Raw genomic sequence first — 70,122 nt, 5'->3', positions numbered from 1 at the left:
GGGCCACCAAGGAGCATAAAACCACCAGGAAGTGGGCATTGTTTTTGTAAACAATTCCTCCCCTTCCCCCACCTCACTTGGTCCAAAGGCCAAGGAGGCATCAAGGAAGTTTGTCTAAGGTGGAGATGGTTTCCCACTGCAACCTCTGCCAAGAACGTCCCTCTCTTTCTGAGTGTCACCCATGGGCAGCCAAAGCAAAGGGGCCTCCTTGGGCAGCTCATTATTTCAGAGCAAGATGCCATACCATCTTGAGATCTTAATAGGAACATCTGGTAGATTAGCCACCTCGGTGTTTCGTCCTGGTAAGACCTGGTCTTCCTTTCCTTTCCCAATTAGATTTCCACTTGGCTTCCTTGCATCTGGCATGCTGAGACCACTTCTCGGTCCCGGTGGAGCTTCCAGAACAGGAGTATCTGACTTGGCAACTGTGGACTTCAAACCCACAGAATCCCTCCTTCTGCTTTGGGGAAGTTTCAGGTTTTGATCGAGGCAGATCCAGGGGAGGTGGGACTGTTTCCTCATTCCTGAGCTGTTTACCGTCTCCATTTACTCAACTTCAACCAGCTTTGTTTCCAGCAAGGCCCGTCTCACAAGCACAAACTGAAAAAGCAGCTCTTTGGTGTGCCACGCTGGCAATTCATCCATGGAGCAAGGACCCCCGCTCTCTCTTCCAGCCGCACCGGCTGCAGAGGATTGGTCTTTATGGAAGGCCAAACCCAAGGTCAAAAGGAGCCTCCTCTCCATGCAAGCAGCTGAAGAAGCCGGGACTGCACCTCCCAGCATCCTCTGCGCAGCCCTGGGAGTTGTAGTTTCCTGGGTGGGAAAGCAGGGGAGGAGGGCAGGTATGTGTGTTTGTGTGTGTGTGTGTATGTGTGTGTAAGGGTCTCCGTGTGTTTACACAACCTGCTTCCTTGAGGAAGAACAGGTATCTCGCATTCACACGAAACCCTCCCAGCCATCCAGGGGGACCCTTGAAGCGGGGGTGGGGTGGGGGAGGAAATTAATGTTATTTTATTCATTATTATTTTCTTTTATTATTTTTCATTTTTATGTGGTGCTTTTATATTCATGTCAGCCGCCTTAAGTCGCCCAGGGGTGGGGAGGCGGCAATGTAAATTTCCTTAAAAAAAATAAACAAACAAACAAATTCTAGGTCTAATTAGTTTAATCCTCTAATTATGCCTCTTTGGAAGGGGGCGTCATTGTGCCCTAGGAAGGTTTTCCTGCTCCCCCCCCCCCAGCAGCCATTAATTTACATGCGAGAACTTTGCACAGTGACAAAACCCTCCCTTCCTAAAAGAGACTGGGGCTCAGGGGACAAGAGCAAACTCAAAGCAACAGCTTACAAGTCCCTGAGTTGATTCTCTCCTGCCCTCAAAATCTGGCTGGGACAGGAGAGCACTTTTCCAAAGAAGCAGGAACCTCGGCATTCCAGATCCTTTGAGGGAGAGCGGGCTCCGTCTACCTCCAGCCTGGCTCTCCGAGACACGGGGAATTCCCGTGGAGGGTTCGCATACCATTCCGTGCATCGCCTGGTCTTGAAATTCTTCCAGCTTCCCCCTAGCACGGGGATTGTTCCTGACTGTATTGATGATACAACCTTTTGTTTTTAGTCATCTCCAACTCAACGGCCTGGCATTGTCATCATCTTAGCGTGCAAACCTGTCCGGCAGAAGCCACGCAAGGGTGGTAGAAACCCAGGTGGAAGACAATAGACGCTTTATCCTGCCAGATGATCTGCTGACGAAAGACGAGAAGATGAATTGCTAGGCTCTCCTGTACAGCACAGGGGCTTGGCATTCAGGCACTTGGCTGGCGCCACCATGCTTAAGTATTTTCTCGTTTTAGTACCATTACGGATTAACTCCTCTGGAGAAGTTTGCTTGGTTGATGTATCTACAAAGCACATATAAGAACATTTCAGCCATGGCAGCTTAGCTGCAAATAAAGTCCTTGGCAATGAGTCTGTAATAGCTGAGGCTCTGGCCAAAGGAGGGGGGCTTTAATGGGCTGCAAAGCGGACCGGATCTCCTGGCCATCTGATGCCCTGCTAGCTTGTTAGTCAAGTCGCTTCTCTTCTCTGTCTTTTAGCTCTTTCTTGCTGGGCACTCTGGCTTTCTGTTCTGTTGAGTCCGTAGTTGGAAGACCTCAAGACCCAACCAGCCCCACCTGGAGAGAGCAGACGGCCTTTGGAATGGAATAGAATAGAATAGAATAGAATGGAATGGAATGGAATGGAGTGGAGTGGAATGGAATAAGGAAAGAAGAAATAGAATAGAATAAGAAAAGAAGGAATAGAATAGAATAAAATAGAATTCTTTATTGGCCAAGTGTGATTGGACACACAAGGAATTTGTCTTTGGTGCAGATGCTCTCGGTGTACACAAAAGAAAAGATGCGTTCATCATGAATCATAAGGTACAACAAAATGACAGTCATAGGGTACAAATAAGCAATCAAATCATACTAGGAAACAATCAATATAAATCGTAAGGATACAAGCAGCAAAGTTAGAGTCATACCATCATAAGCAGAAGGAGATGGGTGATAGGAACGATGAGAAGATTAATAGTAATAGTAATGCAGACTTAGTAAATAGTTTGACAGTGTTGAGGGAATTATTTGTTTAGCAGAGTGATGGCGTTCGGGGGGGGGGGGAACTGTCCTTGTATCTACTAGTTGTTCTGGGGTGCATTGCTTTATAGCATCATTTTGAGGGTAAGAGTTGGAACAATTTACGTCCAGGATGTGAGGTGTCTGTAGTTATTTTCACAGCCCTCTTTTTGACTCGTGCAGTATACAGGCCCTCAACGGAAGGCAGGTTGGTAGCCATGGTTTTTTCTGCAGAGTAAGTCTGGATGGGGAAGAGAAGGAGGACTAAGGCCAAGCAGGGTGTAGGAAGAGTCATACAATCGTATATGTGGACTTATGAAGAAGCTTCTTGGATGAGAAGCGAAACCTCTTCAAGCAAACTCACACACAAAGAAAGGAGAGGAGGTGTAATGGTTAAAAATGTCCCCTGCAAAATCGAAATGAGAACTGTGTCACCTTCCAGGATCCCCCTCCTCCAATCTTGGGGTCTTTCTTTGGCTTTTTTTTTTACATTTATTGTTCTTGTACATTTATTATTTCATTTAATAGGTTATAATATACAGTATGGGTTGCTTTATTTACCATCCCTTCTTCCTGTTGTAACACCACCTTATTTTCCCTTTCTTTTCTCCCTCCCTCCCTTCTCTACTTCCTTCCTCCTCTCCTTCCCCTTCTTTCTTTCTTCCCTTACCTTTCTCCTACTCTTCCTATTCCCCTTCCTACCCTCTCTCCTTCTCTTTCTCTCCCTTCCTTCCTTCCTTCTCTCCATACTTCTTTCTTCTTTCCCCTATCTTCCTTTCCTTCTCTCCTCCTCTCTCTTTTTTCTATTATTGTAGGTGTCTCTTTCAGGTCTCAGTTTATGTTTTCTTGGGATGGTATTTCCGCAAACCCAAAAATAATTTGGGTACTCTGATTCCTCTTCATCCTTTATTTTCATTGTCAACCTATTCTTTCTTTGGCTTTAAGTGATGAGTGAAAGAAGGAAGGGATCCTTTGGTGCCCACCAGAGAAGGTGACATCAGAGCTGGGATCAGGTGAGGGTGAATAAAACAGGGCTTGAACTTGAGGGATGTGTAGGAGGGAGATCTTGCCACTTGCTTTGAGGTCATTGTTTTTCTCAGGGAATTTTCATTTTGAGGCCAACTTCAAAGTTTCTGCATCCAGAAGGTGACCAAATCGGAATGCATGGGGAAACGCTGCTTTCTGCACTCAGGAAGGGGACGTGATTCATTTGAGAGGTTTCCAGGTTTTGAGTCAAGAGGCTCGGTTGCAGTGTTTGTGTTTATTTTTTACACATGACGCAGCTCCTTCAAACTTCCTCTTTGAGACTCCTTGCAACTTGGAGGAAGGTCTTGGCCGAGCCGTCATCTACGGAAGCCACGAATGGAGCCATCTTGAGTTAGGGCTCCCGGTTCAAAATGGACTTCAGGTTGCAACTAGTTTGGTCTTGCCCAGTTTTGAGTTGACGTTTCATGGATGGAAAGACGGTGATTGTGGGGTTGGTTTTTTTGGTGCATTCAGCTTGCTAAAGGATGGATTTAATTATATATTTTATACAGAAACAACACATTGGGGGGGGGGGTCCCTCAGGATCCTAAAGTGTGGGGCATTCACAACTTCTGGAGGCAACTTCTGTTCCACTGATTAATTGTTCTAACTGTCAGGAAATTTCTCCTTAGTTCTAGGTTGCTTCTCTCCTGGATGAGTTTCCACCTCTTGCTTCTTGTCCTGCCTTCAGGTGCTTTGGAGAGTAGCTTGACTCCCTCTTCTTTGGGGCAACCCCTGAGATATTGGAAGACTGCTATCATGTCTCCCCTAGTCCTTCTTTTCATTAAACTAGACATACCCAGTTCCTGCAACTGTTCTTCATATGCTTTAGCCTCCAGTCCCCTAATCATCTTTGTTGCTCTTCTCTGCACTCTCTCCAGAGTCTCCACATCTTTTCTACATTGTGGCGACCAGAACTGGATGCAGTATTCCAAGTGTGGCCTTACCAAGGACTTATAAAGTGGCATTAACCCTTCACGTGATCTTGATTCTATCCCTCTGTTGATGCAGCCTAGAACTGTGTTGTCTTTTTTGGCAGCTGCTGCACACGGCTGGCTCCTATTTAAATGGTTGTCCACTAGGACTCCAAGATCCCTCTCATATACTTGGGGATGATAGCTGTACGGCCCTCTGTGTCACCTTGTGAGTTTCTTGAAACTCTCTGGAAAGCAGAAGATCAGTTGCTTCTTAAACTCTCATTATTTATTAAATTGTTGTTCAGTGGAGGAATGTACATCCTGATGTGTAACTTCAAAAAGCCCAAAGGCAGTTGAGGGGGAAATTCTCCTAAAACAACGTGTTTATATTTGCTTGTGTGCATGTCATTTAAAATGTTAATATTCGGAAAAGAGAAAGGCAGGTGAGAGGTTAATGGACAGAGCAAAGAAACCTGAGGACGTGTAAGGAGCCTCTTCCTTTAAAATCCACTCTCCTCGGGATGGACTGACAAGAGGCACAAACACACTTCATGTTGTGTCACATAAGCCCCCAGGTGAGGCGCTGTAGGTTGGCTGAAGTGGAGCAACTGGGGTGATAAAAGGAAACCATTCACCCAATAGGAATGCCTGAAGTCAACTTCTCTTGGGCCTTGCTGGCTGGGGAGGATGAGAGTTGTAAGCCCAGCACATTGGAGAGACTTGGGTTGGAGAAAACCAAGCGGTGATCAATTCAGCCCTTCCTGTCAGGTGCAAGAAATCAGGATTCAAGGCAGTTCAAGTGACTGTAGGCTTATTGCATGCCGAACGACAAATCGGCAGTAGAGAGGAGTCAATGGAGTTCAAGGTGGGCTGGACTTCAATCTCTTGTGGGTGTGAAGGGACTCGAGACTAACGACGCGCTTAACCCCTCCCTCCCTCCCTCGGGCTCAGCCTGGTCATCTCCTACATTTCCTATGGACGAATTTGTATCCCGTTACAAGTGACTTCAAGCATCCTTTGGACACCAGTCTCCCTGCCCCCAATTGCCAAATGCTTCACCTTGATGGGCTGCTGCCTTAGAATTGAGATGTTTTGAAAAACCCAAACTGGATGGAACTTCTGATGAGAGGTGCTGCTTATGTAACTCCGGAGAGAGAAACCTTGCACTGCTCAAAGCCGGCACTCTCTTCATCATCCGGTTAAGTGACTCGATGCATTGGCAAAGAGCTCCAGGCAAGTTGCAAGATGCCCAGTATCGCGGGAGGGGTAACTGTGAAAAACAGGGAAGTCGTGATGTCATGGAGGAGTATGGATTACAGCATTTTGGTTTCGTAGAAAGGCGACTGGCTCAGGGTTTGCTTGGAAAGAAAGACGACTCCCAAGATGACCACAATATGCCTCATTCCGGCAACTTGTGGCATTCAGGGCCAAGGAAGTTGGCATCGCTCAGGGGAAGGACCAGCTGCTGTCCACAAGGAAACAGCCCTGGTGCAAACATCAAGGCATATGGCCAACGGCTGGGCCTCTTGTGGTTGAGCTTTTGTTTCATTTCAACCAGGAGTGAAAGAGAGGGAGGAGGCGAGGAGGCCTGGCTTCCCTGATCCACACCCTGGGCTTCCTCCCACTGGAGTTTCTGTATGGACAGAATATCCTGGCTGGGACCTGAGGTGAACAAGTCCTCAGGCCTATAGAACATGCAAAATTTAATCCTTGGGCACGCCTGGGGGAACCAGATAAGAGCTGGAGGCTCCCTTTCCCGTCTCTGCGCTATTGCAAGACCGCGGAAGTGCCTTGGCCTCCTTCTCTTTCCAACTCTGGGATGCTTCCCAAGGATCTCATGGCCTGCCTGGGAGATCCCCCACTCCGGGCTACATTCCCAGGGTCTTTGCTCAGCATTGGCTTTGAGGGGCTCCATGAGAAACCCCAGAGGAGCTATTCAAGAGGGAAGGGGATGGGGGTCCTTCTTCTCTGCAGCTGGCAAGCCTGTCAACTGAGACATGACTTGCCCTTCTGTAATTCCAGGATGGACAAGAAGATGTTTACCCTTCCAGACCAAAGCACTTTCTTGGCTTCTCCTCTCCACCCTGCTAATTACAAATTGGCCTCGCTCTGCTTTGAAGCTCGCGAACCAATAGATTGGCACCCAGGAAGACAATCCAGCACCTCCCTCCTGGGCTGGATCCTGCCTCTCCCTGCCTGCCTGTGTTTCCTAGGGCTGCATCTCTTCAGGTGTGATCCAAGGACCCCTGAAGATCCCGAAAGATTCTCTCTCGTTCTTTCCCCAGAAATGCAGAATTTCATCTGCGCATCAGTCAAGGGAATGTGACTTTGGAATCGGCCTCTGCTTTCCCCAGGTTGACTCAGGAAAGGTACAGAAAGCGGAGTGCAGATTGAGAAAAGATGTCTCAAAACTCACTTGTCATTTCACTCCCTTGGACACACCTGGATGGTTCCTTTTCCTGGCAGGCCTTTTCTGCTCCCTGTTGCATCACAACTGTTTCTTCAAGAGGGAAAACCCGGGGTTGGCTCTTTGATCGGGTGTTGTGAAATAGAATAGAATAACAGAGTTGGAAGAGACCTTGGAGGTCTTCTAGCCCAACCCCCTGCCTAGGCAGGAAACCTTACACCGCTTCAGACAAATGGCTATCCAACATCTTCTTAAAGACTTCCAGTGTTGGGGCATTCACAACTTCTGGAGGGAACTTCTGTTCCACTGATTAATCGTTCTAACTGTCAGGAAATTTCTCCTCAGTTCTAAGTTGCTTCTCCCCTTGATTAGCTTCCACCCATTGCTCCTTGTCCTGCCCTCAGGTGCTTTGGAGAATAGGTGGACTCCCTCTTACAATAGCAGAGTTGGAAGGGACCTTGGAGGTCTTCTATTCCAACCCCCTGCCTAGGCAGGAAACCCCAGAACCCTTAGAACAACTTCTGGAGGCAAATTCTGTTCCACTGGTTAATGGTTCTCACTGTCAGGAAATTTCTCCTCAGTTCTAAGTTGCTTCTTTCCTTGATTAGTTTCCACCCATTGCTTCATGTTCTGCCCTTTGCTTTGGAGAATGGTTTGACTCCCTCTTCTTTGGGGCAGACTCTGAGATATTGGAAGGCTGCTATCATGTCCCCCCTGGTCCTTCTTTTCATTAAACTCTTCCGTCAGATCACAAATGGCTTGATTACGTAATCTGTGGCTCACTCACAGCAGCCCTTGATTGAAAAGGCGAAAAAGGAAGGCTCTCCATTCTCTGCCGGTGGGACAGTTTTATTGTCCCTAAAATAAGACAAATGGCTGGGCGTGTCCAGCCTCCCTCCTTGGCTCCAAAGACACGCAGGAATGACGTTGACTCCTCTCCCTTCTCATGTAAAGTCAGGCTCAGGAAACGCACAATAGACCCAAAGCGGCCCTGCCATTCGTGACTTCCTTGTCTCTCTGACTAGGCAGAAGGAATTCAAGAACAGGTGTGCACAAACAATGCTTTCTTCTCACTAGTCTGACCTAACTCCGAGTGGCAGGGAAAGTTGCTTTCAGCGACTGTGGAGGAAATGTACTTGTTTTTCTGGACAGACCCTGAATCAGGAAGGGGATGTGGATGACAGGTGGATCGCTTGTCACCAGGGAGGTGGGGGATGTCCCAGAGAGGCCCTTTCTCCTTTCTGATTGCCTCTATCCTTCTTCTCCACCAAGGTTTAAGAAAAAAATGTTCACTTCTGAAAAGCACAATGACTATATACGTATACCTTTTTTTCTCTTTTAAAAAAGGAGGAAGATATATGTTAAAATTAAATATGTATATTGAAAAGGAATTATAAATACCATCAACATAAAATGGAGCTTGCTCAGAAGCTGAAATACACGAAGTAAATGAGATGAAGAGTGGGAAGTAAAGGAGAGAGGTAGAAGAGAGGGATAGGAGAGAGGGCGGGGGGGGGGGAGGAAGAGGAGGAGAGAAATGAGTGGAAACGAGAGGGAGGAGAAGGAGAGAGGAAGGGGAAGTAGAGAAAGGAAGGATGACAGAGGGAAGAAAGGAGGTAGGGAGGGGGAGGAGAGAGAGAGAAGAAAGTGATAGATATGGTACACATATGGTGTATGGAGAGCAGAAGAGCCAATAATTGGTTTTGGGGAGTTGTTTGTAAGATGAATTGATGTAAACATTTAATAATACAATATGATGTTGGCTATGTAATAGTATACATGTTATGAAAATGAAAAAATAAAAAAAACTTCTTTAAAAAAAAGAAAAATGTTCACTTCTGGTTGAATCTGTGTTGCATTTGGGACCCTGGAGTTAGGGAGCCTTGCTCCCCCACGCACATCCCTCTTCCGTTTGAGCAGAAGACCCCACCTGAGGTCCCACTTAAGCACTGGGGGATCCAGAAGCGGTAAAGAGCTCGGTAAGTTGGTGAGGATCAAACTTTGAGCCAAGTCATTACGAACTTGGCTGTTTCCTTTGATCATTATCAAATGATGGTGCCTTCCAGTGAATTATTTCAGATGCACTTAAATATTTATTATGTGCGAGAAGGCACAATCATGGGGACTTTTGAAGCACACTTACTGAACAATTCCACTCATTTCATTGTAGAGCACCTGAACAGTATAAACTGATAACAGGATTTGTACACTCTCTGTTCCTGATTGTAGGGCGTCAGGATTGTTATTCTAAGCTGTTGCTACACAAGGACACTCAAGGCATTAAACTACATTCTTCTAACTACCATTCGGGCAATAAAAACCTACTTTGCAGCAGACTTCGTTGGAATTATCTGAGATTTATGGCGGTGACATATCCAGTTCTCGTGTGATTAAATGGTCTAATTTTAGAACTGGAGTTGGACTGTTGATGGCAAATGTCTGTAAGCCTTTTATTATTTTCTAGATTTTCATATACAGCTTCTGCCTAAAAACAGGTGAGTCACCAAAGTTTGGCCCAACCACAGATGCTTACCTTCCACGTATAATACAGATTTAATAGGAGTAAATAAGAAACCCCAAAATGACTGGAGACATGAGGTCATTCACCCCCTTAGTAGCCACCGAGGGTGACTCAGAAGCATTTCTCCAGCAAGGAATGACTGAGAATGAAACTAAACCATCAAAAACATCCAACACTGTCTTTGCGATTTCAAAGACTCCAAGAGAATGGGGCATCAAAATAAATAAATAAATTACACCTTCTGCACTATTTTTTGTCAAGTTTTCCCAAACTTCTTAGTCGTCTTTTTAATTCCCAAACCCTGGGGTCATCTTCTTTTTCTTCTTTCACTGAAAAGTCCATTTAAGGCTTCCGGTATTTCAAAAACTCTTTATGGTCAACTTCACCCCTTCTGCCATTTCAGTTAATTTTATCATCCAATCTACTGAAAGCATTTCATTATTTTTCTAGGTTTTTTTGCAGATAATACTTCCAAGGTATAACACTTCCAACACTGATTTTATATTCCTTTGTGCATTTTTGACAATTTAGCCGGTATCATATATCCTTGGTACATCGTTTTGCAAAAGTACTCTTTTAAACGAAGGCATAATGTCAATTTGTCACCAGTTCCAAATGGTTTCTCTCTCACATTCTTGTTTAAATGACACCCAAAATTTACAATCTGTTTCATCTTACAGGCTTTGAACTAGTTCAGCCTCTGTTTCACATCTTAGCAACAAGTTATACATTTCAGCTATTATGGGATCGCCATTTGTGCATAATTCTATTTCAAATTCATTTTCTTCTCAATCCCAATTGCCCCTTTTTCCATAGTAAACCTCTTTTTCTGATTCTAAGACAACCATTGAAAAGGATTGCTCATTATTCCCTTCTCGTCATCGTAATGTCTTCCTTATCTTATATTAATAAACCCTCGCATTAATCATCGTTGTTTATCGGCTGTTGTAAAAAACTTCTTGAATGGACGTCAAGGGCGATATCCTTGGGAACGGCATGGGCTTATATTTGTCCTTAATAACGTTTTTCTCGGGTAATGATTCTTAAAAACAACATTTACTTTCACTTTGCCATACCATGAAGAGACATGCCACCCAACTCCCAAATGACGACCTCCCGTCGTCATCGGTCAGCCAAGGTGCCCTGTTGGCTCTGCCTCAAAAGTTCTCCATCTTGCTCTTTGGGGCAGTGTTGCCTTGCTTGCCGACATGGTCGATCAGATTGTCAGAGGTCCATGTTTATGATGGATGACCTTTGTTCCATACAAAAGAAAGGTCCATCCTTGAGCTTGGGTGAGATGCTGGTAGAACAATCGAATTGGAGTTGTCCTGGAAGAAAAAGGAAGATGGACTGGAAGTCCCAAGGACATCTGCAGAAGCCACGGAGCTTTCTCTCTACCTGGAGTCCTTCTGGTTAGGTAGTGGTCTACTTCTTCCCTGGTGAGCACCCCTACTACTCTCTTAGGACACCTACATAATTCCTCAACCTTCCCTTTGGCACAAGATTTAGAGGGGAATTCCTGCTGAATTAGAAGCACCCAGCAGCAGCAGCTGTTTAAGGGAAGAACTTTTCCAGCTAAACTCAAGAACCTGATTGCGGGACAGTTGGATCTGTTCTGGCAAGCACCAATTTGTTCCTGGGTTCACCACTGGTTTGTCCGGTTTGCCGATAGACCTAAGAGGTGAATCATCAAAGTTTTTGTGTTGTGTGCTATTAATCATCAAAACATTTACTTATGGGGCTTCCCTGGGAGATGTTTCCCATCAGCCTTTGGGCGAACAGAGGGGGAAGGGTCTGCAGGAATCCATTTTAGAAGGGAAAAGCTGCAAAAAGTCTTGATGAGCTTCATTGTCCCCAAAAAACCACGCTTGGTTTTAGGACTCAGTGTGGCTTTTAAAGTGGGTACACTTAAATGATTCCCCCCCCCGCCCTGCCCCAATATCTGAAAGTTTAAAGTCTAAAGATTTGTGAGCACCTGCAGGGAGGTGAGTTGGTGACCGGATGTTTTTGTCCCTGTAGCTTTTGAAATTAGACTTCCTTTATTTATCCTGGTGTTTACCCAGCTTATTAAAAGCTTCGGCCACTACGATGGTCGGCAAACAGATAAGCCAAATGGCCAAACAAGTGCCCAAACAAAGGCCATTCCCTCAGTCCCACCTCCGAACCTCTCCGTCAACGAGCAGCCAGGTGTGGTAGGTGGCATGAAAGAGATGAGAGGAGATAGATGGTCAACCACAGCCTCTGGTTTGGGTATCCCTGCATCAGCCTACAGAGCAAGCAGGCAGACTGAGAGAGGAAAACAAACCCACAGCTCTTCAGGGTGTAAAACAAAACAGACTAAAAAAAGACTCGAGAATTATTAAAAGATTATCTGGGGAATGACTCAGCCCCTCGGCCGGCTAATGAGTCTTTCCTGGCTCTTACAGACAAATCTGGGAAGTTCTCCACTTGCTAGCAGGCAGATCGGGGTGGGTGGGTGGGTGAAACTCCCACCTGGGCAGGCAGGCAGGTTCAGCTGCGTCACCCAACAACACCCAGAGTCGCAAAGTCAAGGCCTTCCTCATGATCTTCGGGCCACCCAATGTCAGCGTGCAAGCCAGGAAGGAAGGTTCACGCAGCCTCTGGATTGCCAGGAGAAAAGGAAACACCATGTAGAATCTTGGAGATGGAAGGAGTTAAATTTCAGCCATAAATCGTCTCTTTTATTGGGGAATATATGGCTCCTCTTGGACACCCCACATAGCTGGGTCTCTGGCTCAGTCTGCCACCCCCACCCCCACCCTGCCAATTACATGCCAACTGGTCTTGCCCACAAGAAAAAGAGAAGAACCTCGGGATCCCGTACCTCCCTCCCCCAATCTTACCAGGCAGTCCAGAAAATGACCATGGTTGATGGCATCAAAAGCCACTGAGAGGTCAAATCAGGATAGTTACTTGAACCCTGCCTTGATCACAGCAACCAGTGCTGTGTAGGAAGAAGGCAGCAGAAACCATCATTCGTGCCATGTGTTCCTGGCATTGCTGGGAAGGTTTTGCCCACAGAGCTGAGAGCCAAGAAAGAATGTTGGTTAGATTAAAAATGAGGGGGAAGCTGCTCAGGCATTTCTGATGAGTTGGTTAATTATTGGATACTGTCTCTATTTCAACATCATCCTAAGAAGTGAAACTTCAGTTGCTATTCGTGACCTTTGGTTCCTCCCTGTGCCTGGAGAGTCTAGGTATCAACATCTGGAACTGCCCAAATGAAGGAGAAATCTTGATCTGGAAGACTTTGGGCAAAATGTTTTTCAATGTGGGATAGAGTCTTTGGTGATTTGTCTTCCGTTTATGACCTACAATGTGACCGGAGGCAGCCTAGTTCTCCATCTCAAGCTGTGGAGCAAAAGAAAAGAAAGCCAACTCTCAACTCAAAACTGGCCACACTTGTTCTTTCTATTCCTGATTCCGCCTTCTGAAAGATTCTGAGTAGGGCCTCTACCAGGACCCCGACCAGTTGCCAGGCTGTGCAGCTGTTATTTGGGCCTGACTAGGAATGGGTGGATCACACTAGGTCTTGCCCACCTACAGAGATTTTTCCATTCAGTTCCCATGAATTAGAGTCAAAAATTGGGGGGGGGGGGAATGTGGTTTTTGAAGCTGTCCTCCATTGACAGTGTGTCTCACTTAGCTAGGTGCACATCTACACACAGGGGTTGGTCAACAGAAGTGATACCTTCAACTCAAGGTCTGTCATCTATTCTTAATCAATACCGTGTTTTCCAAAAAGTAAGACAAGGTCTTATTTTATTTTGACCCCCGAAATAAGCGCTTGGCCTTATTTCCGGGAGGTCTTATTATTTTTGAGATGCAGGAGGCCCCTTAACCTCGGCTCCTGCTGCCTTAAGAAAGTTCAAAACATTTTCAAAGATCCATCTCATCCTGGGCACCCTTTTTTTGAACTATTACCATCTGGCAGACGGTACAGGACACTAAAAACAAGGACAAATAGGCTGAAAAACGGGGCAGTAACCATATTGAATTCTATGGTATAGTGCAGGGGTCGGCAACCTTAAACACTCAAAGAGCCACAAAGGTCCTAAATCAGGGGTGCCCTGTCCTAAATGGAAGCCTCCCGTTCAATTCTGGAGCCAACCAGAAGTCCAGTTCCCCCACCATAGAGTCTCCTCCTAGCATGGCATCCTTTTTCCTCTACCTGTCCTAATCGAAAGCCTTATCAATTGTGGAGCTGACTGGAAAACCCGCCCCTTGCCATAGAGTCTCTTCCTGGCACGCTGCGCTTCCCCCCTTCCCAACCGGAAGCTTCTCTCAAAATTGTGGCGCCATCCGGCAACAGGGAGCCACAGCAGAGGAATGAAAGAGCCACATGGGGGTCCAGAGATGCAAATTGCTGACCCCTGGTCTGGTGCAATATCCGGTTTTCAATTTCAATTATATAGAAAGCAAAGGATGTAATGTTTGTGTTTTTATTTTTATAGTTATAATGTACATTGAAGATGGCATTTAATTTCGTTGTACGAGCTACCACGACAGTAAAGTAAAGTAAAGTACACCTCAATCTTGGTCGGAGAGAGCACAGCAGTTATGGGAGAAGGGATAAAATCTTGCAACGAGTCAAAGCCATGGCAAAGATGCCCCTGCCTTTGTATGTGTGTGTGAACACTGCATGGGTGTTAGGAGAGAGACACTCCCTAAGAAAGGCTTCCAAACCTTTAAATTTCATCAGGGGCATGATAAGTTGAGAGGTTCTTGTTTTGCACATTGTGAACTTTTGATACAAAACTTCATTCCTGCAGCTGATTGTTCTTTGAATGCTCAGAAAAAACGTAGGAGAGAAAGTTTGGAAGATTGAATTCCACATGCCAGAAAGAGATTTGCAAAGAGCAAATCCAGGAAAGCTGTTGTAAAATCCTTTTCCCCCGCCCTGCCATTTTCAAGAATAGACAATAACCAACATTCTTTCGAGCTTTGCTATCTTAATCCCCCAGAAGAAGGCAATCAAAGAGATTCCCCCCAGTCTAATTTTAACTCACTATCTCTTGCTTAAAGATTAAAAAACAGTAGAATGGATTTCATCTGGGCATTGGGAAGCTTATTCAGAGAACCTCTGAAGATACACTTTCATTCCTCCGGATCAGGATAAGAGAAGAAGTTCGAATCTTGCAGAAATTCCAACTGTCTACAGACCAAGCAAAGGGTTGGTCAATAAAAACATTTGTACGCAGTGTTGAAAGTTTGCAACAGCCTGAACCAAATACTTGGGGATTGTTGAGCACAAGAAGGGCAATCTCGCCACTGGAGATATAACAGAATAACAGAATTGACCTTGGAGGTCTTCTAGTCCAACCCCTTACTCAAGCAGGAAGCCCCCTAGAATCCAGACCATTACAGACATAGTATTTTGGCCATGGATTGCTTGCACAGAGCAGAAAGTTTGACAAGACAGGTTAAAGCAGTGGTTCTCAACCTGTGGGTCGGGACCCCTTTGGGGGTCGAACAACCCTTTCACAGGGATCGCCTAAGATCATTGGAAAACACATATTTTTGAAAAAATATGGAAAACATAAAATAATTTTATGGTTGGGGGTCACCACAACATGAGGAACTGTATTAAAGGGTCATGGCGTTAGGAAGGTTGAGACCCACTGGGTTAAAGGAACAATATTCAGCTCCATAAATGTGGTCATCTATTGGAGTTTGTCTGGGATTTTATGTCCCTTGAAGAACTTTGAAAAAAAACGGGCTAAAGACGACTGGAGCCATTGGAGAAGGCTTCATTCCTCAGCTGTTCATCATCCATGATGGCATTCCATGGCTTGAAGATGAGCTTCCAACTCAAAATACTTTCAGAGTCTGGCTTGAATTCATTAGGAGACATTTCGGCCAGGGCTTAATTTTTTCATGGTTATTTAAATCAAGGAAAGTCCTACAGTTGGATAGTCCCAACTCCCCAGCTAGGTCACCAGATTGCTTCTCACGGTGCTCCTTGAGATGCTTCTCAGAAGCCTCCAAACATTCTTGATGATATCCTCAACACTGAAGTTCTCCGCAGCTGGCATTAAAAGCAAGCTGCCTCTGACCCAAGACGTTATACATGGCCACTAGGACCGGTTGACTTTAGATACCATTATCTATGATAGCAGCACATTTTCCTTGGATCCCTTCTAATTCATCCAGCCGGTTTTCTTAACAAGTGGACAACAATGGTGGACAATTGTCTTCTTCTGGATGACTTTTTGACTCCCTTGCATTGATTGGCTGATAGATTGTGTTGCTTTGCAACCACATCAATAGAGGTGAGTTCCTAGTCTAATGTACAGTAAAGCCCTGGAATTTCCTGGTGATTTCCTATGTATTGTGTCCCCCCCACCCCACCCGCGTGCGTGCACCGCTTAGTAGGTACAGTCTTGTGTAGCTTTGGGAGAGCCTCAAGATTAATTGGGTGCTGCCATCTGCTGGGGAAGAGACATATCCTCCAGCTGAGCTTGACTTGGGATGACAAGGGCTGCCCAAAGATTGCAAAACTTCTGGAATGGAAACGGAGGAGGAGCAGGAAGGAATGCTGGCTGGGGAATTCTGGGAATTACAACTTTCCAAGGTTGAGTAATGCCGGCCTAGGGAAGGGCAGAGGGGGGTGGGTGAACCTCTCTGTTGAAGACTGCTAATTCTGGCATCATTCAGAGGCCTCTACAAGAAGGCACCCCTCCCCACCCCCAAAGTGGAACTGGGGCAAACTGAAGGCAGCGCATTTCAGCCCCCGAAGAGTCTGCCATGCTCCCCAAAGGCCCCGGGAGGAGTCTTCACATTGCGCAATGTCTTGGCCAGCAGAGCTGGGGAAATTGTGTTGCATCCGAAACCCTGAAAAGCCACATTCAGGGGGATGAAGCAACACTGTGCAAAAATAGACACCGAGGATCTGGCGTGGCGAGAAAAAAGACAACTTTGGCCTTGTGTTATAAAAACAATGAAAGAGAAAGGAGTGGGTGGGGGAGGAGGCATAGGAGAAGCTCCCAGCTGCGTCCATTCCTGGATGCTTTGGGTGCGTCCCCAGAGATCTAATTTGCAGAAGGGAGAACTGTTGCATCCATGATTGATGGCATTTTGCGGGTGCAGCCAATAATACCAAATGCCTTGTTTGTCTCGACTGCAGCCTGAAGGAATCAGAGGGTGGAATGTATGTCCAGATGAGGCCCTGGGGATCAGAGGGAGGGTCATATGTGGAAATGGGGCCCAGGTATGGATGGAGTGGGCGTGAGAGCGAGGAATATGAATTCTGATGAAAACATTTTCTCTTGCCTTCATTTCTTTGCCTTGGCAATGAAGAGCTTTGCTCCTCCCTGTCCTCTCTCCCTGCAGAAGGAGGTGGGGGCCGCGGGGGAGTGGGCGTCCTGCCTTGAGACAAAACTGCTAGCTCTTTTATTCTGCTCTGCAATAGGAGAGGGGGTGGGGATGCACATTCACAGCAAGACAGACGTTAGCACCTTAACCTGTTGGAAAACTACTAGCCAGGATGTTAGGAACAAGAATAGCTTGCTTATAAGAAAAAACCCCACATAGAGGTGCCACACTTTGCAAGATATCCATGACCTGGGATGAAAAACAGGTGGCATTTAGCTATTTAACATAACAAGCTTAGGGTTTAGGGGGGCTGAAATCCAAATAACCAATCAATATTATCTGTTATGCATGCATTATTAGGGGAAGGGCGAAGGATTGAATGCGACCATCCCTTGACTATAAAAACTGCTGTAAGACTCTACTCTTGGCCCTTTGGTTAGATTTTCAAACTGGGGTCCTTATATCTTGGTACCAAAATAAAAGTATAATTCTGTATCACACCTCGTGTCCGGTGACTTATCGGCTTCCACACCAAGCAAGAGCCCAGTTTTGGGGACAACAGCCGTCCTCAGAGTTGGAGCCAATGGTACTCCTCAAGGTAGGAGTGGGAGGGGAGCAGCCCCCCAAAGCCCCCTCCCCTCCCTGTCCCTCAGCTGCTCCCGTTGGCTCCTTGTGGAGCTCCCTTGGTTCTTTGGACCCAGAACTTCAGCACCAGGGCAGGCTCCGTCTTTCTCGCAGGGCTTTTCGGAGGGTTTCCTGCAGATCCATTTTCTCTCAAACCCAACAGACCTTGAGGGCTGTTGGCCAAGCAAGGGCCCAGCTGCCTAATTCTTGCTGCAACCTCTCCTTGCAAAGATTGACAGATCAGCTGAGCCAACAAGGAGGGGAAGAGGCCTGGAAGGACGTGGGGAGAAGACCCAAGGGGGCCAGAGCGGAATTCGGCTTCCTTGCCTCTTGGGCTTCAAATGGATGACCAGTGACCGGTTAGCATAGACTAGAGGAAGAAAACAGACCGAGGAAGCCCACGAGCCTGGGATCTGCTTGGACGTAGCCCTTCTCATGGCATCCCCTTGACTTTTGACCCAACCCTGTGGACACCTCTGGGGATCCGTGAGCAGGAGGTCATGCTTGGCCTTTTACGAGGGGGGCTCTGCCAAGAGTTTCCTCCCTGAGCAAGCGGGCAGACTTTCCCAGCCCTCAGCCCATATTAACAAGGGAGATAATTTCTATTTCTGTCCCTTAAAAGCTCCCCATCGAGACTTTTGGCATGTCAGGGGAACTGCAAGTACTTTAGTTTCTGGTGATATCTGAGCTGGCATCATGCCCATCAACTGCCAGGGATTGGGAAGCTGGCATGTCCTGCAGACTTGGTGGAGCTGCAGCTCCTCTCCTGGGACCATCGAAGGAACTCTTGGCTGCCTTGCATGCAAGACCCTTTCTGCCATGACCTCTGCCTTCCCTGGAAGAGCCTGGGATGTGGAGGTTGGACTGCATCCCCCTCCCCGCAAAGCGGGGACAGCCAAGTTTCTGGCAAAGGAGACACACCATGAGCGATCCCTGCTTTCCAAGAGATGTTTGGAGAAGGAATCCCAAGCCATTCATCATTCAACAGTTCTGGTCTGCAGGCCTCTTCCCACCCACACCCCCATGTCCCACTAACCTTGACTTGGACAGCTGATTGTGTCAAATTCTTGAACGGAGGCTTCTGACTTGCCAGAGAACAGCACAGCAGGAGGTGCCAGCCTCCTTGGAGAGCTTCCACGAGAACCAAAAATAGCTTGCAGAAGATTGTCAAGGGCAGGCTTCTACCAAGAAGCATCGGGCAGGGCCTGCTTCAAACTTGACCCCGCTGAATTTCTGACAGTAGAAGATTTTGAAAAGTGGGAGGCTCGTAGCTCCAGACTCTTCAAGATGGAACTCTAGTTACATCCCCTGAAATAACTCTTTCTTTGCAATCTTCTGTTCTCAGATGAATTGGTACCCTGGTTAAAAATACAAACTACTTATCCAATCTCCTGATTGCCACGGAAGGGGTCCATCAATGCCCGGTGAGCAGCTACCAAGAAGTGAGTGTCTGGCCTAAGCTCTAAACTTTCCATAAAAGTTCATCTAGTCCCGTGATGGCCAACTATGGAACGTGGGGACACAGGTGGCACGCCAAGCCATTTGTTATGGCACACGAGGCGTTGCCCAGTCAGCTCCAGCGCACAGGCGCACGCTGGCCAGCTAACTTTGGTCTTCTTTTAAGGCTGTTTTTCGCCCTCCGGAGGCTTCCTTGAACAGGTAAAAACTGTGCCTCGTGTTTTTTGGGGGGGGAAGCCCAGGTCAGAACAGGAAGCCCCTGGTTCTGGAGGAGAAGCAGCTCAAGGTGGACTTCCCATCTGGCCACAGCCTCTTCTTCATCACTTTTCCTCTCATCACCAGAGAACCGAGGAAGGCTCTTCCCAGCCCGGTTACTGACACATTGAGGGGAGGGACAACTCCCTCCCTTCAATTTTGGAATCTGGATACCACATTGGAGATTTTATTTGTAATTTGGGGCCCAAGTCCCAGTATCCTTTGAAGAACAATGGTTAGAAATGTAGGAGGTCGACGCAGATGGAGGGACAGGCTGGCCTCATTTCCCACAGGTAAAAACTGTGCAGCTGTCCACTGCAAAAATAGCAGCAAGTTCTGTAGCATCTCAATGTTCTATTTTGTCTTCTGGCTAAAAGGAAGGTGGCTAATGAGAGCCCTCACTCTTCAGCCCCCATGGCAAGGGTAAGCCACAGCAGCCTACGTGGGACCGTGGCCCAAGGCCATCCCTGATTGGGCAATGCTTTGACGGAGGGAACAGAAAGCTCTATGGACACCCGTCTGGCTGCGGATGTGTGGGAAGAGAAGACTGTGCTGCTCGGGGCCATAAATCAGAGTGAATGGGCAGCCCAAGCAGAGCCAAGGTAGGTTTTGGCTGCTGTACTGGGGGTGGGGAATTAGGGGGTGTCCGGAGGAAGGAACACAGTGTCCTGAATGGCACATTCAAGGGATAAACAAGCAATTATGCCCAGCACATTAAATGTCACAAGCAAATGCAGGCTAACATGGCTTCCTTCTCTCTACAATGAAATGTTGGTCACAAACGAACAACTTTGTGTGGAAGTTTGCATTTCATGGTAACTGCTGGGAGGGTTGCTAAGGATATATATATTTCAGGGGGTGAAGAGATTTTAAAAAGGAGGAGGAGGAGGAGTTGGTGGTTGAGGAGGAGGAGAAGGAGAAGAGGAGGAGGAGAAGGAGAAGGAGAGGAGGAGGAGGAGGAGGAGGAGGAGGAGGAGGAGGAGGAGGAGGAGGAGTTGGTGGTGGAGGAGAAGAAGGAGAAGGAGAAGAAGAAGAGGAGGAGGAGGAGAGGAGGAGGAGGAGGAGGAGGAGAAGAAGAAGAAGAAGAAGAAGAGGAGGAGGAGGAAGAAGAGGAGGAGGAGGAGGAGAGGAGGAGGAGGAGGAGAGGAGGAGGAGGAGGAGGAGGAGGAGGAGGAGGAGGAGGAGGAGGAGGAGAAAAAGAAGAGGAGGAGGAGGATCAGGAGGAGGAGCAAGGAGAAAAGAGTTAAGTTCCCTCGCCTTGCCAGACTTCATTGCATTAATTATCCATAATGAACCAAGCTGTCCTACACTGATGCAACTGGATTATTATTATTATTATTTTTTTTTTTTACAAATATGCACTTCCTTGTTTGCTCATCTTCAACCAATGTTTCCCAACCTTGGCAACTTTCACGAAGGGTGGACTTCAACTCCCGGAATTCTGGGAGTTGAAATCCACCCATCGTGAACGGTGCCAAGGTTGGGAAACACGAACTTAAGCAAAGGGTGCTGCTGCCTTGCTGGTAGGCCACAGGACTCATCCCTCAGGACCATCCATTTCATGGCAAACCAGCCCCTTCCTGCCTTTCTGTTCCTCCTCCCCTCAACTGTTTTCTTCTAGAGCAACAACCTGCGTCTCACCGCATGGCTTGGCAGAACTGCTGCAAACTGTCTGCCTTCTGCCAAGCTCACCTGGGACAATGGATCCCTTAAAGGTAGGCCAGGTGACCCTTAGGCCCTGGTTGACCCTCCAGGGACACCGCATTTGGGGATGACGGCCCAGGTGGAAGTGTCCCACGGCGACTGTTGTGGCCTTCCACAGACGTGTTGGGAATATGGAGCTTTTTGGCTGGTACCAATCCAGGCACCTGGGAGGCAGAAGGATGCTGGGCACAAGGAAGAAAGGAATAACATTCTGCAAAGGGGGAAGTTCAGAGGTAGTATTCAGCCGCTTCTCTCAAATTTGGGCAAACCAGTAGCGGCAGATGTGGGAGGCTCTGCTCCCCTTCTCCCCCCCCCCCGTCCTGCCATAATGCATTAGCACTGCACATGCCCCGAAGGTGCAGATGCACATGCGTGCAGAGATGTGGTGCCTGCAAGCACTCACATTTGCAAACTGGTGGGGAAGGTAGGTGAATCCTAGAGCTGGGTGAATTAATAGGTTTGGTCATCACGGCTCATCAGAAACTGGGAAAGATGGCAAAAAAAAATGTGTCCGAATTCAATCCTTTTTTTAAAAAAAATAACCCCAATGTAAACACGCCAACAGTTACTCTTGTAGGGTAAAATAAAATAGACCGTGGGCCATGCAGACTACCAAGAAATGGGTTTCTCTCCTCTCCCTGATGGACGTTTAGTATATTAAGAATAGGAAGGTGTTGAAAGTTAAGTTTCTTTGCTGCCTCCTTCTCTTAAGGGCCACGAAAAACAAACTTTTAGTCACAGAAATGGGCGGGGTTAGTACAGTTGCTAAGATGTTTATTGACCATTCATTGCCCTCTACTAGACAGACTTTCTCAAAGCAAATGAAAACATGGTCTTCGGGGGACAGATTGTCCTAGGAGATGAGCAAGGGGAGACCAGAGGAAAAACATGAGTCACGGAGGAGGACGTAACCACTGCTTGATTGTTTCCAGATGGTGATTAGGGAACCCACGGTGGGTGGGTCAGTGGCCTCTCCGTGTCTCCTCCTGGTCAGCCTCCTTCAGGGAGCCAGCAGTCTTGAGGGAACTGGTTTTGCTGGAGGAAAGGGTTTCCCGGCCACTGTTGAACTGGGAGAGGCTCAGCTTGAATAAATGCTGGAGTTTATCCCGGAACTGCCTGCCCACAAAATAGTACAATAAAGGGTTGATGCAACTGTTTGCAAAACCCATGGAGAGCCCAAAGGGCAGAACCGCATCGATCACGGAGGTGAGGTGGCACCTGCTGATCACCTCCATCCAGGAGAGGGCATCCAGGAAGGTCAAGACATGGAAGGGGAGCCAGCAAATCAAGAAGGCCACCACCACGGCGGCCACCAACTTCAGCACCCGGTCCCTGACCCTCATGCTTTTGGAGAACCCCTGGGCCTTCTTCAGGTGCACCCTTATGCAGACGTAACACCCAAAGATGATGGCCATGGGGAGCAGGAAGCCAAGGAGGTTCTTCATTAAGGCTGTTGCAGCCGACCAGGTGGCGTAATTCTCGGAGGGGTAGGCCATGATGCAAGCGTTCACGCCCAGCTCATCGATGTAGTTGACTTCACGCCAACAGAAGGTGGGCAGAGAAGTCAAGGTCGCCAGTCCCCAAACAGCAAAGGTGGCAATGAAGGCCCGTTCCAAAGTCCCTTGCTGGCACCGGAAAGGATGCACAATGGCCTGGTAACGGTTCACACTCAGGCAGGTTATGAAGAAGATGCTTGCAAACATGGTCAAGCAGAGGATGGAGCCGGACAGCTTACACATCATGGAGCCAAAGACCCAGTTGTACCCGTTGGCATAGCTGGCAGCCCAGAAGGGAAGGGTGATGAGGGCCAGCAGGTCAGCCACTGCTAGGTTGAAGATGTAGACGTTGGCCACCGTCTTTGGGCTCCTCTGCCAACACAGGGCTGTGAGGACCAGGCTGTTGCCCACAAGTCCAAGGATGAAGATGACGCAGTAGAGCACGGGGATGAGCACAAACTGGTGGCTGGAGAAGCGGAGGAGGCAGGCGTCCCTGGTGGAGACGTTGGTGGGAGCCAGCTCTTCAGGAGACCGTTCAGTGGCGAGGGTGATGGAGAAGTTCCTGAAATGCATCTTGGCGTCAGAGAAGATGGGGTGGCCTGCAGGACACTCTGAGACATGGAACTTCTGGCTCTGCGCGACCAAGGCTGGATGCTGTTGTCCCTTAAAGGAAGGAGGACAACAGAACAGAAGCATGAATCGCAACTCTTCAGCACCAAAGATGCTTTGTCAAGAGGCCACTGGACTTCCTTGTGTTTCTATATCCATCCATCTATCTATCTATCTATCATCTATCTATCTATCTATCTATCTATCTATCTATCTATCTATCATCTATCTATCTATCTATCTATCTATCCATCTATCATCTATCTATCTATCTATCTATCATCTATCTATCTATCTATCTATCTATCTATCTATCTATCTATCTATCTAAATAAAGTTTTTTATTTTTTCATTTTCATAACAAATAACCACATGTATACTATTACATAACCAACATCATATTATATTATTAAATGTTTACTTCAATTCGTCTTATCATCAACTCCCAAAAACAATTATTGGCTCTTCTGCTCTCCATACACCATATTTGTACCTTATCCATCACTTTCTTCTCCCTCTCTCCTCCCCGTCCCTACCTCCTTTCTTCCCTCTGTCATCCTTCTTTTCTCTACTTCCCCTTCCTCTCTCCTTCTCCTCTCTCCCATTTCCACTCCTTCTTTCTCTCCTCCTCTTCCCCCCTCCTTACCCTCTCTTCTATTCCTCTCTTCTTCTCTTACCTCTCTCCTTTTCTTCCCACTCTTCATCTCATTTACTTGGTGTATTTCAGCCTCTGAGCCAGCTCCATTTTATGTTGATGGTCCTTCTTTTGAAGACATTTCGCTTCTCATCCAAGAAGCTTCTTCAGCTCTGAGTGGATGAGAAGCTAAACGTCTTCCAAGAAACACAAGAAAGTGCCTCTTGGAAAAGCATGACCTGAATGACTGAGAATCTCCATGAATTCTTCAGCACATTTCCCGGGAAAGCTTCCATTCTCCCCAAGGTCCCAGCTTTTGAACATTCCCGTTTGAGTTCTTTTAAAAGACATTTCGGATGGGCCCTCCGGTTTGATGGAGCACAGATTCTCCTGCCTGGTGGAGCACAGATATTCCCCGTTAGCAAACTAGAGTCAGTTGCTGAAGGCATTCGAAGGGAAGTAGAGACGAGGAGAGAGACAGTAAGAGTGGAAATGGATGGCAGCAAAACTCTTTGCTCTTGAAGTCCTGGATGCTACCCAGATGTTTCAGCAGAGGAGGAGGAGGCTTCCTTAGCAATACACATAATCTTTAAGCTGTGCAGCCCTTTAACGCAGGGGTCACCAACCAATGGTCCATGGAGAAAATTTGGGTGGTCCGCAGAAAAATGATCTGCATTTTTTATATTGCCCTAAATACTATTGATCTTTTTTTTAAAAAAAATTGTATCAGTGGTCCGTGGGATTCAAAATTATGAATTTAATGGTCCCTGAAGTCCGAACGGTTGGTGACCCCTGCTTTAAAGGTTGGAAACATTTGAACTTAGAAGCTGTAAAGAGCAGACTTGTCACTTACGGGTTGAAAAAAGGGAGTTTGCAGAATCTGTCCTGGGGCAGCTCAGAGGTCCACAACTGCCTCCTTTTCCTGCATCGGAAGAGGCTTCTTCCTAGCTCTCCCCAGAGCAGCCTCTCTCTCTCTCTCTCTCTCTCTCTCTCTCTCTCTCTCTCTCTCTCTCTCTCTCTCTCTCTCTCTCTCTCTCTCTCTCTCTCTCTCTCTCTGCAGCCAATGGGAGGCAGGGAGGCTGGAAGTGGGCGGGCACTCTAGCCACCCATCCCACGCTGGCTGGCTGGGGATACTTTTCTTAACCCCTTTTGCATCCCCTCATTCCTACCCCTTAAATCTCTGCCTCCATGTTTATCTGCTTACCTTTATCGGCAGCTGAAGTTGGGGTGAAGGAGAGGAGAGTCAGTCAAGCTGAGAGGGACTTGGGAGGGGGACGGGGGGAGACTTGGTGGGGTTGGGGGGAGACGCATTCACTTGGGTTCCTTTGGAGAGCAGAGGTCTGGGGCAACCTCTCCAAGCCCAGCTGGGGTCCATCTTTTCTGCTAGAATGCATGGAATTTACACTCCACCCACCCACCCAGGAGGGGAACACTGGAAAGTGGAAAGGAACTGGCCTCCAGAGCCACAAATAGCAGCTGGGCGGGAGAGAAACATCCCAGCTCTTTAAACCAGTGTTTCTCAACCTGGGTAACTCTAAGATACTGTATGAAGAACGGTTGCAGGAACTGGGTATGTCTAGTCTGATGAAAAGAAGGACTAGGGTAGACATGATAGCAGTCTTTCAATATCTCAGGGGTTGCCACAAAGAAGAGGGAGTCAAGCTATTCTCCAAGGCACCTGAGGGTAGAACAAGAAGCAATGGGTGGAAACTAATCAAGGAGAGAAGCAACTTAGAACTGAGGAGAAATTTCCCGACAGTGAGAACAATTCATCAGTGGAACAGCTTGCCTCCAGAAGTTGCGAATGCTCTAACACTGGAAGTCTTTAAGAAGATGTTGAATAACCATTTGTCTGAAGTGGTGTAGGGTTTCCTGCCTAGGCAGGGGGTTGGACTAGAAGACATCCAAGATCCTTTCCAACTCTGCTATTCTATTCTAAGATGTGTGGACTTCAACTCCCAGAATTCCCCAGCCAGCATGGGGAATTGAATTCTGGGAATTGGAGCCCACCGAGGTTGAGAAACACTGCTCCAGGCCAACCTGGGGGTCCTTTTAGGCTAGGCCTTCGGGATAGCAGCACCTCTTCCACTCTGGTACTCTCTGATCACTGACGTTAGTAGGAGAAAACTTTGGGGAGAAGTTTGTGAGTTCCACGGACATTCTGAGATTAGGTCAATTCTTCTGGAGGCTTTTCTTGAAACGGCAGAGGGAACAGTGGCTGGTGTTTGGCTTTTCAGGATGGAGCACTCTCCACTTAATCCTCTTTCATTAAAAGGATTTACACAACAACCAAAAATGAGGAGGGAATCTGGTAGCAGCTGTAGCTACCAATCCTAGTAGGACATGATGGTCGTTCTTCAGGGGTTCAATAAGCTCTTTTCAGGCTTCCTGGAGAAGCTGGAGCTAAACTGGGGGCCCTGCAGCCATTTCTTCCTCTTTTCTCTTTGTCTGTGTGGAAAATAGTTGTCAACAGACAAAAAACAGCATGTGCAGCCGATGAGTTGGGTCCCAATGCACAGAATTTAGGCCATTCTAAATTTACTAATTACCCAACGCTTGGAGGGTGGAGCTGGCCCCGTTTCCAGCTGTGAACAAAACATGACACGAATTGAGAGTTGTGTTCCCCTCGGCCCAACGATGTGGTTAGTCATGAGGTATGAGAAGATAATTCATTGCAAAGAGGCTTGCAAAAAAACAAACCCCACACCCTATGAGATCTTCCAACACAATCCCTCATCCTCTGGTGGCTTCTTGTTCAGCAGAAATGCCTAAACAAAAACATACTGCCTTGGCTTTGCTGGTCAAGAATGCTGCTCTTTCCTGGAAGTTTCCATGCAGCACCCTTTCAAAATGGTCTCGTGAGATGGTCACTGCTGCACGTGCCAACTTCTGTTTGTGGGATGTCACCAGAGGAAGCATCAACAACTTTGTGCTCAGGATTTCTAAGAAAGCAGAAGAACTTCTATGGAGATTCTCAGTCATCGTATGCACATGCACCAAAGACAAATTCCTTGTGTGTCCAACCACACTTAGCCTATTCTAGTCTAGTCTAGTCTAGTCCATTCCTCAGTCCAATATTCTAGTCTAGTCTAGTCTAGTCTAGTCTAGTCTAGTCTAGTCTAGTCCATTCCTCAGTCCAATATTCTATTCTATTCTAATCTAGTCTAGTCTAGTCTAGTCCATTCCTCAGTCCAATATTCTATTCTAGTCTAGTCTAGTCCATTCCTCAGTCCAATATTCTATTCTATTCTATTTCATTCTATTCCATTCCATTCCATTCCATTCATCCAGGTCACAGTTCTCCCAAAGGTGCTTTTTCCAGAGGCAACTGGACTCTCTGTTTTTCCTTGAAGACATATTGCTTCTCATCCAAGAAGCTTCTTCAGTTCAGTCCAAGAAGCTTCTTGGATGAGAAGCGAAATGTCTTGAAGGGAAAAACAAAGGCAGTCCAGTTGCCTCTGGAAAAAGCACCTTTGTGGGGAAAGCAGAAGAATTCCCTCCGATGGGTGGCCTCTAGAAACTGCGCTGAACGGAGGCTGCGAGAACATTTTGGCTTCTGCAGATTGAGGAAACCACGAGGTAGAAGATGCAGCTAGTCGTCCTCTTTTTTTCCAGCTTTGCATCAATCAAATCTGGGCAAAAGTTTTTCCAGGAAATCCTTTACCTGGGCCATCCTAAACTAGGATTTGATCATGGGATTGTTGGACCTCTTCTGCTACCCACGGCATAAACAACCAATGTCCTGGGAGGTGTTTTTCCTTATTCATCCCATTGTTTGTCCAAACAACATTTGGGGTGCTGCTTTTGATGACAGGAAATGCCCTGAATTACTGCATTTACCTTTGCATTTTGCAATCAAGCCCTATTAACTCTAACAAATGTTATTCGTGGGAAGGATTCTGGAGATGCAGAGCCTGTTCTGCAGCACTTCCAGCCAACGAGAAAGACAACCCACGACTTCATTCCCCGAGACCATTATTTCTCCTGCAAAGCTTTCGATAATCTCACATCTTTAGTTTCCAATTGGCAATTGTGCTTGGGGGGGAGGGAGGGGGGGAGGGAGGGGGGGAGGGAGGGGGGAGTTACCCCACAGACATACCAGTTGATAAACCCCACCCCCCAGCCAGGCTGGCTGTAGTCCAGACCTCCTGCTGAACCTCAGATTCAGGAATGCCGACTCAGAACGCAGGCTGAATTATTCTGGCTTTTCTTGGCCAGGTGGGGCCATGCCAGAGCTTTGCAAGAGAGAGACCCCCTTGGCTCAGGGGCTGGAGTGGGAGGCAGCTGTGGGGCAGGAGTGGGTTTCGGCTCCCGTTGCAACCGGTACGCTGCAACAGGAGCTGGGCGTGCACCACAAGGCACACCCATGGCCTGCGATGCTCCAGCTGCTCGGCGGAGTGTCGCACAGGCACCGTACGCTGCACACGCGTGTACAAATGGCCCATTTCCTTCAAATGCAGGTAAGGAACGAGGGCGGGCTCTCCAAAGCACCGTGGCTGCTGCTTCCAGCTGTCACTGAATGTATGCGCATATCGGGGCGTACCACTTGCAACCCACCACTGCTGTGGGGGAAGAGGGAAAGCAGGAAGCAGCAGAGAACTGAGCCAAGGGAGGGAAGGGGTTGGGGGTAGGGGCTTTGCCAAGGAATGGAGGGAATTTGACATGGAGCTCGGCAACCTTAAACACTCCAAGAGCCACAAAGGTCCTAACTCAGGGATGTCCAAACTTGGCAACTTTAAGACTTGTGGACTTCAACTCCCAGAATTCCCCAGCCAGCTGGGGAATTCTGGGAGTTGAAGTCCACAAGTCTTAAAGTTGCCAAGTTTGGACACCCCTGTCCTAACTGGACGCCCCCTGTTCAATTCTGGAGCCGACCGGAAGTCCAGTTCCCTCACCCTAGAGTCGACCGGAAGTCCAGTTCCCTCACCCTAGAGTCGACCAGAAGTCCAGTTCCCTCACCCTAGAGTCGACCGGAAGTCCAGCTCCCTCACCCTAGAGTCTCCTCCAGCATCCTTTTTCCTCCATCTGTCCTAACAGAAAGCCCTACCCATTGTGGAGCCGACCGGCGACAGGGAACCGAGCAGAGGGGTGAAAGAGCCACATTCCAGAGCCACAGGTTGTTGAGCCCTGGGCTGGAGGGAGCTCTCTTGAAAAAGGGGGCTCAACCATCAAGGCAATTCCAGGGGGGGGAAGCCCCCAAATTCCAGGCCTCATTCAGTGGTCTTTGTCAGGCTAGCTGATAAATTAAACGTCACTCTTGTGCCAAAAGCAGATTGGTAAATATTCAGCCATCCAATAAAGGGGAGTATTTATAGCTCAGGGTTGAGATGAGGTGATCTTTGGAGCACTCTGAAACCCGCCATCCTGGGCCCAACGTTTGGGAAGCCAGGCTCTGCCTGTCACAAGCCAGGACAAAGGATGAGTGATGGAGGAGTAACACCTCCTTAAAAAACCTTGGTCCAGCTGGCCCGGCTGGTGGCACCTCGTAAGGGCCCCTTCCCAGGGTTACAGGAGAAGACGGTCCATGGTTTTGAAGGCGGAAGAGGGCTCTGCGCCCCAATGGCCGATAAAAGTGGCAGAACCATCTTCCAGAAGGGAAGCTCCGATTACAAACTTCCACTGCCTTGTGGCTACATCCACTACTGGAAAAGGCTTCAGGAGTCAACCTCCAGGCAAAATCCGGAGCCGCAATCCCTGAAGCAGTTTGTGACTGTGTACAACCACGTTCTGGTAACTCCTGCAATGCAGCTGGAACCCATCGTATCGGCTCTGCCATCCCATTGGACTATTTCAGCGACGTGGAGTGGGGGATCCGCTGCTTGGGTAACAGTCTATCCTCCATATTAATCTACCCAGGCCTCGTGCTCTGGAGAGGACACTCCAGCTGTGCATACAGCATTGAAAGACACTCGGTCACCAGGCTGAGGCAAAGAGGCAGTCCCGGAACCAGCGAAATCGGGGAGGGGGGGCTGGGCTGGGGACAGAATGGATCTGCCCTCCGTGTGGAAGGGATTCCCACTCCCGAATTGTCCTTTTTAGCTACACCAGATGCTTCTTTAGGACCTCTTTCCAGAGCACGATACCATAGTCTTTTGAGACGGAAGGATGCCACAGCATGGTGCTCTCTGAGCTTGGTGGATTTCTCGCAGATGTTTCATGAGCCAAACTAGGTAACATCATCAATGTTGTACTAACCATGCCGGCTGGGGAATTCTGAGAGTTGAAGTCCACAAGCCTTAAAGTTGCCAATTTTGGAGACCCCTGGCTTAGAGGAAGAGGAAGAATGCCCTGTTCCCCCCCCCCCAAGAGCGCTGATGCCTCCAAGGAAGAGACCTCTCTCAGCCCCTCTCCAGAATACAAACCTCACATTTCCCACCCAGCCACCATCAAACTGAGATCATCTCGGGCAATACAAATACTTTTTAAACTTTCCAGATGTGAATTCTAGAGTTGGTTCATCTCATTGGGAAGTTTAGGGTGCCCCCTAGTGGCACCGAGCAACTTTTTGCCATGTTCGTTTTTCATGAATTTACTCCGTTAAATTCCTTTGCTTGTGTATAACTACCGTAACTCCCTTCTGCAAGTTTTGATGTTTGGACCTCCCTCTTGGGAAGGTTTTGTTAAGGTTCTTTGCTCCTCCACCCAACAGGTAGACTACAGGTTCAGGTGTTGAATCTAGGCATTGTGACTGAATCAGGGTTCAGGCAAAACGTGTCATCACAAGCCTATCTCAGAGTGATTTAGCCAATAAATTATTATTAGGCAAACCATAGTTTAGCTGGCTGTGTGAATGCTGACAGGGGTAGAAAGGAAGGGGTGGTGAGGTTATTCTCATTCTGTTTATATTAGGGGCACCCAATCTCAGCAACATTAAAAGGCCTGTAGACTTCAATTCCCAGAATCCCTCAGCAATGCTGGTTGGGGAATTCTGGGCATTGAAGTCCACAGGTCTTAAAGTTGCCAAGGTTGGACGCCCCTCATTTATATTCTTTTTTTATGTCCAAAAGAATATTTCAACCTGTTAGGAATGTAAGCTAACAGTTGGGTCAGCAATATATAAACCCTGATGGTAGTACTGTTTCTTTAAGTACTGCTGTAAAATGGGCTTGGTTGCTGTTACCTCAAGCAGCCATAAGAGGGAGCCAGAATGACTGTAAGCTCTGTTTGTTAGATGCTGATCGGTGGATACTGTTTGTAGATGTATCGTGAGTTACTGTGAGTTTTGCTACTGTTAGCTGCTTTGTGTGCTGAACTGATCATATGATACTGGACTGTGTTCGATGGATCACTCCTTAACTGAGAACATTGATAACTGACTGACTGAACCGTGTGCAAATTGAATTCTGAATACCTCTATTTTCCACAAAAAGTAAAAACCTATTTAAACTGCAGTGTCTCTGTAGGCTGGTTTGTGTGTTCTTCAACACAACTCTCATTACGCTGTGCGCACTCTGCGCACTCACTCTCCACTCCCCTAACAGGGAGACTGCCGGGAATATTAGCAGGAAGAAGCCAGGGGATATATAATAGCAGTCTTCCAATATTTGAGGGGCTGCCCCAGAGAGGAAGGGGATCAAGCTATTTTCCATAGCACCCAAAGGCCAGAGAAGGAATAGTGGATGGAGACTGACCAAGGAGAGATTCAACCTAGAAATAAGGAGGAACTTTCTGAGAGGGAGAACAATCAACGCATGGAACAGAAGTTGCCTTTGGAGGTTGTGGGGGCTTCATCACTCGAGACTTTCAAGAAGAGATTGGACTGCCATTTGTCAGAAATGGAGTAGGGTCTCCCGCTTGAGTGGGGGGTTGGACTAGATGACCTATAAGGTGCCTTCCATTTCTGCTAATCTGTTAATGGAGAAATATCCAAGACCTGCACTGGCGAAACCAGGATTCCAAGCCAGAGTTGCGTTTCAAAGAGGTTTTGTGAAAGAAATCCAGATGCCAGGTTTATAAACCATTTTTATTTCATCATCAACTGCTTTGCCGCCATAATCCAATGCTGTGAATACGTAACAGGGTGATCTCAGGGGTAGCTAACAGCTTGCTAAAGCCAGAATATACTTGCTCCTATGGATAAAAGCCTTTTCTTTGGTGATAACATTTTCCTTTTATTTATAAAAAATAGTTTCTTTAATCTCGGCCCATTCTGCTCTTCAAGTTACTAGTCCCTGCCTTTTGCAGAACGGGCCCGGTCTCACCTGTGGCACCCCTTCTCACACAGTTTGTAACAGACAGCTCGTGTCAACTTAAATATCTTAATTTTTTTTTAAAAAAATTGGTTTCCATGCAGTTTTTGGAAAAAATAAAAATAAAAAAAATATGTCCAGGCAAAATACAAAAGAAAACCAAGGCAACACATAAAAATTGCATCGATTTGAGTTCTCTGGGTTCAAATTAAGCTGAGGCAAGGCGGTGGCCTTTGGAGATGGTGAGTAACGTGGGAATAAAAAACTCGCACAAAGGAAAATGTGTTGTGCTTTTGTCGAAAGAGGGAAGCGACAACACAGTTGTGCTGTGAAGGCGAATGAAAGCAGCACCGTGACTTCAGAAGGCTGCAGGGAAACTGAGCTGGGCAGCCGTTGTGAGCTTTGCCCACTTCAACCCGGCCAGGTGCCAGAGCGCCACCAGGGGAAGCGGGGGCACCAAATTCCGCTTCCCCCAGTGGGAAACTCACACTCAAATCAAAACCAAACCAAGCTTCTAGTCCTTCGGGAGGCGGACTGAAAGTGAGAGACAGTGAGAGCGGCCTCCTGAGACTTTTCAATGGCACGACTCCTTCTCTGTGGCTAGATGTGCCAAAGGAGCTTCCCCGAGAGGACAAATTCCGTAAAATAAGAGCCTTCCTGCCTTCTTGCCTAACGTCGTATGATTTCTACTAAGTGGTTTTTGTTTCTGTTTCCTTTAAAGGTGTTTCCTTTAAAACGTTACTGCATTTGCACCCATGACCGAACAGCAGGTTAAATTACAAAGAAAAAAAGAAACAGTTAAGCCCATCTCAAACCTTGGAACCACTAGAAACTCCTATTATTATTCTTTTTTGTTTAAAGGAAACTTTCTTTTCTTTCCTTCTTCCTTTCAGGACAGGAGAGTCAGATGGCCAGTCCCAGGACTGACCACTCTCCTGAAAACTGCCCCTCTGGATGAGGAAAGAAAGCTTTGGTCGGTGTGCCGGCTATCGGCATGAGGGCGGATTGTTCCCTTGGGCACTTGAGGAGATGCAACCTTGAAATTTCTGAGGAAGGAAGGGAAGGAGGGAAGGAGGGAGGGAGGTGGCTAGATTGGTTCCCGACCCCTCTCCCAGACCTATCCTGGTCTGGGTGGCCAAGCCCAACGGAGAGTCCTTGAGCCAAAGAGAGTCCACTCTTCCGGAAGCGGAGCAGAGCACTTCAGTTGGGCGCTGGGGGTGGGGAGGGGGCAGGCTGGGGGTCTTTGCTCTTTAAACGCGCTTCATCCCTCGGCCCATCAGGCAGGCAAACACAGTCATCACCATCTTGGGCTTCACCTCCACCACGTCATCTGGCAGGGCATAGACGCGGGCACCGATCCTCCTGGCCATGGAGACGGCGTACCTAAGAGAGGAAAGAGGGGCCTGTCAGGAGGGGGCAAGAGATCTGCCTGCACCCCAGCAGAGGAGGCCCTGAACCCTGAACCGGTCTAACTCCCGTGGGGGGTAGATGGATGGGTTAAACTGCCCCCAGAGCCCTGGCGAAGGACATGCCAGGCAAGGGAGTCCGGCTGGCTTCCCTTAAAAACCGAGAACGGGTGAGCCCAGCTCTTATGGCTCAGCAGCCACAGCTGGTGCCATGGCTCAGGTCTTGGCCTGACCACTGACGATGCCTTCCACCACCGCCTGAGATTAAACGTGCCTGAGAGGTCTTTGGTTATGAGCAGCTCGGGTTGGTAGTCGGGCTGTTGCTCTGAGCTCTGAGCTTGGCAGTTTGCAAACATTTCGTCACCATTCGAGGAGACGTCGTCCGTGCTCTTTGAACTTTGCTCCTCTCTCAGAACACAGGCCTTTAAATACCTTTTTAATGGGACCTTTTTTTTATTCATCTGTGTGATGTATATTAGCGTACTTAGTTCAGATGCTTCTGAGGGGCGGTCTGGTTTCAGAACCAGCCATTCAAACAGTCCGAAACCGGAAGCATCTGAACCAACTACACTAACGTACATCACCCAGACGATACTCAAAACCAAAGACCGAGTAACAACAGCCAATCAACAATCAGACCATGACTCAGAAGTAACGAACTACATCCACACTAATTTACATCACATCAAAAGGTACCCTATTTTTCGGAGTATAAGACACACCAAGATTTTGAAGAGGCAAATTGGGGAAAAAAAGGTTTCGCACTCTGCAGACCTCCCAAAAATGGCCTGGTTTTTTTTTTTTTTTGAAAATGGGCCTGCTTTTTGTCAAAACAATGGCTGCGCATAGCCTTTAGGAGGCTTCCAAAGTGCTTCTGGGGGCTGCAGGGGGAAACGAGCATAAAACAGCCCATTTTATACTCATTTTTGCCGTCCCCAGCCCCCAGGAGCACTTTGGAAGCCACCTAAAGACTATGCATGGCCATTTTTGCAAAGGGGGTGGGGGTTCCGGATGCCAAAAATGCTGTATTCCGTGTATAAGACGCACCCAGATTTTCACCCTCTTTTTTGAGGGAAAAAAGATGCGTCTTATACTCCAAAAAATATGGAATTTAAAGGCCAGCGTCCCGGCACACGAGCACAATTCAAACCGTGCTGACAACGACTCCTCGAATGGTGACGAAATGTTTGCAACCAAACTGCCAAACTCGGAGCTCAGACCAACTCGCCCCCTCTCCCCCCCCCCCCAATTAAATGTGCCGTCTGAACCAGCCCTGCCCCAGAGGAAGGCTGAAAGGGCAACTAAGCCTGGCCTCTCACGTGGCATTGCTGTGCTTGTCTTCCTCGGAGAGCTCTCCCGTCTTCACAAGGTCGTAATTTATGCAGCCGGGTTGAATAGCGTCGATTAAATCCACCACGGCCAGGCTGCTGCTGATACTTTTGTCCTGGAGAGAAAAATGAGGGTCACCTCAATGAAAAGGGTGGACGCATCCGATGAACACCACCCATTTTAATTGGGGGGGGGACAGTGGTGGGTTGCAGGCGGTACGCGTACCAGTGCCTGCCCGGAGCACTGGGTACTGTTCCGGTATGGCGCTCCAGAGGGCCCACCCACAAGCCCGAGCTCTTTATCTGTATTTGAGCTCTTTGGCGCTTCCGTACACGCCACTTGCGCAATGCTCCGCCAAGCAGCTGGAGCGTCACGGAGCCGTCACAAGGGGGAAGGACACATGCGCAATTGCACGCATTCATGTGGTGGACGCCGGGCCCCCATCGCACCGTACCGGTTGCAACGGGATCCGGAACCCACCACTGGGGGGGGAGAATACGGTGTAGCCCAGTCACTGGAGAAGGACTGGTCAGCTGGTGATGTGTCTGGTTGGCTTGGAGCAGTGCTCAACTTTGTAGTGTTTTGGGGTTTGTGCAAAGCACCACTAACATCTTTTTCTGCCAGCAAAGATACGAAACCGTTTTTACTGGTGGTGTCCAGCATAATTTTGTCAATCATGCCTGATTGCTTTGCTTTCTGGAGACAAGGCAGCTCCCTGAAGATGGCCAGGAAAGTTATTACTGTAAATGAGTGGCAAACTCAGCATTGTTTTATTGCAAAACTCCTTTTTTTTTCACATGCTCAGTAAGCCTTTAAAAATCCAACTGTTGGAAAAGGGGGTTAGGGTGGAATTAGGATTTTTGTAGATTCTGCGCTAAGGAGCAACGTTTGTCCATTGCCTGATTTACTCACTCCAGCTCACTCTTTGCGACAACAAGATCTCAATCACCCACCTTAAAGCTCTGGATAGAACTTGATTTCCCAGCTTCTTTTAAGGTTGTGTTCACCCAATTTACAATGATGTCATCGTTGGCTTTCTGACCATCTCCGAGGTTCTCCAGGACATTCAGAGTGTATCTGGACAAAGGAGACGTAGAAAAGTTACCCAGAACACAAAAACGGGGGAAAGCCTCGGAGGCAACGTCTAGGTGTGATTGAACCCCTAGAAATGTAGGTTTCCCATGGAGGGCGTGAGCCTCAAATGACTTGGACTAAGTGGTACGGATGCGAGGATACCTTCTCATCAACTGCCAGAGTAAAGCCAGGGTGAGGGTCGGATTCGCGTCGTTCAGATCCTGTCCGCCAATGCCAACCAACGAAAACTTCGCTGGATGCTTTCCTAGATCAACCGCATAGTTGCAGTTTTCCAGCTGTTTGGTAAGACAGAAAGAGATTGGAGAGGGGGGAGAGAGAGATCACAGTTAAATCTTGGGTGGGGCCAGGAAGCAGCCTTAGTGGTCTTCTTTTCATCCCTCATAGCCAGAGGACTTTGGAGCTTGAAATGTGCCAAAGTGTTCTGACCGAGGCTTCTTTCCAAGAGCCTGAAGCAAACTCCTGGTCCCGACAAAAAACCCTTTTATTAATTGACTGTGAGTTCTGCTCATTCACATCCAGCAAAGTCTTTCAAGGGAGGATTTACAGTCACAGACCTTCTCTGGCTTGGAGAGATGCCAGGGCGACATCTGCAAAACTTGGCAAGGAGTCTCAGAGAGTCACGAACCAATGAAGCGAACTAATTGTCTCCTGCAAACTCCACTCCCCTTACGCCCCTCTTTTACTTCCTCTGGGAGGGGCCATTCACAGTCCACCTATGGCCTTACTCCCAAGTCAACCCCTGTTCTTTAGCTGTTCCCTTCATCTGGCAACTCTGCACATGCACACGCTGGGAACAAGCTCCAGCTGTTCTTCTGTCTCACTGATGTCTGACTCCGAAGGCAGCTGATAACTGGCATACGACTCTGGCCCCCTCTCTGCCTCCGACACAGAGCCTCATCAGAGCCTTCCCCAGGCTCCAGGTCTGGCCCAGGTTCCTCCCCAACCTTCTAACTGTCCGAATCGGCTGCCAGCTCCTCTGGCTGCTGACAGGCCACAACACAAAGCTAGTCTTTTCTATAAGCCAAGCAAGATCTTTGGCCCCAATGAGAGGCTCTCATTTCATGGAATGCAATGGGGGAAAATTGGCCCTTTGGCTCAACCCTGCATGGAGGGAAGAGTGGGACTCAGCTATCAGCTATTTGGGACAGCATCTAGAACTCCTTTACCAACATGGGCTAAAGCAACAGGATTTCCCTGAACTGAACCGAAAATGGCTAGTTTAGAAACCCCCAAGGCTTCAGCACCTTCTTCATGTTTGCCCCAAGTTTTGGGTATGGAGGTCTGTTGACTTTGTTCCAGTCAACGGGAACTTTGATCTTCTCGTAGAGCTGTAAAATCACCAGGGCATCTTGGAGGTCACTAGAAGAGAGAAGAGAAATCTGCTCACTGAGAAGTTCAGTTTTCAAAAAGGACCTGAGGACGGATGGGATCCTGGTTATGTCAACTAGGCCTCCGGAAAAGAAGCCAGACGTACCCGTAGAGATGATTGACATGAGGGTTTACACCAAGAGAATTCATCCAGTTGCGGAAGGTCCGTTCCTCACGGGTTTCACCTAAGTTACAAAGAGATGCTGTTGAAGGAGTCTGCCTTTGCTTCTCTACGCATAGACAACACCACAGACACAAAATTAAAGCAAATGTCCTCAAAATGCTAAGAGACAAGAGAGCAGAAGTCTACACAAAGATAGCTTCCTTCCTTCTTTCCTTCCTTTCCTCCCTCCTTTCTTCCTTCCTCCCTCCTTTTCCTTCCCTCTCTTCTTTCTTCCTTCTCCCCTCCCTTCTTCCTTCCTTCCCTTTCTTCCTTTCCTTTCTTCCTTTCCTCCTCCCTCCCTTTCCTTACCTTTTTCCTTCCTTCCTTTCCTTCCTTCCTTCCTCCTTCCCTCCCTTCTTCCTTCCTTCCTTTCCTTCCCTCCCTCCCTCCTCCTCTTCCTCCTCTCTCTTTCTCTCTCACCCACCCTCCCATTAATCACCCAGAAGGAGGAACTTCTCACCTTCTAGCAATGTCCAGTCAATGTCTTTGTTTTCCGGCTTGATGAGGGCTGGATACTTGTTGAACAAGTTGGCCACAAAGGCCAAATTCAGCTTGGGGTTGCCGCTCACAACATCTGCCGGGGTAACAAACTGCCGACAGCCCAGCCTATCTGCTTGCTGCAGCATGCACTCTGCCCTCTTGAGGTCATCTTTCTCCTACAGGGAAGGAATGGCACAGATGGTACTTTCTGACGTTGGGTTAGAGCAGGGGTGTCCAAACTTGGGAACTTTAAGACTTGTGGACTTCAACTCCCAGAATTCCCCAGCCAGCAGAACTTACACTCTTGTAATCCCTTCCTCTGCAATCTCTCCACTTACATCAGAGGTCTACAAACTTGGGAACTTTAAGACTTGTGGACTTCAACTCCCAGAATTCCCCAGCCAGTGGCTGGGGAATTCTGGGAGTTGAAGTCCACAAGTCTTAAAGTTCCCACGTTTGGCCACGCCTGGGTTAGAGGAAGCCACTACTGTGGGAGAAGTATTTTCAAAGGCAGGCTCTGAGATCTGGAAGACCTCAGGGATTCCACGGGGATGTGAAGATGGCTGCCATGATTAGGCCCTGAGGCCGCCATCTTGATTTCTTTTTATGTCTCCCCCTCCCCCTTTGAGATGTTCTTTACAGAAGGAGTGAAGAGGACCATCCTACGCTAACACAGACCATCTTCCAGAAGGCCTTCAAACAGAATGAAATGCATGTTGACCATGAGAACACTCACATTGAAGCCTGACATGTTGATGATGATTTGAGGTTCTCCTTCCTTCTGTCCTTTGGGGGAAATTTGGTTGAGGAGATGGAAGTAGGCTCTGGAGTCCTGGAGGAGGCAGAACCAGACAAAGATTAGAGCAAGGTCTTTCCACTTTGAGATGGGGGGGGGGGACTTCAACTCCCAGAATTCCCCAGCCAGCCTGAAGTTGAGAAAGACTGCATGAGAAGCAACTGAGTTTTTTTCAGCCCAAAGTTATGAATCAATCCCACGTGATGTTATATGTCAATCAGAAGTAGGAAGCGTTCCTGTACCTTGACAGAGTTATGGAAGTCGGAAAGCTTGTGAAATCAAAAGAGAAAAAGCCAAAGGAGAGAGAGAGAGAGAAAGAGAAAGGAAGTCCGGACAGCATAGGAAAGAAGAGAATTAAGAAGGTTAGATGGACAATAATCTAGACCGAGAGAAGGCAAAGGATGCAAGTCACTTAATCCAGACCAGACTCCCTGGAGGACCATTCAACTCCCAACCACCCCCCTTCCCAAATGGAAGACTTGCATGGACCTCCTCCCACCAAGACCTCTAATACCTTTATCTCGGAGCTGAAGTTGTTGATCTTGTGCCACCCGGCGCTCTCCAGGTGGTAATTGGCCCATCGCAGGAGAAGCTCTTCCGGGGACAACTTCATCAGATCTTCCAAAGTCTCCCCATCACACAGCAAGGCAGCCAACGCTGAAAAGGAGGAGAGAAGGAAGTCTTACAATACAATACAATGCAATACAATACAATACAATACAATACAATACAATACAATACAATACAATACAATACAATACAAAAGCAGAGTTGGAAGGGACCTTGGAGGTCTTCTAGTCCAACCCCCTGCCCAGGCAGGAAACCCTATACCATTTCAGACAAATGGCTATCCAACATCTTCTTAAAGACTTCCAGTGTTGGGGCATTCACAACTTCTGGAGGCAATTCTGTTCCACTGATTAATTGTTCTCACTGTCAGGAAATTTCTCCTCAGTTCTAGGTTGCTTCTCTCCTTGATTAGTTTCCACCCATTGCTTCTTGTTCTACCCTCAGGTGCCTTGGAGAATAGTTTGACTCCCTCTTCTTTGTGGCAACCCCTGAGATATTGGCAGACTGCTATCATGTCTCCCCTAGTCCTTCTTTTCATTAAACTAGACATACCCAGTTCCTGCAACTGTTCTTCATATGTTTTAGTCTCCAGTCCCCTAATCATCTTTGTTGCTCTTCTCTGCACTCTCTCCAGAGTCTCCACATCTTTTCTACATCGTGGTGACCAGAACTGAATGCCGTATTCCAAGTGTGGCCTTCCCAAGGCATTATAAAGTGGTATTAACACTTCACGTGATCTTGATTCTATCCCTCTGTTTATGCAGCCTAGAACTGTGTTGGCTTTTTTGGCAGCTGCTGCACACGGCTGGCTCCTATTTAAATGGTTGCCCACTAGGACTCCAAGATCCCTTTCACAATTACTACTGTTGAGCAAGGTACCACCTATACTGTACCTGTGCATTTGGTTTCTCTTACCTAAATGTAGAGCCTTACTTTTTTCACCATTGAATTTCATTTTGTTAGATAGCGCCCAATGTTCTTACTGCAGCCCCCCCCCCCCCAATTCATGGTTCACCCTGCCCAAGGAAGACACTTCGTTTGTCTCTTCAGTTGATGTAAACCTTCAGGTGCCCCAAGAGATCCTGGAAGCTTCTGTGCAGGTCTCTTTATTTCCTCCCCATAATTGCAAAAGAGTGGACGGGGCTATAGCTGAGAGGGGAATTGGTCCAAAATCACCCCATAAGTCTGCAGGGCCAAGGGCTGATTTGGACAGGGGTCTGCCTGGCCAAGTCTTTGACCAGCACAGCAGGCTGGCTCTCAAAACCATTCGGGGAAATCAATTGAAGGCTAAGCGGTTTATTAGAATTCTTTAAAAATTGCCTCTGCTGAATCTTAATCCTTAGATTTGATCTCTTAACTTTATTTACAAGAGAAGCAAATTAATGACTTTGAGGGTTAAGTCCTTGGCAGATGTTTTTCTCTCTTTCTTTCTATCATGCTGGATTATGAAACCAAAAGAAGGTCAAATAAGGGTTTTAATTTATGGGAAGCATAAACCACTCTATTCGATGGGGCCAAGAGAGACTGTCTATTTTGATATTCTAAGAGGGCGGGAGCAAATGTCTCCAGACAAAAGCTTAGCCTTTGGTAAACAAAAATTTATAATCTTATTCTTCCCTAGAAAGAAAGGAGATACTGGTCACTTCCTAACTAACCCATTTAGGAAATACTTTGGCCTAACTCAGGGGTGTCCAAACTTGGTAACTTTAAGACTTGTGGACTTCAACTCTCAGAATTGAAGTTTAGGAATTGAAGTCCACAAGTCTTAAAGTTCCCAAGTTTGGACACCCCTGGCCTAACTGATGGTTAAATATCTATTTAGACCAGCACATTTCAAATTTGACAACTTTGTGTAGACTCCACTTCCCAGAATTCCCCGTGCTGGCTAGGGGATTCTGTGGGTTGAAGTCCACACCTCTTAAAGTTGCCAAGTTTGAGAAATACCCCACGTGGATATCCTGCTGGCATATCCCATTCCTTGCACAGGGCTTAAATAAAGGTTGAGCACAACTCTCTTGCCATCCAGTTACTTGTGTATCCCATCCTATAACTTTCCCCCATCAAAGGCTAGTCCAGCCGTGCCCCAACCCATTCAATGCCCTCCACAACCCACAGCGGACATGGGCACTGTTGCATATTGAACAATTGGCAGCAGAGGCCCCGATGAGCTTCTCCTACCTTCATTTTTGCTGAGTTCTATGTCGGCAAACAAGCCAATCTTGATAATCTGCCAGAGGAGGCCGAGGACCAGGTGGGGCTTTCCTTCCCTTAAATCCTCGGCTCCGATGTTGACCACGTGGCACCCAATGGCGGAAGCAGAATTCAGAGCCAAATTCAGATTTTCCTGCAAATGAAGAAGAAGCCTTTTTCATGGGAAGTCATCTGTAGTCTTGAGGCCATGAGATTCAGGATGGGATGCCTACCGCAGCGATGAATCTGTCCCACACCATCGCCCCCCCTCCCCCCATGAGGGGCATTAAACAAACACTTTTCCGAGACCAAAATATTTAAAATTCCCTGCCTGGCCAACCTTGAATGGGGAGATAGCCAGCTGAAAACAACAGAAAAATGTGTGGCTTTCTCACTGCCAGAGCAAGATAAGGCTTGAGGCGCCAGTAACTGATCAAGGAGGGAAGAGAGGAGAGAAAAGGAGAAAAGAGGGAAGAGGAAAGAAAAAAAGGGAGGAAGAAAGAGAAAGGGAGGAAAAAGAGGCAGGGGGGAAGAGAAGACAGAAGAAGAAGAGGAGAGAGAGAGAGAGGAGGGACTCTTCATTGAAAAGCTTCTGATAAGTTTCCCCGCTTGGATAGAGGCCAAACGCAGTCTTGGTTTGTCTTCCTCTTTGATTGCAATTAATATTTACTGAGAAACCTCTCTTCTATTGGGGAAAGGTTCTGCTTTCAACGTCCAACAAAGAGGCAGCACAAAAGCCTCCTTTAATAATTAAAAGCCAACAAAACCCATCCCTTCTCCTAGCCGCCCCCCTTGGACCACGAACAGATCCAGCCTTATTTAAGCTGTGGGGAGAGGAGACCTGGGAAACAAAGGAAGACCCCCTCCCCACCTGAATTATGAATGGGGTCAGCTTCTTCTTGTTGATGGCTCGTTCATCGATGGTGTCGGGAACGGAGAGGTTGATCATTTTACTGCAGGGAAGCAAGAAGGGAAACGGACACCCATCCAAGGCGTTAAAGAGGAAACGGAGAATGGCCTCCCTCTTCGCGGGGGTCTTCTGCTCCCCACCTCCCGCCCCCGTGGGCCTCGCCCCTTACAGGAGACTCACCACAAGACGATCCCGTCCCCCACAGCTTTGAAGAGGTCATCCGTGTTTGGGTTCATGGGAATGACATGCTTGCAATCCTGGTCGTTTTCCAAAGCTTTGTTGATCCAGTTCACAAAGGCATATTTCTCCTCCTCTGAAGGAGAGAGAAGTTCTGAGATTCACACTCAAGTGACACCAGTGGGGAAAACCCTCCAAGGTTGCAGCTCAAAGCCCCCCACTGGCACTTGGGTGGGGGTGGGGAGTAGGGTGGAATGGGGTACAACGGTTTGCCAAGGCAAGTGAATAGATATGAGACTCAACGCCCGCTCTCCCCTTGAAGTCGGAAGGGTGGGATTTGCATTGCAATGTCATGTCCTCCACCTTGTCCCAGAGCCGAGGTGGCGCAGTGGTTAGAGTGCAGTACTGCAGGCTAATTCAGCTGACTGCTAGCTGCAGTTCGGCACTTCAAATCTTACCAGCTCAGAGTTGACTCATCCTTCCGAGGTGGGTAAAATGTGGACCCAGATTGTTGCGGGCAAGAGGCTGACTCTGTAAGCAGCTTAGAGAGGGCTGGAAAGCACTGTGAAGCGGTATATAAGTCTAAGTGCTATTGCTATTGCTAACTCTGCCCACTGTCAGGAGTTCGATCCTGATGGGACTCAAGGTTGACTCAGCCTTCCCTCCTTCCGAGGTGGGTAAAATGAGGACCCAGATTGTTGAGGGTAAGAGGCTGATTCTATAAACCGCTTAGAGAGGGCTGTAGAGCACTGTGAAGCGGTATATAAGTCTAAGTGCTATTGCTATTGCTAACTCTGCCCACTGTCAGGAGTTCAATCCTGATGGGACTCAAGGTTGACTCATCCTTCCATCCTTCCAAGGTGGGTAAAATGAGGACCCAGATTGTTGGAGGGGCCATAGGCTGACTCTGTAAACCGTTTAGAGAGGGCTATAAAAACACTATGAAGCGGTATATAAATCTAAGTGCTATTGCTATTACCCTCCTCGTCCCCTTGGGCACCCCTTGATCAATGCTGCATTAATTACAGATAGTCCTCAACTTATGGCCACAATTGGAACTGAAGTGTTTTTTGCCCAGAGGCCATTATAACTTTGAAGCATAGTTCAACAAGCACTCAGTTGAGGACTATTTGTATTAGAAAAATCCCGAGGAAGACTTTCTCCTTGCTTTAGACCACTCAAGAACCAGGACTACAGACCTGATGGATATTAGGATCTTGGGTCTGTCAAAAGAAGGTGGAGAAGAAAACCAACTGGCTTAACCATTGGGACTTTGGCCACCAAGAGCACCTTGGTGGTGTGGTCTACAGAAGACCTTTGGGCAGTGGTGAGAACTTCAGGGCAGATGTAGGAAGGGCAGAAAAGGACCAGTCACAAGCCTGGCAGGGCCAGGAGGGGAGATGAAGCTCCCAGGCAGCACCTGAGTACGAGTGTTGAGTGCCTTCGCTGGACAGCTCCGAAGTGCCACCGATGGCGCAGATGCCTTCCTTCCGATTGATGGCTTTGCGGAAAGTCTTGGCCACATCGCTGCTTTTCACTTCTTGGAAGATCTGCAAGCGTAAATGTGCACAATTATTTCAGGGACTTGTGGAAGCATCTGAAGATGGATGGGGTAAGCCCCAAGAACGTTTTTGTCCTGCTTCACAGTTACCAAAGTCTACCTAGCCAAGATTTAGTACAATTCTGGGATACAACCCAGAATAAGTTCTGGGAGAGGACCTGGGCGGCACACCAATCCTAAAGACTCCTCTGAGAGACATGGGGTGCCGTGATAGCAGTCTCCCACCATTGGAGGGGTTGCCACAAAGGAGAGGGGGTCAACCTCTTCTCTAAAGGGAAGCAATGCATGGACACTAATCAAGGAGACAACCAACCTAGAGGTGTGGAAAACATTCATGACAGTTGGAAAATTAATCAGTGGAAGGACTTGTCTCTTGAAGTTCTGGGGGCTCCACTGCTAGAGATTTTAAAGAAAAGTTTGCAATGAAGTCTCCTACCTTGGGGAAGGGGGTTGGACTAGAAGACCTTCCAGGTCTTCCAACTCGTTTATTCTGTTATTCGTTTGGGTTTCAGCAGCAGAGATACGGGAGCCCAGAGATGGAACCTTTTAGAACAGTGTTTCTCAACCTTGGCAACTTTAAATCCTGTGGACCTCAATTCCCAGAATCCCCCAGCCAGCATTCTGGGAGTTGAAGTCCACAGGACTTAAAGTTGCCAAGGTTGAGAAACACTGTTTTAGAAGGTCCTGGATTAATCCATCGTAATTTAATTCTGAGGGACCCCCGATCTGCTGGCTCGAGCTTTCTCTGCTCTGCTGCTTTCAACATTGTTTTGGTGCTTTACACATGTTTAGCTCTGTCCGGAAAATGGCTGCGACGGGTGGTAGAATGATAGGGTGAATAAATGCATGGATGAAGGGCTGGAGGAAGGAAAGTTGGATGGTCCCCCAGGAGAAGCCGCTGCCCAGAGTTTGGGGGAATCAGAGGACTGACACCAGGAGGATTCCAGCCTTACGTAAACAAACTCTTCGAAGCTGATCTTCCCATCTTTGTTCTTGTCTCCATCGATCATCAGCTTCTGAATGATCTCTCGGACTTTGTATCCCGGGAGGGGAAGGTTGGCTTCCTTGAAGAGTTCGTGCAACTCATAATCACAGATGAAACCGTTGCTGTTGAGATCTTTCAGGTGGAAGAGAAAGAGAGATTGGGAAAATCAGGAACAAGGCGGGAGTCTAATCTCAACACCCTTCCTGAAGCCTACACCCTACTGCAACCCTACCAACCTTGGTAACTTTTTAAAATATATTTTTATTTTTTCTACTTTTAAAATAGCGCAGCACAGCGAAGTCGTAAGGACCATACAATCACCTTGGATGCAGATAATCTTATCCATTAGCTATTAGCTTACTTAGTACATTATCCATCCTTCTATCCAATCACATTATTTACAGTTTGTTCCAGTCTTGTCCCCTTATACCAATCATAAAATCTGTTCCAGACTTCATAATATTCTGTTTCCCCTTTTTTTAAATTCGAGGGTGAGCCTATCTGCTTCCACACAGGCCAGAGGTTTCCTAATGATGTCCAACTCTGATGGGATATTTTCTTTTTTCCAATACTGTGCATAAAGTTATATGCGCCGCAGTTAATACAGGTATAATTAGATAAAACCCATCTTTCTTAAACCCCTCCGGTATTATGCCTCGGAGAAAAATTTCTGGGGTGAACAAAATTTGATCTCCCACCATTTGTTCCAGCCATGATTGTATCATCTTCCAGTATCTTTTTGCCTCACTGCATGTCCACCACATATGATTAAAAGTGCCTGGTGTTTTTTTGCACTTCCAACAATTTGGGGCCAACCTTGGTAACTTTTAAGACTTGTGGACCAACTCCCAGAATTCCTCAGCCGGCATGGCCTCTGGGAATTGAAGTCCACAAGTCCTGAAGTTGCCAAGGTTGGAGACCCCTGTCCTACTGCAAGGTCAACATCCATTGGAGGCCATTGCCACCTCCTGCTCCACTGAGAAGCATAGCAGTGAAGGTTCTAACTTTTCCTTACGGGGAATCCAAACTGGGCCCCCCAAAACAGGGGAAATTCTAGGGGTGGGCTGCTCCCCAAGCTCCGGAGGCTCGAGGAAAGCCTCCGGAGCTTGGGAAGGGCGAACATCCTCCCCCCTCCCATTGAGTAGGCCATGCCCACCATGACTACGCCCATCCAGAAAACTGGGCAGGGATCCAGTTGCTAACTTTTTTCGATCCCACCCCTGGTCATGGGACGACAAGAGGCTGCAAAGAGCCATAAATGTGGCCCTGTTGCCAGAGCACCCAAAATGCAATCATGTGACTGCAGGGGGATGGGGCAGCCTTTGGACCTTCAAAACTGGGTTGTGGGTAGTTCTGGGGAGGTCCTTCGTAACTTCAAATGACTGTTAAGTGACCGGTCATTACGTCAAGGGCTTCCTGTATTGAAATCGAAGGAGGGAGGGTTCTCTTTCTCCAAATCAGAAGTTAAATCTGTGTAATGGGTGAAAAGCAAGTAAAGGACTAGAAAATGTTTATGAATGCAAGTAAATAAATAAATATGAGGTTCTGGGAAACGGGTCCAAGCCAAATGCATCAGGCCTGATTCCTGGCCCAAGCGGAACCACTTACCAACTTTGGAGAAGGCCTCTCTGAGTTCCTCTAGCTCATCTTTGGATATCTGTGTGGTGCTGGCCATCTTTGCGCATTAACACAACACCTAAAAAAGGAGGAGGAGGGAGGGGAGAGAGAGAAAGAAAGAGAAAAACCCCAATAAGTTAGGAACACAAGTCCACCTCCGATAAGATTCATTCCACCTACACAAAGGACTGATTGATTTTGCCAGGGTTGTGTTAGTAAGGACTTGCATCTCTCATCTCGCACAGAGAAATGCTCGAGTCTTTTGGGCGGATTCTACATTACACTACAGTAAATCCCAAAGATGTAGAGCCACGGCCCACAAAACCTTCTAGAGTTTGTTTGGGTTTTTTTTAAATCAAAGAACCAGACTCCTTATTTATTTTTATTTTTTTGCTACAGTAAATCCTGAAATTCATCGGTGCTTTTTGTGGGGATCTGTTCACCAGAGGGACGCCCTTTTTTAGCACCCGCAACTGTGCTGAAAAGTCCCGCTCCTCATTCCGTCCTCTTTTCAAACTGGTTTGGGCCTCCTGCTTCTCTTGTCACCAAGGGACATCCAGGACTCAAGCAAATAAACAAACCCTGCAATAATCGTGTTCCCAAGGTCCTCGCAAACACTCGGTGGTGTGTGTGTGCCTGCTGAGTTTATTCTTCTCTTTCTCCCAGTTCCCCACCCCCCAGGGGTGGCTTCCGGATCCCGTCGCAATCGGTATGCTGCGCACGAAGCCGGGCGTCCTAGTCAGGCATTTGCGCTGCACACACATGCGTGTGTCACTGCCCTGCGACACCCAGCTGCTCGGCGGCGGTCGTGCAGGCGTCCGTGCACAATTGGCCAGTTGCATTATCAATAGCTATGGAAAGCAGGCAGGCGGGTGGGCCAAACAAGCCACCGTACCGGTACGGTGGCCGCTACTCCCAGTACGGCTGTACTGCCCAGAACCCACCACTGCCACCCTCCCATAATGAGGACGGAGATCCTGAGCACGCATACAACCCAGCTGGGGAAGGGAGGGAGGCTGGATTGAGAAGCGAAACTGACCCAAGGCCAGACTGGGGTTTCAGGGTCTCAGCAGGGAGGTCTTTCCTCCCTCCTCCCTTGGGGGTAGTAACCATCAGGATTAAAGTTAACCGCCCCCTTGGCAAGGAACCAACTCCTCTCCAGGTCCAGACTGAGTCCACCTGGCTAAGCCACCTAGTAGAAAAGCTGGAGAAAACTCACAAACAGCCGGATGAAAAGTGAACCCAGTGAGGAGTCCGTGGAACTTTCTGGCCAAGGAAAAGGTGTCCAGAAAAGCAACAAGGACCATCACACGGCAGAAGATGCTACCTGCCAGCAGGTTTGGTTGGAGGAAGCCCAGGGAACACCCCCTCCCTCTTTGCGGCATAGTCCTCCCCCCCCCAAACACACACACATTTTCCCCAGCTGCAAGCCATCCAGCGCAATGAAAATGTTTGCAGCCCAGAGACTCATTGGCTTCCCCAGTCAGCCTGGTCTCCTTGTTGGGAGAGACTACCTGACATTCCCTCCCTTCCTTGGGCAGACGGACTGCTTCACCTCTGATCTGGAGCCATTCTGTTTTTCCGTGGGGGGTTTTCCTGTCCTTAGGCCCATTTTTCTTCTAGGTAAACAAGCAGGGAGAGGGTGTTGAACCATCTCCTACTTTCCTGCAGCAGCCCGAAGGGATGAGCCGTTTCCTTGTTTGCTCAATTCTCCCTACGCCAAAAATGCCGCTCGCTCGGTCCCTGTTTTACAGCCCAGGCGTTGCGCAACACGCCACACGGCTCACCGGACCGACGTGAAGTTATCCCATTCGAAAAGGTGCGAACCATCAGGTTGGCCCCGAGCTCAATTTCGGGAAACGGAATAGAATTTGCCACTTTACAAAACTGCAGGCCGGCCGTCTTAACCCGTGTTTTGCTGATGAGGCTGTTACGTCTTTTAAGCCGAGGAGGCCCTTCGTTCCCTAATTAGTTAAGTGTTGCTTTTACTAGTAGGAGTAAACCCCGAGGTCAGGAAACGCCCAGACGGGAGGACAATCTGGAGGAAGTCGCCAGCCTCAATGACATCAGCCTGACTCAGGCCGGATCCACCAAAAGCCACACCAGAAGCTGCAAGAGATGCAGGACGAGGTCAACAGGCAGAGGTCCATCTCTACACCCTGAAGGCCTCCAATTTTTCCCATTGGGGTTTGGGGGGTTTGTACCCCAAGGAGGAGCCCTGCCAGGAGAGGGAAGAGGCTGCTGTTCCCAGCCTCTTCTCTGCTTTGGGAAAGTTTTCAGACTTGGGGGTTTGGAAAACTTTCTGGGGGAACTGTGGTCTTTTGTTGCGGGTCGCCTAGTGGCATTAATATTTGTGGGCGCCTGAATAAGGCCAGCTTAAAGGGCACTGAAAGGTCTCTTTGGGAGAAGGTCATTCTTCCATGCTGGAAAGGATCTGGCTGGCATCTGATTTTTCCAGAAATCGAAGGAAGTGTGAGGTCCCGTGGCAGTGAAGGAGAGTATCGAGTCCAGGTTTCCCAACCTTGGCCTTTGAAGATGGGTGGACTTCAACTCCCAGAATTCTGGAAGCCCACCCACGTTCAAGTGGCCAAGGTTGGGAATCAATCAATCAATCAGAAGAGAGCTGGAAGGGACCTTGGAGGTCTTCTAGTCCAACCCCCTGCCTAGGCAGGAAACCCTATACCGTTTCAGACACATGGCTATCCAACATCTTCTTAAAGATTTCCAGTGTTGGGGCATTCACAATTTCTGGAGGCAAGCTGTTCCACTGATTAATTGTTCTAACTGTCAGGAAATTTCTCCTCAGTTCTAAGTGGCTTCTCTCCTTGATTAGTTTCCACCCATTGCTTCTTGTCGTGCCCTCAGGTGCCTTGGAGAATAGTTTGACTCCCTCTTCTTTGTGGCAACCCCTGAGATATTGGAAGACTGCTATCATGTCCCCCCTAGTCCTTCTTTCCATTAAACTAGATATACCCAATTCCTGCAACCGTTCTTCATATGTTTTGGCCTCCTTGTTGCTCTTCTCTGCACTCTTTCCAGAGTCTCCACATCTTTTCTACATCGTGGCGACCAAAACTGGATGCAGGATTCCAAGTGTGGCCTTAACAAGGCCTTATAAAGTGGTATTAACACTTGACCTTCTCTTCTTTGATCTAGTCCAACAATCAAACCTTAATCCGGTCCAACTCCCTGTTCGGGGAAGGAATTAATAACTGCAGCCCCCAGACCTACGGCCACCCCTATCTAAGTCTTGGTTCCCAGACTGATAAAGATCCAAGCTACAGTTATGGCAAGCAATTGCAAACGACGTCCCCACCATCAGCGAAGGGAGACGCCTCCCCTCTGGGGCACTACGAGGCTGTGAGAAAAAGCCGAGGGGAGGATCCACCCTAACATGCAGGAGATATCTCATATATCGGAGCTCCCCTGAATACAGTTTGACTGCTGGCATCTTTGCACACCTGTCCAAAATATTTCGAGCTCACTGCAGTGGAGAGATTTCGCTCTAAATGAAGTCTAATCAAGAGTTTTCCCCTGCTTTCACCGGTCCTTTCCTGTTTTACCCGTGCAACAGGCAAAATGGACATGGAAGAGGTGGGAGACAGAGAAAATTCTCCAGACATGAGGCACCTTTGCCTCAATTGATGCTCTTAATTTCTCCTTGGAAAAGTTGAGAAAAAACAGGTGGAGAGAAACGCATTAGCGCTTTCTAAGGTCAGCTCCAATGAGGGAGGGGTGAGCCCAGTCCCTTCCCCAATTCCAGGCTGGGAAGGAAACACCTGCTGCTCTTATCACACCAGGAAGGGTGACCTGGGGGAGAGGGAGAGATGTCTTACTGCCAGCATACTTTACCAAGCCCCCGGCACTTGACATGAAAGGTAGATTTGGTCTGTGCATGGAGGCTCCTTTGATTGCATCACAAACAGCTCTTCTAAAAACAAAACAATAGTTTTGCAAAGGCATCCAAGAAAGAAGCCACCTGTTTGTTTAATGGGAATCTACACCCCCTGCAGCTCCCCCGCACTTCCCCCAGGGAGAAGTTAGCTCCTCTTCCAAGCAATCGATGGATGGGTTGCCTAAAAAACAAGCAAGTCCACTAACCAGATCATTTGGGGCAGTTAATCTCTCCTGCTCTCCAACTCTTCAGCCACTGCCCAGATAAGGTGACTCACGCAGGCTACCCATATGGCAGAATTCCCAGGAGCCGGTATTTCCTGGATGGCCCCAGCAAAGTTTCAAACTTTTTTTTACGTCCCTACCTGGAGAAGCAGCCATTGCCCCCGAGGCCTCCCTTCTTGGGGGGGGGGGGCATTCTCCTGGGACATATTTCATGTCTTTATTTTTGACTCCTCCAAAGGAGAAAAATGCCACCATCACCCACCCCACCCAAACAGATTCAGCTGCTCAGAAGTCAGGCAGAAGCCGCAGCCCCAATCACGAGATGGCCCAAAGATTGCTGATTATAACAGCACATTCCAAGGAAGGAAGGAAGGAGGGAGGGAAGGCAGGAGGGAGGGAGGGAAGGAAGGAGGGATGGAAGAACGAAGGAAGGCAGGAGGGAGGGAAGGAAGGAAAGATGGAAGAAGGAAGGAAGGTGGGAGGGAGGGAGGGAAGGAGCAAAGGAAGGAGGGAGGGAGGAAGGAAGGCAGGAAGGAAGGCAGGAAGGAGGGAAGGAAGGAGGGAGGGAAGGAAAGAAAGAAGAAAGGCAGGAAGGAGGGAAGGAAGGATGGAGGGAAGGAAGGAAAGAAGGAAGACAAGAGGGAGAGAAGGGAAGGGAAGGGAGGGAGGGAAGGGAAGGGAAGGAAAGGGAGGAAGGAAGGAAGGAAGGAAGGAAGGAAGGAAGGAAGGAAGGAAGGAAGGAAGGAAGGAAGGGGGACAGTGGTGCTGGAGGAAGAAAATTCCCAACATGCTGGCAAAGACATTTCTGGGAAGAAAAGAAAAGCATCTCCCACTCACCCCCAGCGTCCTCTGCACAAGGCCGCATTTCAGACCTCTCTCTTGGGGTGACTGCAATGAGCATGGGCACCCTCTCCCTTTCCCTTGTCTTGCTCCCAAATCTTGTCCCTGCTGGGCATCCAGTTGCCAATTTCAGGAGGAGAGAAGGTTTGGCATTACATCACGACGCAGACTCAATCCCTGCTGAAAACAACGGCACACCTCTGTCTGCACACCGCCCGTCACGCCAGCACAGGACCAACTCCGCCAGTTAGGCAAGCCTGGCGCCTCCGCCACCTCTGGGTCAGGATTCCCGGGCCTCTGTGGGACCTTCCAAAGTTCAGGCCCCTCTGGATCCCTTTGATCCCCCCAGGGTTTCCAGCAGAGCAGCCTCCCAGCAGCTGCCGCCGCCTTTCCCAAGGAAAGCACCAGCCAGATGTTTTTCCTTACCCGGTACGCTGACTCACACGTCCATCTTAGACTTTCTCCAGATGTGCTACACGGCCGTTCCCAGACACTCCGCCCCCCCAGCACAAGTCAGCAAACGGGTCACCTTCCCCAGGCTTTCAACGGGAAGCAAATCAGAACCGTCCCCCTTGGCCCAATGAGCCCCCCTCTGCAAAGTCTCCCCATGCACAGCAGAAGGAAGGGAGCAGCTGTGCTCAACCCCAACAATTGCACAAACATCCAAACGGACCCCTCTCTCTCTCTCTCTCTCTCTCTCTCTCTCTCTCTCACTCACTCACTTTCTGCGTGTCATTCTGTGTTCATTTCTTCCATCCTCCCATCAGGCAGACTGGCAGGAAACCCGAGACGAAGGCGGAGGAAAAGAGAAGAAAAGTTAAGAGCCCAGAGAAGAGGAAGGTTCTCTCTCTCCTTCTCTCCTCCCTCCCTCCCTCCCTCTCTTACTCTTTCTCTCCCCCCCCCCTCTCTCTCTCACACACACACACACCCTGCACTGCAGCAGAGTTCAGCCAGGCTCGGACACTGCAGTCGTCGTCCCCCCGAAGCCCCCTTACCTCTTCCAGTGGGACACCCCCCCCCCAAAGGATCAGCTCTTCAAGGCTCAGCCCAGGCCCGAGATGAGGCTTTGTCCCACGCCCCGAACGAACATTAAATCTGGAAGGCCAGCATTCTTCACCGCCGTAATTCCAGGCAAGCAAGTCACAACATTTCCTGCCAGCGAATGAGGGGAGGCCGCCACTGTCGGCCCTCTTGAGCGGGAATCGTGCATTACACAGCAAAACTTAAAGACTTGTGCAGGAACAAACACAGACACACAAACAAACATACACCCCTGCCCACCGCCTTCTCCTCTCCTGCCACGGACAAATCCTAGATCCAGCCTGCTAGGAGCAGTGGTCAGTTTTCCCGAAACCCCCATTGCCTGCTGTTGAATGCACGAGATATTTACAGCAGCAAGGAAGGAGAAAAAGGGGAGGGGGTTGCTTGGAAAAGCACAGGCATCTCCCCCCCCACACACACACCTGTGTCATTTGTGGGCATCCTCAGACATAAAGGGGTTTACTTTTCCACCCGGCAGTATTTCTTCTTCAGGAGTGGGGCTCCTGGCCCTGCCAAACCAACAGTGTGTGTGCATGGAGGCCCCCCCTCAAGATTTCTCCAGAGGCTCCGAGCGACCCCCCCGCAGTCCCATGCTCAGGGCTTCCATCGGCCAGAGAAGGGAGCCCCCTCTGCATGGCTCTTCCTAGCCCTGACCCAGAACTCAGCTGCTGCTTGGGGGGGGGGGTGAAAGACCAGGGCTGAGAGCCAAGCAGTTCACATATCACAACCCAGGATAGTGTCTGGCCTCCCTTCCGGCTCCAAGCCTTCCACCTGTCGTCCCCCCCCCCAAAGGCCACTTGTGGGGCTGAAGGGGTCCAGAGCAGCCTGAACCTAATGCCCTTCAGGGGCCGCTCCCCACCTGCCAGCCGGCCAAAATTTAAATCCAATTTTCTAGTCCCCAGCAAGAGAGGGGAAGAGAGTGGTCAACCATTTGTCCTATGTGGTGTAGGGTTTCCTGCCTGAACAGAGGGTTGGACTAGAAGACCTCCCAGGTCCCTTCCAACTCTGTGATTCTGGGTGGCTTTTCTGCGTCTGAGAGGTGGGGGAAAGCCCCTCCCCTCCTCTCTGATGTTGGGGTGGGGGAAATGGAGGGGAAGAAACCCCAGAAACCAATATAACAATCCCTGGTTGCTATATTGGTTACATAACCAATTATAACTAAGCATATGGAACCAGTCTAATAACCAATATATTGGTGGTTACATTAGTTATAACAACAACACTTAGAAGCCAGTGGAAAATTAATAGTTAAATTCCCTCCCCTGTGAGAGCGGCATCTCCCTTAGGAAGCAAGTCTCAGCAAGCAGTTGGAGGGAGGCTTGCCAGTCTGGGCACAGAAGGAGGGATGCCATCTCTCTCTCTCTCTCTCTCCCCCACACACATCTCTCTATCTCTATCTCTATCTCTCTATCTATCTCCCTCCCTCCCTCCCTCCCTCCCTCTCTCCCCCTGCCAAGGAGTTTTATTCTGATTATTCTGCCCCCACCTTTTAGGAGGATGGATTGACTGCATTACCCTGCCCACCCCCCAGCAGAGCCTGCTGGCAGACTGCTGTCTGGTTGGGGGGGGGACACTTGGGACAAAGTCACCTGAGGCTCCCGAGGACGGGTCTGGCATCAGCTGGCACCTCCCGCTCGGCACCTGAAAGAGCCAGCCAATTGGGGGAAGGCTATCGGAGGACACTCGCTGCTCCAGGGCATCCTTGGCAGCCACTCCGCTCACCTGGGTTCCCGGCGAGCGGAAAGAGTCCTCAGAAGGAAAACAGGTGAGGGGTGAATGGCCGGCCACATCAGTCTTCTGCCAGGAAGACGTCCTCTTCCTACCTCTCTTCCTGACCCCGAAAGAATCCAAGGCAGATGCCAGCTCAGCCCTTCACCTGCCTGAGTGGCAGAGCGGGCAGGCCTCTAATGCTTGCTTCAGGAGCCACAGAGAGGGTGAAGCCACAGCGAGAATCTGCCAGCCGTACGTCTCCGTCAGTTGGAAAACAGTCCATGCCAGCTTTCCTTGGAGACCTTCCTGCATGTCCTGTCTGCCCTTCTCTCCTCCTCTCGGCGGCTTCCTTTCAACCCAGAGGTCCCCAACCTATGCAGACTGGCGACGGAAGGAGGGGGGGTCAGAAGAGGGGATGGTTTCACACAAACAGTGGACAAGTGTGTGCACACTCCTTTTGCGTGAGTGGCAGGCACTTGCGCCTGCTGCTCTCACCAGTGGGGATGTGTGCGGGAGGGCGCTCACCCACCACCACTTCCCGGCGTATAAGACGACCCCCGATTTTTAAAATAATTTTTTGGGGGTTAAAAAGTCATCTTATACACTGGAAAATACGGTACCATCTTCCGTGTACATTATACATTTTTTAAAAAAGGTACATCCTTCGCAAAGGAGATGAAAACCCCTGATATTGCATTCAGCAGGGTGAGCTAACCCAGGGACACCTCCCTCCTTTGAGGAAGGCTGCGTTGTCATCCTGAAGCACAACACCGAAAGCATCGGCTGAGTAAAGGCAAGATCAGGCACATCCACATTGCTCCTGTTTCTGGTCTTTTAGATCAGCCATCCGCAACTCCTGGAGTAAAAAGTATTCTTGGGTGCTGCAAGACTCCGTTGCATCCAGCCCAGAATTTGGGGGGGACGGACGGACGGACTGCTGGGTTGTGATCCAGCCACACATTAGTCTGAACTCTTAATCCTTTGATGAGTATACATGTGATCGTGCCCAAATGATTATTACTGTATTTTTCAGATTATAAGACGCACCTTTTTCCCTCAAAAAAGAGGGTGAAAATCTGGGTGCGTCTTATACACCGAATAGAAGCATTTTTGGCCTCTCGAAACACCGGCCCCTTTCCAAAAATGGCCGTGCACAGCCTTTATAGAATGCTCCTTGGGGCTGGGGAGGACAGAAATGAGCAAAAAACGGCCTGCTTTTTCTCATTCTCCCCCCCCCCAAGCCCCCAGGAGCACTCTATAAGCCTCCTAAAGGCTATGTATACCCTTTTGTGACAAAAAATGGACCCATTTTTGCGAGGTTTTGGGAGGTCTGCAGAGTGCAAAAACGTTTTTTTTAATTTGCCTCTTCAAAATCTTGGTGCATCTTATACTCAAAAAAAATACGGTATTTGATTTTCAACTAGGGGGAAAACAGAGGAACAGGACTCTGCGGAACGAGAGGCAAACAACCTGAATCAGAAAAATAGGGGGGGGGGGTTCAGTCCATTTCTCTCGCATCCTGCCGATGTCGGCACGAGTACTGCCGCTTCCTCCTCCTCCTCCAATCAAATCCCTGCTGAAGGTGGTTTAGCCTGGGAAAGAGAAGCTACCCTTCCTAGCTCAAAGTTTTCCAAATGGGCAGATCCTCCTCGGCTTTGAATTCTGGGCCGTCGCAAAAGAGGCACTCAAGGAAAACGGGCCAAAGTTTCTCAATCAAGACGGAGGCAAGAAAATAGTGGGGGGACGACCCGCTCTTTCCTTGGGAAATGATTCCGCAGTGAAACTTGGCGGGGCCTTGCTAAGGACTCCAGTTTCCGTGATGCTGAAATCGGGAGCAAGTGGCTTTTGTTTGGCACGGTAAGAAGATCGGCTGCCCAGCTCCACACCCTGAAGCCCAAGGCAGAAGCTGGAAGAACCCAGATGGAAGTGGGGGGGACGACAACTGTGGAGGAACTTATGAGCAAGGCCGAAAAAAGCCACGCGGGAGCCAGCTCTGCCCCCGAACTAGGATTGCCTACAAAAATGAGAGGATGGGAAAACGGCCCCAGCATTCCTAAAAAGATGCCAGTTTGGTCTCCTTTGGCATCGCCTCCCCTGGCAGCCGCACCCTGGACCAGGAGAACCAGGGGAGGAGAAGGCTTCCACGTTCACCCGCCTGAACGTGTCTCAGCAGGCAGGGCCTCTCTGCCAGGGAAAATAGCTGCTTGCTTTCCTGCCCTCCGTTCCCTCCAGAGCTACGGGGGAAGGCTGGGGGAGGAGGGGAGGGAAGGGGAGGGCGCTCGTCTCGCAAAAGGTGACACAGCAGTTTTGTTGAATGGAGGAGAGGGCCATGCAGCAGCAGCTGCTGCCCTGGCTTTTCTCCACCTCTCCAAGCATGCAGGGAGACCAGGATGGTGGGGATTTCTTGCCCTTGGGTGGAAAATACTGCAAATTTCGATCTGGGATGGAAAGAAGTCTCGCATTCTCTTCTGAACCCTGCAGGGAGCAAAAGATCTATTCCCAAGATCTCCTGGGCAACGAACAGGGTGGGAGAGCAGGGTGGGAAGCCCGCAAAAAGCAACGAGAATGAAGACAGCGGAGTTGGAATAAAAGAAGAAGCCGGGAGTGGTAAGAAGAGACCAGAGGAAGCAAAAAAAAAAAGGCTTTAAACTAATTCATCATCAAGGATGAAAAGTAGCTGACTCTACCACCACCCCTCTGCCAAAATAAACGGATTTATTCCTAAGCATCCGGAAGTCACAAGGGAAGGAACCCTGCATGGGCCAGCTCTGTGTGTCTTTGTTAGGAGCGCATCCCCCAAATCATTTAGAGCTTTTGATTTTGAATCATCCAAGACCGAGATGAGCGGCTTGGAAGGTGGCCTTGACTGTATGGGGAGGTATCCAACTGGGGTCAATGCTGCCGAGGAAGGCAGGGCCATGCTCCTGTTACACCGGTGCACATTTCATGTTAAAACAGTGTTGAGCTTGTGGTTGGGCTTCCACATGAAATGCACCTGATTCCCACCTTCAGATGATGGGAGACACAAGGCTACTGTGACCTCCATTATGCTGAGGGCTGGAGCCAAACTCCACCCTTGGAGGATCTGGTGAATCCTCTCTCCATATCTTCTCCTTCCATCTGTGGGGCCAAAGCCCAGGGAGCACGGCATCCAAGCCTTCTCCAGCTACTTCCCGTCTTCTGGCTGCCCTCCCAGACCCGCCGGCCATTCGGAGGCAGAGGAGGCATGCCAGTGACTCAGAGCTAAATTTAAGCTTCGCCTCTTGCTTTGTGGAGTTTTGCGGCATCAGGAAATGAATGGGTCGACGCCAGTTATTATAAGCTGCGGGCCAGACGGGGTCTCTATTGTCTTCAGGTGATGCTTTCAGCCCTACAATTCTGAAATGCTCAGAATCGGTAAAAGCAGCTCTGACAATCTTTCCGTTTTGGGTCAGAGTGCTTTTTCTGCCTTCTTTCTGGTCTCTTCTTTGACAATCGTCGGCCTCTTTGTCATTATTATCCTTGTGTTTTGCGATGGTGGCACAGGAATCCTGGGAGCTGCTGACGTCCACAGGTGGTTCAATCACCACAGTTGTGTCCCCCCCATCCCAGTCTAGACTAATCCAGCACAGAATGGAGGAAACAGCCACCTTTGGAATCCAGACACAGGAAAACAGAGCTGGGACCAACTTCAGGCCGAGACAAAACAAGATGAAACGAGGGAATAAAAGCCCTTTTCCGAAAGGAAAACAAATCCCTTCATGCAGATGGAATTCACCTCTCCCTTCCTGGGCTGGCAACCAGGGAAGGTGAGTCTGTCATCCTCAGAGGATTTTACCTGCAGGCTCAAGTGGGGAAGCCCAGATTCCCATCTCACCTGGGATACAAAGAGACCAAAATGCAGCCTTCTCGTTTTTTTTCTCTAACGAAGCTGGGCTTCTTTCTTAAGAGTCACGCGCTCCAAATTTTATCTACAGCAACAGCAGCGTTTTCCTAAGGAGAATATGATTTCTTTCAAGAGCCGTCGATAAACCTAACCAGATGCACTAACCCTAACCGTAACCCAATGGCTACCCAAGAATTCTCCCCACTGGGATAGATCTCAAAAACGCCAGGTGACCTCCAACCACGTCCCATTCCAAGCAGGGAAATTGCTCCAGACTTTTTCAAAACAAAGCTTGCGTTTCCCCCAGAGGCTACCTGAAAGCATTTCTCTTTGAGCGTTACTGGCTTGCAAGATGAATCCCCCACCTACCAGACACCCCCACCCCCCTGGCAAGGGAACCCCTTTGCTTCTGCAGCATTCCGGGCTCCCCGTGTTGAATGCTACGGACTTAACCCTGGGAGAAATGTCTTCCCATTATCCCGCATTCAGCCACTCTGCCCAAAAACAAAGTCTCAGCGAGACTAAAGAGGAGAAAACCAGGTGATATTCACAGACATTTACCTGGATCTTCCTAAAACGGAACCAGCTGGGGCTCAGTGTGGGTTTCTTGGCCTGGAAGAGGGCTGGCTTCTCCTGGGGACTTTTAAGTCTGCCCTGTTCCAAATTCTCTGCCGGTATGGAAATGAGATGTAAGCCTCTCCTTCTGTTAAGAGGCAAAGATGTGCTGCTTTTCCTACAGCCCCCATCTGGGTGTGGCTCAGACTCCAGTGAGGCCAAAACAACCATTATGTTCCCCAAAGACTGAAGCCTGGCGACCTTTATTTATAGATCCACCTCGTGGATATTTAGGGGAAATGACCTCATAGCTTTGGTTTTTTTTTTTTTTAAATGCAATAACACATCCAGGACTACAATAAGAAGTCCATTGGCATTCCACCCAGTCTGGACTGGCAGGCGGTTTGGGGGTGTTATCTTGGAAGCAGCCCCACCCTGCTAGTCCTCTTTCAAAGCCGAGCAAAAAATGGTCCTTCTTCCACCTGAAGCCATGTGGATGTACAGGTGCAGGAGGTATAAAACGCAAAGAGGGCAACCGTTGATTTTCAATTCTGCATCAGAGCCATGTTTAAATCCCTTCTCGGACCACGCTAGCCAAATGGACAGGGGCCTCTGCGGATTCAGAGCTGGAAGGGGAGCGAAACGGCCACTTCTTCAGAAAAGCAACACTGTGCACCAAAAGAGGATACACACCAGTTGTGCATGACCCAGGCAGACCAGCCGTTGCAAATGCCACACCGGATGTCCTTCTGGATCGGTCAGCTCTAGATTCACGGGTATTAAAAACCACCACCACCACAACAATCACCTTTCCGACTTGCTTCTCGTGGAAATCAACGTTTCCTCTGGCTTGCCTATAAAATGCCCTCTCCGCTTCTTTTGCGACACGTCAAGCGTTTGAGGGAAACAACCGGGGGGATGCCCGTCTGCATCTCCGTGTTTTGACTGGAGCTTTGTGGGGAGCAGTTCAACGTGTCTGGGAAATGCCAGGGGACGAAAGGCTCTCGGGAGGCCCAACTCTGAGCGGGAGTCTTGGCCCCGGAGGTGGCGCTCGGTGGCCTCTTGAGGAGTTTTTCAGCTGCCTGAAGAGTCACTTCCCAGAATGAGCTCAGCATTTGTGCATTTCGAGAAAGGAATGCAAGCAGGAAGCCAGATCAAAGGTGGAGGTCATGTCTGAAACCACAGCAAAAGGAGTTTCTGGACAAGCCATTAAAGGTAGCGGCCAAGGCTCTCGTAGGGGAGAAAAGGCCTCTTCCGAACCAGGAGCTCTAAGTGAGGAAGCTCGCTCTACCCAAAGACCACAGGGGGCTGCGATCCTGATGAATGCATCCCCCAAGGCTCCCCACAGAGGCCTGTGGGGGTCACTCAGTCCTGGTGCGGCAAAGTGAGACCCACAAAACATCTGCTAGGGCAGAGCAGCTGCCTCCCGGGCCCATTCATGGCCGCTTGGGATTATTTGGGGGCACTTGGAAGTTGGTCTCCCTTGAATCGGCCGAATCTGGGAACTTGGCTGTTGTTGTTTCCCCACCCCGCCCCAAAAGGCAAGCAACAAGCTTCACAGTCCCTGGATTTCTCTCATCTTAAGCACAGGACTGGAAAAGGTTTGTTTTAATAGGAAAGAAAGAATGAATAAAAAGTAGCAAAGTGAAGCTTTGATGTAAGGATGAGGAGAGAATACAAGTGCTACACTGTAGATAGAAAAAAATATATCCATTTGGCTTCCTATACAGAAGCAACATTTCCTTTTTTGGATACTTCTCTTGCTTTTTGAATGGGTAATTCTGATTTTTGTGGTTAACCTGTCATTTTTAGGGTGTCGATTCTGTTTGTCCTCTACGATTCCATTCATGTTTATTTATTTGATTTCACTACGATGTTAATAAACCAGCCCAGAGTCATTTAGGTGAGAAGGGCCGTTTGGAAATTTAACAAATAAAATATTGGTGTTCTGAAACGTGGACGTTTTGAGTTCGCACTCTAGACTTGGAAGTGTGCGCAATGCAACCGAGAGCCATGTGGCTGTTCTCTTTTGCACACAAGTGTGTCCCCAGCAGCTGTTGGCAACATTTGTCGTAGGGAAGAAAGAGACTTGTGCTTTGTGTGAACACTTGTGGTGAGGGGCCTGGGGTCTTCGGGGCATCTCTCCTCCCCTATGGGGTTGAGGACTTAAAAAGAACCTGTCTTGACAACTGCTGTGGGGGAGGCTAATAATGTCCACCAGGCTGCTGGGAGGAGGGAGGCTTTGGACAGATGCAATGCAAAGCTCCTGAAAATAAATTCCACCAAGCCTTTGGTTTCAAATCGCACTCCATTGAAGAGAAGAAAGGAGGCAGGCATACTAAAGGAGGACTTTGTTTAATTGGTATTTCACCTGGGGAGAACAATGTGCGCAGGCCCATCCATATTGGCTGCAATCTCCTGACCGTTTTGTTTTTTCTTGCAAAATTCAGCCCTTATCACTGACTTACACCTGCAAGCTGCCCATTTGGAGTGATAACCGCTTTCCAAATTTAGTGAGGTTAGGATCACGCCTTGCCTACGAGCGCCGTATCGTTTTGAAAAGGGGGCCGGTTTCAAGCAATTCAACTCCTACAATTTCAGAAATAATGTTCAGGGTCTACATTTATGACCAGGGCAGAGCAAAAAAATAAAACAATTTTTTTTTAAGACAAACATGCCCATTTACCATAAAAGAGAGCTGAGTTTGCATCCTTGGAGGACACTTTCTCCCATCACTTGCATGGTCTGTGGCTGGCTCAGCTGACTACAATGTTCATATCCTGCCCCCCCCCCCAATTCCCCCCTCCTCCGTTCTGCCAGCTGCTGCATCCGTCAGCTCTGGCAGACCTGCCGTGCTAAGAGGACAGGAAGAGACGTTGAAATAAACCTCCCTTCACCTCCTTTCTCAGGAACTCTTCAGCCCTTGCAAAGTGAATTCCGTGCCCAATCAAAGTGCCAGTTAAAATGTACTACAAACACACTTTCTACACACCCTCCATCACAACTGCCATTTAAGCCAAGGAAAGATCTATTATTGGTGTCCTGCTAACTTCCCATAGTCCAAGAAGTATACCCTAATATCCAGTAGGTGAAATGTCAGAGATAACAGGAAATCCAGCATGTCTGCAGTGGAGGGAGAATGAAAGTGAGTTGCAAAAACATGTTTGAGATTATGCTGTTGCATTAACAACAGCAAAGGAAGTGGAGGTTTTTTTTTTTTTGTTTTTTGTGGCTGCTGGCTGCCAAATGTAGCATCTAGCAGAAATCTGCCTTTTCATCATCTGCTGAAACCGGCCCCTCCCAAGATTGGCTGGACTACAATTCCCATCGCAACTAGAGGCAGAGGGGAAGGAAATTCCCTTCTTGGGTTCATACCCTAAGCATTGTGGATTGAGGAGTTCTTTCAGAGAAAGTTGGAAAATGCAGATGTTGCCAACCATGCAATGGATGGATGGATGGATGGATGGATGGATGGATGGAAGGAAGGAAGGAAGGAAGGAAGGAAGGAAGGAAGGAAGGAAGAAAACAAACCAAGGTGAGTATTTCTATAAAACTGTGAACGGAAACAATTTAAATCAGGGGTATCCAAACTTGGAAACTTTAAGACTTGTGAATTTCAACTCTCAGAATTCCCCAGCCAGCTAGGTAAACCTACTGGGTGAAGTACCTGGCTTACTTCGGGTTTTTCCCCTTGCCTTTTCCCCAACTTGTGGTTTTTGTAATGTCTCACCTCTCAAGAGAAATCAAAAAATAAATCTGTGTTGTTGTGCCATCTTGATTAGCCTTTACCAGGACATTATTCAGGTGGCTGGTGAATGAGCAGACACGTCTACAATAGCATTTTGAGCCGTAAGTGGGATACGAGCAAGGGATACATTATTTGAGAGATGGAAGATAGCTAAGACCGCTCACTCTAAAAATAACCCACCCTGTGGTATTTTCAGAGACTCTCCTAAAACATCTGCAAGATCAAACTCAGCCTTAACTGCATTTCTAACATCCCCAAATATTCCACATCTGCTTTACATCAGCAAGGAATGAGGAACTATATAAAAACAAGCATCTCTGCTTTGGAAATGTTGCAGTAATCACAAGGCGGAAGAACTAGGGGGAAGGCGCTTTAGGTACCGAGTCAGAAGTCATTCTGGCAAATAAGCATTTTTTACAGCCATGTTTCCTAAAAACACAAATACAGCACTCTTCAAATAATAAAGTAAGCAATTTGTCAGATGGGTCTCTGAGCTGTCTACAATCTTCCACAAGTTTCTTGGAAGTAAATCTCGCTGCATTTCAGAGCCTTACTCACGAGGAATATATAGGACTGCACTGACAGATTTCCAGCAGAATAAAAAAAATGGTCAGCCAGGTAAGGGGCAGAGAAATAACCCCGAATTGACGAGGAAGGGAGACTAGCATGCCAGGAAGGGGACCAGGCGGGCAGCTTCTTAGGGCCTCCTGGACCTGTCATCAGAAAAGGGCAGCAGAAAGTTTCCTCCCAGAAGATACAAGGCAACCCAACTGCAATTCAACATTTACAGCATCATTTTAAGCCCATCATGTGTCCCACCTTTACTCTGACGTTTTTTCTAACCAGGTGCAAAGGGTGAGATTTTTTTCCAGGGCTACCTCATATTTTTTTTCTGTTACGCAAATGACTTCAGCCACAATGCTCGCTCATGTGTGCCTCTGACTTTCTCAGAGCAATAGCTGTGACAACCAAGATCCTCTCTGAAGCTGCATACCTTCCCTGGGATCACACATCAAACCGCACCACTGTTGGCTGAATAAACCACCATCGGCTGAGCTCATGCATCGTGTTCAGTCATAAGACAAGGGGTGCAAACGGCTAGGGCTGGGCTTGCCCCCACCCCCACCCCGATTCAAATGGACAGGGCAGCTTGGAAGCCAATTCTACCATGTTGGCCCCTCCCAAACTCTTCCTCCACCGAAGGTAACTTTACCAGGCTTGTTTGCAAGTAAAAGCCATTCCTGGTAGATGAATCGTGGTCCCTCCAGCACCACCCAAAGTTTCTTTAGGTGCCAGGCATTCTCAGCCTCCCACAAGAGGCTCCTATGTGCCCAGCATGCTTTTCTGAAGGCCAAAAGTTCTAACATTCACCCCCCAAAATCTAACATTCAGCAAGTTTATCCTGTTCCCCAAATGAGGTCTGCAGGAGGAGAGCTGAAGCTAGCGAAAGTTCATGAGGACCGGCAGCCCCGTTGCAGGCTAATTTTATTAAAAGGCAGCACTTTTATGGAAGCTCCTTTTAATGGAATTGGTTAGCCTGCTGTGTGGCTGCCAGAATCCTCGTCATTCAGAAAGTTGGACTTTGGGTGTGTTCCAACTCTTTCTCCTTCCCTGGCCACCTTTCACAGCCTCCCAGGGGCTCAGGCTAAGCACCCATCATCCCCAGCCGGTTGGCAGGATTGCCCTTGTAGTCTAGCCCATCCGGAGGGAGCCATGCGGGAAGCAGGGAGCAGTACTCCCACATCCTTTTTTAAATCAAACACATTTGATTAAAAAAAAAAACAGCCATCCAAATCCCCTTTTGAAAAATGTCCTGTGTTTTGTTTCTCATGCCAAGCTCTCCCCGATGAAGCCACTTCGAGAAGGTAAATTTGGAGGCGTCCCTTGCACTGAACAGCCTTTTCTTTTTCATCCACAGAAAAGAATAAAAACAGGAAGCACCGTTTGGGGCAATACCCTCACATTCCACAAGGATTGTGCAATATATTAACCGTTGTCCTTCGACCCCGCTTGCTTCAGTAGTTATCGATAATATTTTTAGGGAAGGGGAATATCTTAAGGGGAGAGAGAGTAAAACCAGAAATCCAATTTACTGAAGTTAAGTTTTTCTCTCTACTAAAGGAGAAGATTTGACTTTAGTTTTTGGAGCCAGGAGGCAGCTCGGCTGCAGCTGTGTCTGGAGAGCCCAAGCGGTCCTAACTCCCACCCACTCCTTAAATGCTTTGGCTCTGAAGCCCACTTCTGAAACTCTGCAACTTCAGGGAAGCTTCAGCAGGCACGGAGCCAAAAAGAGAGGAGAGAAATGGTTTGTAAGCTGCCCAGAGTCATAAATGTAAGACGGGCAGTTATATAAATTGGAATAGTAAATAAAATAAAATGAAAGGAGCTACCGGAGAAACCTCATTGGGCCAAATGCTCGGGGCCGCCTCCCCCTGCTTCTTGGTACATTCATTGTGTCTGTCTGGGGTGCCTGCCTTTCCCACTGGTTCCCCCCCCTCTGCTGCCCCCCCCCACAGAAGCCCTCCCCCCTCTTCTGGAGAATGCCACCCTTCTCTAGCCAGGCTCAATGGGAGGTCTATGGGAGGGCTTGACCTGGGCAACTTCCAGATCAGTCTGAATCAACCCATTGAAGAAGATGCCCTGGAGATGGGAGGGGATGTCTCCCCCTCCCCAAAGCCAGCAAGGGTTCAGCCCTGACCCTTGAACCAGAAGTAGGGCTTCCAGCATCAAAAAAAGAGGAGGGGATTCATCAGAGCAGTGATTCTCCACCTCAGCAACTGTAAGACACAGAGGACTTCACTCCCCCAAATCCCCCAGGCTAGATAGCTGAGGATACCCCATAGCCGGCTGGGGAATTCTGGGAGTTGAAGTCCACAGTTATCTAGGCTGAGAAAGTCAGCATCAGAGTCACAAAAATGGAGCCTGGGTGGGGGCCACTGGCCCACCTTTTTCCCTCCACCCCCAAGAAGAGCTAAGTGGACACACCCAACTCCAGGCAGTGCTGCAGAAATCCCACACAAGAGCCTCCAACTTTGAGCGGGTCCTTCAGCTTCCTGGAGCTTTGTCACTACTGAAGTTCTTTGGGGTGATGGGGGGGGGGGGCGCAGTTTTGCACACCCACGGAAAGGATTCTGGGTGTAGACAAACCTCTCAGGGAGCCAGGCTTTTGTTCCAGGGATGAGGGTCACCCCAGGCCTGAATGCAATGCCAGCAGGCACAGGAGCCCTGAGGTTGGGGTGAGAGAGAGAGAGAGAGAGAGGGAGGGAGGGAGGGAGGGAGGGAGGGAGAGAGAGAGAGAGAGAGAGAGAAGGAAGATTCCTTTTGGATCCTTTACCACCTCCGGATGACTGGGAATCAGAGGGGTACAATTGGGGCATCCTTTGCCAAGGTGGGTTTTGGAAAGCAACGTGCTTTGTGGGGGGGAAGGGGGGGAGACCAACCGGGTTTTCTGCTCCTCCCTTTGGCCTGACGGGCAACCCAGATGCCAGAGCCCCGGACTGAGCCATCCCCCGGGGCCTCGAGCCAAGAGAGGCCAGCGGCTCCGCGTCTTTGGCGCCGGGTGGGGCCGGGGGACCCACGTGCAGAGGCCCGAGTGAAAGGGGAAGCCCGGTGCATGCAGACCCACCCCACCCCCATCCCCTCCGGCTAAGCGGGTTTGAAAGGGCTCCCCAGCTTCGGGAAGCCGGGCGCCAAGCGGTCCCCCATCAGCCCGCACAAACATCCCCCAAAGCCACTTGGCGCTTTCGCGAGGAACCGGCAGCCCCGCTAGAAACTTCCGAACTGCCCACCCGAGTTTTCCCCAGCACCCGCGGGGAGGATGGGGCCAGACGGCGACGGCCGAGACAGGCCGGGACCGAGGAAGAGCCCCACAGATGCCCGGGGAGAGAGGGACACCCGGGCGGGCCTTCTCTGGGTCCCGGCCTCCCCCCGCAGCCCGCGCGCCCCAGCGGCCGCCTGCAGCCAGCGCCGCCTGAGGATCTGGCTGGCAGGGGCCCTTTGGGCAAAGGTAGACTGCCCCTCCGACTGGAGGCTCCCCAGAAGCTGCGCCCCGCTCCCTCCGGAGCCCTCGGGCTGAGCCGGGACTGGCGGGGCTCCTCTTCCCATCGCCCGCCCGGATCCCCCCGCCCGCGGCCGGAGCCCCCCGCCCCGCCGCTGCGCCACTCACGGCTCGGCCGCTCCGCCCTCTGGCTTGCTCGCCCGCTGCTCGCTCGCCCGCCGCGGCTCTCCGCTCCGGCTGGCACCGCGCGCCACCCCGTCCCCGCCCCGCCCCGCCTCGCCCGCCCGGTGCCATTGGCCGAGCCACCGCCCGTCAAGGCCGGGGGAGGGCGTTGGGAGAGGGAGCAACCTCCCAATCCCCCCCTATGCTTGGGGCAGGGGGGTTGGCTGCTGCGCCGACTGAGCTGCTCTGCCGCGGGAGCGATGGGTCCGGGGTGGGGAGGGGTCCTGCCGCCTGGGCTGGAGGGGGTAACCCGAGTGGCCTGGGGGACGTGACTACCCAACTGGGGGGCTCGACCCAGCTGAGCGGGGGCGCTTTGGAGTCTCTGGGGGCGCTTTGGGCTCACCCCGGACGCCTCTCTTCCGATGCCAGGGCTGTCCGCGATGCTGGCAGGTTTCCCTCCCCCCAGTTGGCCCAGCGGGTGCCAGGAGAGGGTGAGGAGGGGTCTTCCCCCCCAGCGCTGCCCTCCCCCTCCTAGGAAGGGCCGGGGCTGCTTTGAAGCCCCTCTGGGTTTCCCATCCCTGCGCTCCTCCGAGCCGGCTTTGTTCGTCCACTTTGCGCCCTCTTCTCTTCCCCCTTTCTTATCCAAGCGCAAAAAGTCCTGGTTCAGCAGCTCACTCACCAAGATGGGGTCCATCCATGGTTAGCAAACTGACCCAAAGGAATTCTTCTAGGGAAAATATTGTCTCCGGGAGCCAAAACTGGTGGCCAGCATCAGTAGATGCCCCTTGTTGCCAAAAGAGCTTTCCAGCACACCAATGTTGGTTGGCATTGAATGCTGGCTTAAGCAGGCCATAGCTCCACCCGCCTTCAAGGTGGCATCTATTTCTCCTTCCAAATCAATCCATTCCAGGATGAGGTCCTTATGGACTGTCCCTCACAGTATCTCTCTCTCTCTCTCTCTATTTGTAAAAGCAAGAAGCAAGTTTTAAACCTCCCCAAGCCAGAAATAAGCATAACTCAGGGGTGTCCAAACTTGGGAACTTTAATTCTGGGAGTTGAAGTCCACAAGTCTTAAAGTTCCCAAGTTTGGACACCCCTGGCATAACTGGAACCTAAAATGACCAAGAAGAGCTGCCTTATTTTGGTCCAAGTCCAGCGTTCAAAGACCCTAAAAAAATGAATGACGCTAGGAATAATGGCTGGAGGTCCTAGAATGGCTGGTCTAGTGGTGGAAGCATCAAGTTAGAAATGGGAGATGTGAGTTCTAGCCCTAGGCGTGAAAAACCAACCCACTCAGCCAACCCACCTCACAGGGTTGTTGTCGTGGATAAAACAGGAGGAGGGGAAAAAGGATTAGATACACTCACCATCTCAAGTTGCTTATAAGAGATTTTAAAAAGCTCCTTTGAAAAAGTTAGCCAGGGGCATCCTAGGTAGACCACCCCCAAGGAAGATAACTTTATTGAAAGGTAGAAGTGTGGTAAAGTTTTGGAAATATTGGGTTTGGTAGCCAAGCAAAGGATCACGGATTTTGCACGCTGAGAAATGTTTTTCGCCATGAGTGCCAGAGCCTGGCAAGACCACCACAGGACTCTGTCTCTCAGCGCCTGGTCTCCGCCCGAGAGATGCAGAGCTGCGGAGCAAACAATCCCGGCCTGCAAAGCCAGATTGGTCAGCTGCTTTTCTGAAGGAAGATCTGACTGAAGTGGGCTCTGCAGAATTGGGAAGTTGGTTACCGTTTTTTAACTTCCCTCCGGTAAACGCAACCTCAGGGCCAATGTTATTTTCTGCTCAAGGGGGACTTCCAGTCTACCTGGAAGCTTAATGGACGCTAAAATAACCTCTCTTTTTTTGTAAAAGGTTTTTTTTAGTTTTCCTTTCAAATTCACTCTTAGATATACATTCCTATAATTGTTATTTAATGTAAAATGAACTTTCTGTGCATGCAAAACACAGGGGCCATCGGCTGACTCTGCTCTCAACACACAACAAACCAAAGCAAATATCTCCTTTATTTATTTAAAAGTATTGGATGCCAACCCCAGTGGATGCCGCGAACGGTAGAAAAGTAGAGGAAACGTAAAAACGGCTAGAAGAGTTAAATCAAGCAGGTGGCCCAGGCTAAAAATGAAACCAAACCTCTCTGATAGTCCTTCATCGCTGGTCCCTCGGAGCTTCGGCGAGCTGCAGATCCAGCAGACCTGGAGATTCCCAGGTGCTCCACCATTTCCCTCTCTCCCATTTGCAAGTCTTAAAGTTGTCAAGTTACAAGACCCTTGCACCCCTAAAAAAAAAAACAGGGGTGTTCAAACTTGACAGCTTTAAGGCTTGTGGTCTTCAACTCCCAGAATTCCTCCTCCAGCCATGTTGGCTCAGGAACTCTAGCATTGAAGTGTGCAAGTCTTAAAGCTGTCAAGTTACAAGACCCTTGCACCCCTAACCCTTTAGAAAAAAAAACCAGGGGTGTTCAAAGTTGACAGCTTTAAGGCTTGTGGACTTCAACTCCCAGAATTCCTCCTCTTGCTCTTCATCTTGATGATGTGCGGGTGGGCTGGGGGATGGAGCTGGAACCGGTTCTAAACGGCACGGTAGATTTGTGGAACCTCTTCTATAGAAGAGGTTAGAACTGGCAGGAACCCACCCCTGTTAAAAAGACACATCAAGGTGGTAGCTACAACAGTCTGATACACCCAAAAACCAGGGAGCGTCTTTATGCCAGCATTGTGACTGCCATCTTGACTATACACTACTGGCAGCACCTTGGTGCCCCTGAGGGTGCAAAGCCATGCTGCGTGTGTTGTGTGTGTGTGTGTACACTAGACAGAGGAATTCCTAGCATTCCAGGCCAAAAACAGATTTCATGCCATCAAACATCTTTTGTTCCTGGAAACAAGCATTGGGGTTTCCTCTCTTCTAACGCCACATGAGTCCCTCGGCAGCTGTCCGAGCCGGAGCTGGTGGCAGGCTGAGAGCCGCTTGCTCAGCAGCTGTTGGTGGAGGGACAGAATATCCAGGCTCAGGGAGGGGGAACGTGGGGCCCTCTGGGTACCCAGGTGAATGAAAAAAGTTCAAAGCAGTAGCCGAGAAAATGTGGCCAGGGGAAATATTGGCCAAAGATACCCTCCAAGTTCTCGACTGGAGACCAAGGCTGGGGTGAAGAGGGGTTGGAGGCCAGGGGCAGCTGTGGAAGGGTTTAAAAAGTCCAACTGCCATCTTAAAAGTGCTTTTAAACATTTTTATAATATTTTTTTATTGTCTTACACACCATTTTAAGTATACATTCACCTAATTGTTATTCTTCTTGACATTTGTCATTCTTGTACATTTGTTATTTCATTTGATAGGTTATAATATACAGTTTTGGTTGTTTTATTTACCGTCCCCTCCTCCTGTTGTAACGCCATCTTATTTTTCCTTTCTTTCCTTCCTCCTCTCCTTCCCCTTCCTTCTTCCCTTTCCTCTCCCGTACTCCTATTCTTCCCCTTCCTACCCTCTCTCCTTCTCTTTCTCTCCCTTCCACCCTCCTCTCCTTCCCCTTCCTTCTTCCCTTACCTCTCCCCTACTCCTACTCTTCCTCTCCCCCTTCCTACCCTCTCTCCTTCTCTTTCTCTCCCTTCCATCCTCCTCTCCTTCCCCTTCCTTCTTCCCTT

General features: G+C 49.0%; 2 protein-coding genes across 4 annotated transcripts; both read right to left on the bottom strand.

Annotated features, from left to right (window-relative positions):
* Positions 1-21,626: 21,626 nt before the first annotated feature.
* AGTR2 (angiotensin II receptor type 2) lies at positions 21,627-24,563 on the bottom strand. Its single transcript, XM_081963746.1, has 2 exons — positions 24,453-24,563; positions 21,627-23,019 (listed from the first exon to the last, which is right to left on the bottom strand). Exon 2 carries the CDS (start codon positions 22,927-22,929, stop codon positions 21,823-21,825), a length of 1,107 nt encoding a protein of 368 aa, XP_081819872.1. The 5' UTR covers positions 22,930-23,019; positions 24,453-24,563; the 3' UTR covers positions 21,627-21,822.
* Positions 24,564-31,543: 6,980 nt separating this feature from the next.
* On the bottom strand, positions 31,544-66,566 carry PLS3 (plastin 3). Of its 3 annotated transcripts, none has more exons than XM_081964169.1 (16): positions 66,479-66,566; positions 46,427-46,514; positions 44,787-44,950; positions 43,693-43,822; positions 42,276-42,408; positions 42,057-42,138; positions 41,174-41,339; positions 38,940-39,082; positions 38,366-38,461; positions 37,610-37,805; positions 37,093-37,171; positions 36,863-36,977; positions 35,760-35,893; positions 35,477-35,600; positions 34,514-34,638; positions 31,544-33,171 (listed from the first exon to the last, which is right to left on the bottom strand). In XM_081964169.1, exons 2-16 carry the CDS (start codon positions 46,491-46,493, stop codon positions 33,039-33,041), a joined length of 1,887 nt encoding a protein of 628 aa, XP_081820295.1. In that variant the 5' UTR covers positions 46,494-46,514; positions 66,479-66,566; the 3' UTR covers positions 31,544-33,038. The 3 variants fall into 3 exon arrangements, with proteins under 3 accessions (XP_081820295.1, XP_081820297.1, XP_081820296.1); XM_081964171.1 differs by lacking the exon at positions 66,479-66,566 and adding an exon at positions 58,572-58,759; XM_081964170.1 differs by lacking the exon at positions 66,479-66,566 and adding an exon at positions 52,390-52,528.
* Positions 66,567-70,122: the final 3,556 nt, after the last annotated feature.

Source organism: Natrix helvetica (assembly GCF_964273705.1).
Source record: "Natrix helvetica genome assembly, chromosome: 11".
NCBI lineage: Eukaryota > Metazoa > Chordata > Lepidosauria > Squamata > Natricidae > Natrix > Natrix helvetica.
This window is presented reverse-complemented; position numbering and strand designations above follow the sequence as displayed.

Coding starts and splice junctions, on each gene's coding strand:
- AGTR2 (XM_081963746.1), bottom strand. CDS start 22,929: ATGCATTTCAGGAACTTCTCCATCACCCTCGCCACTGAACGGTCTCCT.
- PLS3 (XM_081964169.1), bottom strand. CDS start 46,493: ATGGCCAGCACCACACAGATATCCAAAGATGAGCTAGAGGAACTCAGA. Junction 41,340..42,056: donor TGACCCCATTCATAATTCAG/GTGGGGAGGGGG, acceptor CTTCATTTGCAG/GAAAATCTGAATTTGGCTCT. Junction 35,894..36,862: donor TTGGGGCAAACATGAAGAAG/GTGCTGAAGCCT, acceptor CTTACCAAACAG/CTGGAAAACTGCAACTATGC.